The 72,089-nt window shown below is 34.7% G+C and overlaps 3 protein-coding genes, 1 long non-coding RNA gene and 1 other non-coding gene across 5 annotated transcripts; 1 reads left to right on the forward strand and 4 right to left on the reverse strand.

Annotated features, from left to right (window-relative positions):
* Positions 1-20,697: 20,697 nt before the first annotated feature.
* On the reverse strand, positions 20,698-22,531 carry LOC108478282 (peroxidase 27-like). The gene is made up of 4 exons (XM_017780721.2): positions 22,278-22,531; positions 21,998-22,183; positions 21,615-21,780; positions 20,698-21,289 (listed from the first exon to the last, which is right to left on the reverse strand). The coding sequence occupies exons 1-4, from the start codon at positions 22,500-22,502 to the stop codon at positions 20,886-20,888; spliced, it is 981 nt and encodes a 326-aa protein (XP_017636210.1). The 5' UTR covers positions 22,503-22,531; the 3' UTR covers positions 20,698-20,885.
* An 8,453-nt stretch (positions 22,532-30,984) lies between these two features.
* On the reverse strand, positions 30,985-31,091 carry LOC128286330 (small nucleolar RNA R71). The gene has a single exon (XR_008276873.1). It is a non-coding gene; the product is annotated as a small nucleolar RNA R71 (small nucleolar RNA).
* Positions 31,092-44,720: 13,629 nt separating this feature from the next.
* Positions 44,721-45,476, forward strand: LOC108477777 (uncharacterized). Its single transcript, XM_017780271.1, has one exon. The coding sequence runs from the start codon at positions 44,721-44,723 to the stop codon at positions 45,474-45,476; it is 756 nt and encodes a 251-aa protein (XP_017635760.1).
* A 4,001-nt stretch (positions 45,477-49,477) lies between these two features.
* LOC108477379 (MYB-like transcription factor ETC1) lies at positions 49,478-50,295 on the reverse strand. Its single transcript, XM_017779904.2, has 3 exons — positions 50,133-50,295; positions 49,947-50,031; positions 49,478-49,878 (listed from the first exon to the last, which is right to left on the reverse strand). The coding sequence occupies exons 1-3, from the start codon at positions 50,167-50,169 to the stop codon at positions 49,773-49,775; spliced, it is 228 nt and encodes a 75-aa protein (XP_017635393.1). The 5' UTR covers positions 50,170-50,295; the 3' UTR covers positions 49,478-49,772.
* Positions 50,296-55,522: 5,227 nt separating this feature from the next.
* On the reverse strand, positions 55,523-56,208 carry LOC128285184 (uncharacterized). The gene is made up of 2 exons (XR_008275623.1): positions 55,956-56,208; positions 55,523-55,590 (listed from the first exon to the last, which is right to left on the reverse strand). It is a non-coding gene; the product is annotated as an uncharacterized LOC128285184 (long non-coding RNA).
* Positions 56,209-72,089: the final 15,881 nt, after the last annotated feature.

Below are 72,089 nucleotides of genomic sequence, written 5' to 3' on the forward strand. Positions count from 1 at the left end.
TTTTTTAAGCATAATATTTCTTCACAGCATCTGAGTGCACTGGATTCGGTAACTCCTTCCCATCCATCTCGGTAAGGATCAAAGCTCCGCCTAAGAATGCCTTCTTTACAACGTATGGTCCTTCCCAATTTGGTGCCCATCTTCCTCGTAGGTATTTTTGTATTGGAAGAATTTTTCTCAGCACAAGTTCCCCTTCATGGAATTCTCTTGGCCGTACCTTCTTGTCATGGGCCGCGATCATTCTCTTCTGGTACATCTGCCCGTGACAAATTGCCCTTAGACATTTTTCTTCGATGAGGTTCAACTGATCATATCGAGCTCGAACCCATTCTGCTTCTTCTAACTTTGATTCCATTAAGACTCGTAGAGAAGGGATCTCAACCTCTATAGGTAGCACAGCTTCCATTCCATAAACCAGAGAGAAGGGAGTTGCTCCCGTAGATGTTCGTATAGATGTGCGATATGCAAACAAAGCAAATGGAAGCTTCTCGTGCCAATCTTTAAACGTCTCGACCATTTTTCCAATGATCCTCTTAATATTTTTATTGGTCGCTTCATGACCCGCTCATCTTTAGGCGATAGGCGAGGAGTTATGATGCTTTATTTGGAATTGCTCGCATACTTCCTTCATCATCTTGTTATTCGATTCATGGCGTTATCTCGAAATGATTCTTTCAGACAAACCATATCGACAAATGATTTCCTTCTTCAAAACACGCAAACTGCAGCCTTGGTCACATTGGCAAACGGCGGCTTCTATCCATTTTGTGAAGTAATCAATGACCACAAAATGAATCAATGTCCATTAGAAGCTTTGGAAAATAGGCCCTATGACATCCATGCCCCACATAGAAAAAGGTCACGGAGAAGTCATGACGTGAAGGGGCGAAGGGGCTACATGAATTTTATCATTGAGATTTGACATTTGTGGCATTTTCCGCAAAACTAATGCAGTCACTTTCTATCGTCAACCAAGAGTAACCGAAGTCTCATAATCTTTACCGCCATCTCGAAACCATTGGCATGTGTCCCATGATTCCTTCATGGACATCTTCAAGTATCTTTCGGCTTCAACATCATCCACGCATCTCAAAAGTACTTGATCCTTTCCTCTTTTATACAAGATGTCCCCATCAAGGACAAATCCCGCTGCTATTCTTCTGATTATTCTTTTGTCGTTCTCATTCGCTTGTTCGGGATAGCTTTGATTCTTGATATATTCTAAGATATCATGGAACCATGGCCGTCCGTCTGCCTCTTTTTCAATGCTACAACAGTGTGCAGGGACCTCGAATATGCTCATTTTGAGGGGCATTATTTCTGCTTCTTTACTTGCTTTGAACATTGAAGCCAAAGTGACCAGGGCATCAGCCAGTTGGTTCTCTTCTCGTGGGAAGTAATGAAAAGTTATTTCTTTGAATTCTTTGATCAATCCAGCCACTAAATCGCTGTACTTAATCAATTTTGAGTCCCTCACTTCCCACTCTCCACGGATTTGGTAAATCACTAGGGCTGAGTCCCCGTACACCTCCAAAATCTCGATGTTTCGTTCGATAGCTGCATGAAGCCCCACGATACAGACCTCATATTCTGCGATATTATTGGTACAGAAGAAGTTCAGTCTTGCAGTGAACGGATAATGATTCTCGTCTGGTGATACCAGGATTGCTCCAATTCCATGCCCTAAAGCATTTGACGCACCATCAAAGCACATCTTCCATGACTTCTTTTTTGATGACTCGGATTCTATTTCTGTGATGCACATTAAGTCTTCTTCTGGGAAATTGAATCTTAAAGACTTATATTCCTCTGTCGTTCGAGTTGCTAAGAAGTCAGCTATTGCGCTCCCTTTTATTGACTTCTGACTTACATAGGCAATGTCATATTCCGAAAAGAGGATCTGCCATCGTGTCATTCTTCCTGATAGTGCCGGTGATTCCATCATGTATTTTATTGGGTCCAGCTTTGAAATTAGCCATGTCGTGTGATACAACATATATTGTCTGAGTCTCCGAGCTACCCAAACCAGAGCGCAACAATATTTCTCAATGGACGAATATTTTGCCTCATATTCAGTGAACTTTTTGCTGAGGTAGTAGATCGCTTTTTCTTTCTTTCCTGACTCGTCGTGTTGCCCCAGTATGCAACCCATTGAACTTTCGAACACAGTCAAATACAATATCAATGGTCTTCCAGGAGTTGGCGGTACGAGCACTGGAGGACTAGACAAATATTGTTTTATCTTATCAAAGGCCACCTGGTATTCCTCATTCCATTCTTCCGGGTTATGTTTTCGAAGAAGACGAAAGATTGGGTCGCATTGGTTGGTAAGTTGAGCGATAAATCGGGCGATGTAGTTTAATCTCCCTAAAAATCCTCTAACTTTCTTTTGCGTGCGCGGAGGTGGTAATTCTTGGATGGCTTTTATTTTATCTGGATCAACTTCTATACCTCTTTCACTGATAATGAAGCCTAGCAACTTTTCCGAGGTAGCCCCAAATGTACATTTGGCTGGATTAAGCTTTAGCTGAAACTTTCTCAGCCTTTCGAACAACTTCTTGAGGTGCACTACATGCTATTCTTCCCTCGGGATTTAGCAATCATGTCGTCGATGTAGACCTCTATTTCTTTATGCTTCATGTCATGGAATAACGTTACCATAGCCCTCTGATATGTTGCCCCAGCATTCTTTAACCCGAATGGCATCACCTTGTAGTAGAATGTTCCCCACATTGTTATGAAGGTAGTTTTCTCCATATCCTCAGGGGCCATCTTGATCTGATTATACCCAGAGAATCCATCCATGAAAGAAAACAATGAATGTTTTGCTGTGTTGTCCACCAACGTGTCAATATGTGGCAAGGGAAAATTATCTTTTGGGCTTGCTCGATTCAGGTCACGGTAATCCACGCACATTCGTACTTTTCCATCTTTCTTTGGTACCGGGACTATGTTAGCCACCCATTCTGGATATTTGGAGGCTTGTAGGAAGCCAGCGTCAAATTGCTTCTTGACTTCCTCTTTTATTGTAACGCCCCAATTTTTAGGAATTCTGTGAATGTTGACATAGGTTTAATTATGTTAGTGGGCCTCTAGAAGGCCCAAGCTTAAGATAGAACCAGGTAATTTTAGTTAATTTTTGTTCCATAAGAAAAAGGGAGTGAAATTATGAAATAGGACCTATGTGAAAATGTTTGAAAATGCTATAGGCTAATTTGTAGTGGCCAAATAAATAGGAGTGCAAAATAGGAGGATTTGCATGTCAAATTCCCTACTTTTAATGTAGTGGCCAGCCAAGGTGATGGATAGGTGATAATGTATGCATTTTAGCATTTTAATAGTTAATGGATGATGGGCATTAGCATTTTAATAGTTAATGAATGATGGGCATTAGCATTTTAATAGTTAATGGATGATGGGTATGATAAGCATTATGGGCATATTTTTATTGGAATTATGGCATGAGTGTGGCACAAATATTAGTATATCATTTATGTGTCATAAAATGTTGAGTGATAAGAATAACAAAAGGAAGTAAAGGAAGGTTGTTGTTCATTCTTTGTTCTCCATAGCTGAATTTGAGAGAGAGCAAATAGAGGAGGAAACCCTTGAATATTCGGTCACTAGGAGGAGGAAAAAATTGAAGGTAAGTTCTTGGTACTTTGCTTCTATCTTGATGTTCATGAGTTCTTCTTGATTCTACCCTAACTCATGACGCATATTTTAGTTTTTGGTTGTTGTTTCATGTTCTTTTGATGAAAAATGGAAGATAGGTGAAGTTGAGCCAAACAAATGAGCATGCATGTGCCTTAGATGCTAAAGGGAAAAATCAGCTAACATGTTGTGCTTTAAAATGATGAAATGGAGATTATACTTAAGTAAAATCATAGATATGTGATGATTGATTGGTGATATACATGTTTAAATAAGAAGCATGCAAGTTAGGTGTGAAAGAGTGATTTGGTAATAAATCTGCTTGGGACAGCAGTAGTAACGTGACTTTGGAAAATCACCATAAATTGTGGGAGATGAATTAAAAGCTGAATAAATTATGTAATTAAATATTAATGAGTCTAGTTTCAAATGAAATAAACTAGAACATATTTTGAATTCTGTACAATGAGAAATTTGATTCGTAATGAAGAGTGGTCAGATTAGTCAAACAGTGAAACATGGGAAACTTTGAGAAAAATCTGGTATTTATTGGCTAAACCAAAAGTTCTGAAAATTTTATGGATAAAATATATATGAGTCTATTTTCAAGGAAAATTAACGGAACTTGATTTGGAGTTTCGTAGCTCCAGTTATAAATGATTTAGTGACTGTTGCTCAGGAAGACAGCTTGCAGTGAAATTATGATTATGTGGTAAACATTGACAAAAATTTGTTAATGAGTTGCTTATTGTTTTCTTATAAGCTTACTATGATCTGTAGGTATGGTTGGCCGAATATTGTAAGGGGTTAATACGTAGTTTGTATTTGAATAGTTGATTAACGTGTTAGTAATCCAATTGTAGGCGGTTCGTGTGTGGATTTCACAAGATATCGTCGCAAATGTGTGTGTAACTAACACCCTCTTTCTTAGTCTGGATCGGCAAAAGTCGAAAAGCCAAAATGCCGAAAATCGGTATTTTGTAGATTTACGAAAAAGCGAATGCTCGTGAGGTAAATCGATTAATGTTTTTGGTAAGCTGCAAAATTTGGACCGCAAAGTGTATGATTTACGTGCCTCGATATTTTTGGGCTTAATGGGCCAAAATTGGAATGATGGGCCAACGGGCCCAATTCGGTAGAACCCTCGATGCGTGATTCGTTAGTACGTGAAAGGTAGGAATATGCATGAAAACCCTAAAATAGATAAATTCTTGAAATACCTTTAAAACTGGAAAATTTATAGTTTTACCCTAGAAGATAAATTACCAAATACCCCTAGGGTTAAATTGACCTAAATGCATGTTTGATCGTTGTTATTTATCGCATGCCATGTTGTTATTATCGATGCACGGATCGGGATATTGACGGAGGAAGTACTGAAAGTGGCTTGTCCACGTCTTGGAGGCTTTGCCTCAATTTATCGTTAATCGAGCAAAAAGGTCAGAATCGTGGAGTGTTGGGCTGGGTGGGTTGAGCTATTCCCCACATGGAGTGTAGGGCTGGTACGGGTGGAGTGTAGTGGTTGGTGGGTTGAGTAGTCTCCCCAAATGGGCTTGCATATGTTTATTGATGTTGCATGTATTTTGAAATGGGCCTATGGGCCATACTGTTATCTGAATAAGGGCTAAGGCCCGGTTATTATAATCTGAAAGGGCTCGCCCAAGACCACTGTTACCTGAATGGGCTTAGGCCCAATAGGCTTGAGCTGACTTGGGCTTTGAATGGGTTTTCCTTACACACTGAGTTTCCCCAAACTCACCCCTTTTGTTTTCATCCACGCAGGAAATCCCCAACCATAATGGGCTTGGAGCTGTGAGGGAATTCGGAGTGGCCACTCGTTCTAAAAGTTTGATTTTCTTCTGGTGAACTGGACATCCTTTTATTACGTTTGAAGTTTTGGGTTTTTAAATGTAATAAGGCCGCTTAATTATTTTTGATGGTTTTATTATGTATTACTAAGATAAGTATTACTTATTTTAACTTTTGAAATTGGATACCTTTAGGGCGCGTTTTCAAAAACAACAATTGATTTCAAAATAACACGACAACAAGTAAAGCTTCCGCAATGAAAGTATTTTCCAAAATTAATCACTTTTCCTAAAAATGACTTAATCAAATCGGTTTCCTAGAAATATCCATTACGTTAAGGTGTGGCAATGGCGGTATGCATGTCAGGATTAGATCCGAAGGGAGCTTGGTATTAGCGATCAGATGGACTCACCACCTCTTTTCCGGTTTCCTACCGGTGCATGCTTTCTATTCACTTTAACCTATAATGAAATTATCTTTTAAAACACTAAGTAAGTTTTTCTGGATCAACAATATAAAATGTTTTGAATGCTTCGATGTGGCATGTCGGATCCGGTCATAACGTCTAGGCCGGGTTTGGGGTGCTACATTTATTTTCAACAGCATTTCGGGTCTCATCCGTCTTAATTTTTGCTGGATGGGCTTGCATTCTGGCTTTAATGGGAGCTTATGGACTACTAAATCTTCATCTAGCCCTGGCATGTCCTGGTATGACCATGCGAAAACATCTTTGTATTTGCGGATTAAAGTGATCAAACTATGCCTGGTACTCTCTGAAATAGAAGTCCCAATCTTCACTTCTTGTTTCCTCTCTTCAGTGCCCAAATTTATTGTTTCCACAGATTCTTCATGAGGCAAAATCTGTTTATCCTCTTGTTCCACCATTCTTAACAATTCAGAGACGAGACATAATCTTCACATTTTCTTGACTTCAAATTCTCCTAAGCAAACAAATTTCTCAAAATCAATTTCAAGATTCAGAATTCGGCTTATTCATGTTGTCAATATCGAGCACCGAAAGTTGAATGGAAAAGGAAGCTATAGAGGGACATCCAAGTATTGGAAACAACAAAAAAAATGTTATGTTATGGCAATGAGGCAAATGTAAGGATAGGCTATGAAATGAGAAAATGATTATGAAATTAGTGATAATGCGAAAAATCGTGACAAAATGCATCTTCATTGATATTCATTTAAATGATAAAGAGTGAATGTAAGCTCTTACAAAAGAGTTCTATTATATCTAAGGACACAATAGAAAGTTAATGTTTAGCATTACTCTGAAGACTTATAAACTATAAGAAGCTCCTCGGCAGTCCAATTGTTCAACAAAACCAGGAGGGCAAGGGCGTATCCTCGAGACATCTTTACTTGCACCAGCCCCTTTGTCAATGACATTTATACTGACATTCTGAAAACCCCTTTCAATTAACCCCAGCATGTTTCGTGGATCATCTTGTCCAGGGTACATCATTCCCGCAGATGTAAATATTTTTGACAAAGGAGGGTACTCTATTGGTTCCCATTCTGGTTCTCGGCCCAAAGTTCTTGCAATTCTTCTCTCTTGATCTTTCTTCCACTGTTTTCTTCTTTGACGCATGTCAGGCTGGAACCCCAAACCGTATCGGGCCTTGTGGTGCACTGGTTTTAAAGCCCTAACTATTCCTTGCAGATGTCTCCCTAAACCTCTTCCCGCACGAGCTCCCCTTCCTACGGTCAACTTGACACCCATTCTGGTATTTCTCGACAGTTTGGGCTTCGGAATTCTGTTTCCCTCAGCGACGAAAGTGGCATTGACGAATTCAAGGGATCGAAAGGAACATTCCACTACGTCCTTGCTTACTTCCAGGTATGGCACATCAGCAGAGATAGATGCGACAATGTCTTCTTCGCCCTCGACTGTGACCAAACAGCCATCCATGATAAATTTCAACTTTTGATGGAGGGATGATGGGACTGCTCCAGCAGAATGGATCCAAGGTCTTCCCAAAAGGCAGTTATAAGAGGGTGTAATGTCCATGACTTGGAACTCGACCTCATAAATGTAAGGCCCACTTCAAAGGGATTTCGATCTTTCCTATGACTTGGCGCCGTCGTCCGTCGAATGCCCTTACCGTGGAATGACAGGCCTTAAGTAGGACAAATCCATCGGATTCGAAAAGCGTGGCCAATGGCATAACATTTAATGTTGACCCATTATTGATGAGTACGTTCGGTATTATGTAGCCCTTGCAATGAGTCGTGATATGCAGACTTTCACCGAGCCTCTACCATTTGGCGAGATCTCATCATCACTAAAAGAGATGAAATTGTCCGCATTCGATTGTTTACCCACCTATCAAGCTTTTCGACAGATATGTTGTTGGCCACATAAGCTTGATTTAACACCTTCAATAAAGCATTCGATGTGGCTCAATTTAACAAGAGAGATAGAACGAGATTCGCTACCGGTCGCTTGCTCAATTGTTCCACCACACTATACTCACTGTGCTTAATAAATTTCAAGAATTCTTGAGCTTCTTCCTCATTCACAGGCTTTTTAGTTTCTTGCACGGGTGGAATTTCTTACTCGACTTCGACTTCGTGCATCACTGTTTTCCCTTTTTGCTTTGAGTAACTACTTTTCTTTACCAGTTCAACTTCTTTAGAATAGCATCGTCCACTTCGAGTAAAATGACCTACCTCCCCAACATCTTCAGTTATGGCTTTGGACTTTTTAACTTCCGGTGTAACGATATTAACATCATATCTCCACGGTACTGTTTTGTTGTCCTTATACGGGAAAGGAGACGGTACTTCAATTACCATCTGTGGTTTCAATGGCTCTCTCATCACGTCGTAATAAATTACCAACGGTCGATCAGCACTATAAGGAGGCCCTGATGATTGGCTATCAGAGACGCATACTTCTCTTTCGTTGGCATCTTCCCTCTTGTTAAGAACCTTGATCTCCTTATTATCCATCCGGTCTTAAAGTAACCTTTTAAAGTCCTCACATGACTGAATGTCATGTCCAATAATCCCATGAAAATTGCAAAAACTTTGACCTTTTTCTCCAAAAATTCTATCAGAGTGACAGAGCAATCCTTTCTTAACCAATACCTCCCAAATTTTCTGCAGAGGCATCCTTATTTCTGAAACACATCTTCTGACCTTCCATTCATCCTCTTTCCTTACTGTGCTCACATTTCCTTTGGTATGGTTAGGGAACGGGTTCCCGGTGGCGTTACTGGCACTATTGAATCGTAGGATACCCGCGTCAATGAGTCATTGAACTCTCCTTTTGAAAGCAAGACAGTTCTCAGTAGAGTTTCCCTGGTTCCCTGCGTGGTATGCACAACTAGCATTTGGATCGTACCACTTTGGGTATGGAGGTTTAAGGGGTGCCATGTAATGGGGAGAAATTAGCTGTTTTTCCAAAAGTTTTGGGTACAATTCCCCATACGACACAGGGATCGGGGTAAATTGCGGTCTCTCGGGATTATGCCTTGCTGGTCTTGGTTCGTTTCTGGGTTGGCTTTGGGCGGGTACCATGTTTTGTGGGAAAGTGGTAACGGGTCTTTGGTTGTTCGTGGCGTATACGAGGTAGGACGAATGTGGTGCTTGGTGGTAAGGGGTTTGAGGGGGATAATAGAAATTCGGGGGTGGATAATTTCGAGGTCGGGGTTGGTTAGGATACGAATTGGGAATGTAACGACTCCCGCTTCCCACCATGTGGGCTTCGCTCTTTCTTCCTTACGGTCTTGCTTTTCTTGAGCCTTCTGATCCTTCCATTCTACCGCTCTTGACGGCATTCTCTATGAGTTCACCGGATATTACAATATCCGCGAAATCCTTCGTGGCACTTCCCACTAATTTGTCATAAAACGGTGCCTTTAAAGTATTGATAAAAAGAACGGTTATCTCCGTTTTTGTTAGTGGGGGTTTCACTTGAGTGAGACGTCTCTCTATCTCTGCAAGATACTTGTCTAAAAGTCTCTGATGGCTTTTTCTCCATCATTTGCAAGGTCATACGGTCCGGCACCATATCCGATACATGCTTGTACTGATCGCAAAATGCTGACGCCAAGTCCTTCCAGGATCGAATCTTTTCTCTACTAAGTTGATTGTACCACTGAAGAGCTGACCCTGTTAGACTATCTTGAAAGCAATGTATGAGTAGTTTATCCTCGTTCACATAACCGGTCATTTTTCGACAGAACATAATGAGATGTTCTTTTGGGCACCTTGTCCCATCATACTTCTCAAAATCAGGCACTTTGAACTTCGGAGGCAAAATTAGATCAGGTACCAAACTGAGTTCTTTGGCACCTAGTGCGGAGAAAACTTCAGTGCCCTCTATTGCTTTGAGTCTTTCCTCTAGACTCCTATATTTTACGTCATGGTTATCCAATTTCAACTTGACTACCTCTGCTGGGTCATCCAGATCTGGAACTAGTGGATCAGCAGGACTAGCCCCTGGGTTCGACGCGAATATTCCTTGCCCCAAATATGTGGGTGGAGCAGGTGGCATAGGTAAATGTTCCAAGCCTGTGGGTTCCCCTTGAGTATACCCTCTTTGTGTTGTATATGCGGGTGGTGGAGTGAATCCCGGGGGATAGAGCGGATCCTGATCGTGGTGAATTCTTGACTGAGGTTCCATAACATCGAGGTTCTGCATTTTTCCTTTGACCAAAGTTGTCATCATTTCCATCATTTTAGCCATTTGATCTCTTTGCTCGAGTGATTCCTCTCGAGATCTCACCATTAGGTCTCTCGTCTCTTGTTGGGATTTGGCCAGTTGCTCTTGTAATTCCTTTTGAGCCCTTTCCATCCTTTCAATTCTCTCATTGAATTCAGCTTCCATTACTCTAGCTTGTCGGCGCGTTTTATAGGAATGGCGTGGTTCCAGATTTGAAACCTTGTAACTGCGGATTATACGGTTCTTTAGTTTCGGTGGATGATGTACACGTGATGAATGAATGAATGAGTATATGAATGGATGAATGTCCAAAGAATAAATGATGCATAAATGTTAGTTATGAGTAAACATGCAAGAATTTGGTGTTGATTTCAAGATAGCCCCATATTTAGGCATTTCATTTATCAACATAGTCTATTACAAAAAGTTTTCATTTTTCCAACAGTTACACAAATTTCCTAGCCACATTGCCTTGTTTCTTCACTTGCTCTAAAAACTCTGATATGCTCGATCTTTGGCTCGGAGGGAATTGGCAACTGAGAACTTCGGCTTCATTTGATAATTGAACAACTTGTATAGCCGCTTTGCGAATTTCATTGATTAAGAAGTCGAGTTGCATTTCTTTTTCTTTGAGAGTTCCTTCATACGCATGAATGTCCCTATCGTACTGATCATTCTTTTCTTTTAGAGCCTTCAGGAGGTTATCTAATTGTTGTTGACGAGATTGCAGCATATTTTCTAGATCTCGTGCTTTCCTTTTTAATTCTTGATGTTCAGACTGACTATTCGCAAATTCTGCAGTCACCATTTCATACTCGGCGTTTTTCCTTCTTAACTCTATCACAGCGCGTGCAGCCTTTTCCTCCTCTTTCTTTGCTTTTCCCTTTCAAAATTCCATTCCTCTCTTGATATTGCTAATTTCTTCCTTCCACTCTACTGTCGACTTGCCCAACCCACTATTCTTTATAGTGTTTCTTAATTTCTTGTTTTCCAAATGAAGGTCCCTTAAGTCGTTTCTCACGATCTCGGCTTCTCTTTGTACTTTTTCGCCTGGACCTTTCAACCGAACTTCAATCTTCGATTGATAGTTTTCTTCTTGAAGGGCACTAAGGTCCCGAGACATCTTGGCCTTTTCTCGTTCGAATTCTTGTCTTGCCATTTCTAGCTCAGACGGCGTTTCCTCCGAGAAAGAATTCTGGATGGTGTAGTTTGTTGACGAGATTTGCTGACTATTTACCCGTTGATTCCTCCATATGTCGTAATCTTGGGTAAGGGTATCAGCATACAAGGCTAATTCCATGAAATGAATTTCCTTCTAAGACTTTGCAGTGTCTCGGACTCTCTTCATATATCATTCACCCGCGAAAGCGAACTCGAACTGTGCTAATCCTCCAGTTGCGGGTAGGAATTGTCGTGAAGAAAATTACTTTTGGACCAATGGCGGAGCATATCCAACTCCTCCCCATAACCCGAGTAAAGGTACCCAATCTTGGCTTCCACATTTGTATAGCAGAACGGAAGGACGGATCCAGGGTGCTCTCCATGTTATATCCTCGGCGAGAAGATTCTGAAAGACTGATACCCAATATTGCTCGGTGACTTCCTTCGGCCATTCTTTCTTGAGGTAAGCTTCTAGCGGGACAAATGTTTTTGAAAACATATGGAACGGAGTGTGCTCTACTTTCCAAAAATGACTCAAAATCCAAACATTGAGCAACTGAGCACATCCACTAAATCGTCCCTTTCCAACCCTTCGACAAGTACTCAGGAACCTGAAGGTCTCGGCTAGGAGAGTCGGGAAAGGGTTGACTCCTTGTTTTAACCTTTCAAAGAAATCAACTACTACAACTTCGAGATGTCCGAGAACTTTTTGGAAAATGACCAAACCATAAATGGCCAAAGCGAATAGATTTACCCTTTTCAGCATGTCGGGATGGTTCAGAGCCAAGTCTCGTAGGGAGGACCATGGAATGCAAATGGTTTCATTCTTCTTCTTTATCTGTTTTTCAGCCCATGCATCAGTCATGTTGTCAGTCTCACTAACTTTTTCTTGAAGGTCATCGGCTTAGGCTCCTTCACATATATTTTGCCGAATTGTACATTGTCGATGCGGAGTAAAGCAGCATACTCTTCTATGGTTGGAGTCATGTCTTCTTGATTGAAGGTGAAACACTGATAAGCTGGGTCCCAGAATCGAACCATGGCTTGAATCAACTGTTCGTCTACACGGATGGTGATCAGTTGAGCTATATCTCCATACCTCTCAGTGAAAATGTCTCTAGTGTCTGAATCCCACTGATTCCAAATTCGAACCAAATCTTCACGATTATTTTGGCGAACATTTATAGTTAGATGTTCGGGCAAATTGGCAACACCCCCTTCCACTAGACTATCCCCCTTTTCTCTCTGAGTTTTTAGAGACCAATCCCGAACCACGGCATTCTTCTCGGTTATTTGTGTAATTGACTCCTCCATCAGAAACCCGTTTTTTTGGCAACCAACCTTTAATCAACACCTTCCTAATATGATGCCTATGATGCATGATGAAAATAAAAATGAAAACAAACAAACTTGGTTAGTAAACACAACAAATATAATTTGAAAAACAAATTAAACTACCCAATCCAATTATTTTGCATAAACAGTGTAAATGAAAGGCAAAAGGCATTTTCCCCGTGTACTTATTTTGGTGACTATAAGCGGACAGAGGTTCGGCATGGCTCTAATTGGATAGCTCGTATGGTTCATTATATGCAGTCTCGGTTCTAGATAGGTACTCGAATTGCTCGTACTATCATCTGCTAAGATCAACACGAAGCCTCGGTCATAACCCATCACAGGCTCACGAGTTCAATTCGAGGGATTACATTTACTTATGCCTATGCGGAGGGACAAGTTAACTCATGAAAGCATAAGTCATATGTAACCCGAAAGTATTCACTAGCCTGTGCGGAGGGACGAGTTAACTCACGAAGGCGTAGCGTTTACTTTCATTTAAACGGACGGAGCCGGGTAGAGAACTCATGTTATGCGAAAATGCAAGTGCACGCAGTGTGGGAAAACTCATAAACCTTTACGCTTTTACTTAAAGAAACTAAACCAAAATTAAAACCATAAAAATTGAAAACTGAAAAACAACCAAATAACAAGTTAGAAGAAATATTTACAACACGATACAAATGCATGAATTTTGAAAACGAGATTTTCGGATCACGACCAAATATTTACTTTGAACAAAGTAATTTGAAAATTTTGACAAAACGTGTTTAATTCGACTCGACTCGTAAGTTTTCTCCCCAGTGGAGTCGCCAGCTGTAGCGACGTAAAAATTTGCTTTCGGTCGCTAATTGTGGCAATTTATTAAATGTTTGAAATTTAACTTTCGATTTTATTAACAAGGGGGAGTCGCCACCGATCCTTTTTCCTAGGTGTGATCGGACACCTAATAAATTTCTTTTTTCTTTAAAAACGAGAAAAGGGTCGAGTTTAGGTCTACGTTAAAAGTCAGAGAAAAATTAAGGTTCGGGAGTCGGTTACCCGCGAGGAAGGTATTAGCACCCTCGCGACGCCCAAAAATTGGTATCTCATAAACACAGGTTGTCTTGATTTTCAAAAATTCGGGTTCAATGTAAAATTTAGTCGTGATCCGATTAAAAAACGAGAAATTTTAGTTTATTCCATTTTTTGAGAAGGGTATATCGCTTTAACACGTGTTAATTGACGTTCTCCCAACATAGCGATGAACTCGATGACTTAATGTTAAGTCGATATGTTGCCTCGATTATTGAAATTAATTAAAAAACGAGAATAAGATTTTCGAAGAAATGCCAAGCAAAATTGATATGAAATAAAAGTGAACAAATGGAAGGGCTAGAAATATGTTGAAATAAATGATAAATACGACGAGAATATTAAAACAATGGCCATATATGCGATATTAAATATGTTAACAATAGTATTAAACGCGAAATAAGGATTAATATATACAAACATATAATAATAGTTAGCAAAGTGATGGGAGCATGATATTAGAACTATTAATGATACTACATATATGTATACATAATAGTAACAATAAAAACTATATACATGATGGTATTTAGAGCATGTACACGATACCTATAAAAACGTATAAATAACATAGTATTAAAAAGTGTGTATACAATGATGTTGAAAGTTACATACATAATACGGTGTTAAAAATACATACCTCATATAGTTATTAAAATATACATATAAGATAGTACAAAATATTAAAACGTATATACATAACATACATAATATGGTAAAAATTTTTGTAATATAGTATTGAAAATATATACAACATGGTATCAAAAGGATAGGTATATAATATAATATGAAAAATATATGTACATAAGATAATGTAAAGAATATATACATAACTAATAATATGAGAAGTATGTACATAATATATAAGATTGTGATATACAATATAGAGTTAAAAATGATGTGCATAATATGAAAGAGATATAATGTTTAAAGCAAAGTATGTGAAACAATTTTAAAATGAGTAATAAAACAATTTTGACTAAACAATACATGAAAGCAAACTTGAAACAAAAATGTACGATATATGTAAAGTATAGTATTAAGAACATAATGAAGAATATACGTACATATATAATTTTAAACATTTAGGTAATATATACATATTAAAATAAAACTTTTAGTACTAATATTATATAAGTATATACAAATATATTAAGCGTATACATATTATAAATATATAATTGTATAATAAAACATAAACTAATAGATAATAATATTAATAATAATAAAATTAATAATATAAAAATAATAAGAGTATTTAATAAGGAAATAAAAGTAACAAAAAAGGGACTAAAATTAAATTAAAAACAAAGTTGTGGGGTCAATTTAAAAAGGAAACAAAGAGGAGGGATCAAAATGTGAGGCGCGCGCAACTTGGAGGGACCAAAATCGCAAATAATCCCAACTATCTAAACGCTGCGCAGCACGGAGACCAGATTGAAAACGATGAAAAATTCTAGGGTCGAATTACAAAACATAAAAAACGTAATTGTGAAATCTCAGAAAAGCGGAAGGGCCGAACACGCAAATTGCCCTTCCGCTAAGAAGCACGCGGATCTTGCCCTGGTGTGGGTCGGGTCGACCCGACCCGCGTCCAAAACGACGTCGTTTTATTTATTAAAGGGGGGACCAAAACGGTGCGTTTCGATCCCCTATATAAGTTAAAAATTTTAAAAAAAATTCATTTGGGGATGGGGAAAGGAAAAGAAAAGAAAAAGAAAGGGAGAGGGAGAGGGAGAGGGCGATTTCCGGTGGGACTCCGACCAGGGGTCCGGTCGCCGGACGGTCACCGGAGACTCGTCGGCGCCGGCGCCGGCCACCATGCACGGTGGCCGGAAAAGGTAAAATTTCTTTCTTTTTTTTTTTTGCTTAATAATACATATGTTTTTATGTGTTTTGATATTTTTTAGTATTTTTGTGTAAAAAACAAACTCAAAACAGTAAAGAAAAAATGAGAAAAAAAAAGTCACCTTAGGTTTTAGATTTGATTCTCCGATTTGGTGTTAAAGCCCCTGATTGTTTATGTATTTTCGAATGGTTCTTGCATTCAATCTGTTAATATTGAAAGAAAATCTTTGTTTTCATAGCAAAAATCCCCCCATTTACAGATTTTCCATTTCGGCTTTATAGCCGATTCCCATATTAAAGTATTGTTTGTTTTATTCTCTGCTACTGCTTGTGCTGGCTGCTTCTGCCTTGGCGTTTGTTTCATTTTGCAGGGTATGGAGGAGGTGGTGGGAGTGTGTGATGGTGTTGGCAGAAGCATGGGCGATGGCTGGGTATGGGGTGACCAGGGATGGTGCTGGTGTCAGAGGAGTGGAGGAGGCTGAAGAGGGGAGAGCGGCTGAAAACTTTGGTGGCTAGGGTTTGCTGCTGAAATTTTTTAGATAGTGGGCTTGGGTTGTTAGGGTTTGTAAATTGGGTTTGGGTATTGTATTATTGGGTTTTGGTTGTAAATGGGTTTTGAATTTTGGGTTGGCTGATGTATTAGTTGGGCTTAATGGGTATTGGGCTGTTTAGATTAGGGTAGGTTAGTTGGGTTTTGGGGTTTAATGGGTTAGTGATTTAATGGGGTTTGAAATTGGGTTGAGGGATTATAAAACTGTAAATGGGTTCTCTGTAATAGTAGCTAAAATTGGCCTGTACAAATGGAAATATTAATAATACCATAATAAAAAAATGTAATAATAACATGTAAATAATAATAACAATAATAACAATAATATATTTAATAAAAATAATAGTAAAAATAATAAAATTAACTAATTTGATAGTAAAGTAACCAAATAATTAAAAAAAGGATTAAATTGAATTCAAAACAGAAAGTTTGGGGAAATCTAGAAATATATAAAAGAGAAAAGGACTAAATTGCATGCGCAAATACCCAGGAGGGACTAAAATGGACAATAAATTGCATGCGCAAATACCCAGGAGGAACTAAAATGGACAATAACCCCTCCCTTCAAAACGCGCAGCATAAGGGAGGACCAAAATGAAAAATTAAATTTTAAAACAATAAAAAAGCGGAAGGGATAAAAGTGCAATTAGCCCTTCCATTGAAAACACGCGGATCCTCTGAGGCGGGTCGGGTCGGCACGCAAGTCGTCTCAAAACAACACCGTTTTGGGGTTTAAGGACCCAGGCCAAAGCGACGTCGTTTTAGCCCTCTATTTAAGTAAATTTTCCCCCCAAAAAAAATTCATTTCAACACCCCTTTAAAAAAAAACTTCTCCCTCTCCCCTTTTCTCTGAAGCCTCTCCCCTTCGATGGAGTCTCGATCGCCGAACCACCGTCGTCCGTCGTCGTCGCCGTCGTCGCACGGTGGCCGGAATTTAAAAAAGTTTTTTTTTTGTTTTTTATATTTTTATATATAAATATATATACTACTTTTGAAAGAAAAAAAATTAGAGAAAATACGTTTGTATGTGTAGCCGAAAAATGAAAATAAAAAGGAAGAAAAAAATGAGACCTTGGCACTTTTGAATCTTTTTTTTTTGCTTTAATCCTTGCTGTTTTTTTTTTGTATTCAGATATGTGTTTGAAAACAACGATTTTACATTCACAATCTCTTGATTTTTTTATTTAAAAAAAAACCCTTTTTGTGTTACATTTTCTTCAGCTTTATAGTCGATTTGAATATATATTATATTGTTTCTTTGCTGCTCTTTTTCTTCCGTGTTTTTCTCTTCTTTTGCAGGTAGGAGCAGTTGGAGTGGTTGATGCTAGGGGCGGTGGCTGACGACTAGGGTTAGGGTTAGGTTTTTTTTTTTTTACTGAAATTGGTTTAGGTTGTAGGCCATTTGGGCCCTTAGGTTTTTTTTTTTTTAATTTTGGGCTTGTAATTTTGGGTCTAATTTTGTAATTGGGTTTAGTTGTTGGGTTTGTTTTACGGGCCCGGGCAAAAATGGGCTGGTACAACTTTGTTTCTAAAAGAAGGGAGAAACACTATGTTACAAGAAAAGATTAAGAGGAAAACCTCTTAACTATCTCCATATTTAATTCATTAAGCCAAACTCTTTCGAAAAACTCGAGTGAAAATAATCTAAAAATTCTGTCATATTCCGATGTTATTTCCACTTCTTTTAGTTCAGTGAAGTAATATCATGGGAAATATATTTCGCGAAATATATCTTGAAGTGCAAGATGAGGGTTGTTTTTAAATAAGAGTTCTTCCGACTTATTCCAACTTGAGTTATTCTCAATTTTATTAAAAAATTGGGATTAAAGTGCAAATTTACCATCATACTATAAGTGAATATTAAAATTTGCCACTATATTTTTATTGATATTTGCCATTATATTTTTAAACTATGAATAAATTTGCTATTCAATTCTTATGTGATTGAATTTTACCTCTAAATTTTGAATTCCATTAAAAGTTTCCCAACTTTGATTTTTTAATAAAATTTATCATTCAATATTAAATTTGATGATTTAACAACATAATTTATAAGAACAATATTTCAAATATTTTATTTTAATATTTAACAATAATATAACTTATAATTATTAAAAATTTGTAAACTAAATTAGAATTTCTATTTAATAAAATAAAACCTTGAAAATAAAAATACATATATTGTAAAAGAAAAAATTTTATTTTTATAAAACAATCATTTTATTTAATTTTAACATTATAATAAATAAATTATTATTGTTAAATATTAAAATAAAATATTCAAATATTTTATTAAATTTTATCAAAGAATTATTTTAAATTAAAATTGTGATAAGTGCGTAATTTCTCTATATATTTATGATAGTTCTCTTGTTCAATTACTATTTATGTTTCTAATTATATTATTTATACTTATATTTTATTATTATTAATTTAGGGAATAATTGGAGAAAAATGAGTTAAACTCTTTTTTTTCACAAGTTTTTGCAACTTAGACTTTCAACAAGTGCAATTTCAGTATTTTGGCTATAACTTGATCTACAAGTGTCCTTTTTGGGCTCATAATATATCGATTTGAAGAGAACTAAAAGATATAGTTAAAGTTATTTCATGGATGAAACTCAAAAGCGTCAAGAAGATTTCCAAAAATAGAGTAGAAGTTTGACGCGAAAGTTACTAAAATATCTTGAAAAATTCTGCTTTATTTAATTAAAGGCACTTTTGTATTTTCTTCATCATATTATTTTTGTTCTATAAGTCAACATAATTAGGTTTGGACCGAGAAGTCTTTGACCTAGCTATTCTTAGTTTTATTTTGTTTTCTTTATTTTATGGGTTTTTAAACCTTTTTTTCTAGTCAAAGGTTTTATTGGAGTTTGATTTAATAAATTCACAGGACTTATTTCCATTTTAATTTTTCTTTGTTATTTAGTATTCATGCATCTTTTGTTTTATTAAATATTCAACCAACATTTGATAGCTTAGAATGGTTGCCTTGTTAATTAGAATAGTTAAATCTGCAATTGTTCAATTTATTCTCATGTTAGTGACAAACTGCATAACTCTTTTATGTCGTAGTTTACGTTTATGTGGTGTGGATGTGCGATCTAGCTTAAATGAACTCCGTTGAGGTGAATTTGTTAGTTAGAATTAGGTCTCTTTAGTTCTTAATGTTGCCGATAAGTTAAACCTTGGGCATTGAGTTACGGGATTATTTACCGATTAGAAAAGTAATTTCAAATGAGTTGCCTCTTGGTTACTGAATAGGTAAAGAGAGATTGGTTACCCAACGTTGAATTAACAACTAAAACTAATTTATTAAAGGAATTGAAGTTATCCTTGCATTGATGATCAAATTCATAAATCAAACAGAGATTTACCTTTCGTTAGAACTTTTTCCCATCAATTTTTTTAAAACTTTTAATTATTGCTTTTTTCAATCTAAGTTTTTAATTTAAATTTGGTTCTAGTTTAAATTTAGCTTTTGATTTCATAGAACCCACCTTCCAATTATTATTATTATTTTTATTTGAAGAAATAAAGTTATTATCGATCTTTGTGGATATGACTCTACTTGTTGCTTCTACTAATTAATCTTTTTCAAGTAAATTTTATTTTTGTAGGTTGCAACAGCCTTACAAATTGAATAGCAAAATTAAATTTAAAAAAATTAACTTTATTAGCAAAATTCATCAAATAGAAGTAAAGTCACAAAATTCAATAAAAAGTTAATGTATGGTGGTAAATTTATCTCTAGGTCATAAGAACAATGACAAATATCAATCAAAGTGAAGTAAAATGATAATTTTCAATTTCTACTTAAAAATTGTTTTTGGAGAGAATAACATCCACCAATTTTGATAATATATTTTGCTAAGTTAGCTTTGAGTTTCGGTTTATTTATTTTTAATTTCATTACTCGTGATTTGGATCCAACTTGGGTCAATCTACAACAATTTTGTTAGGTTAAATCATTATTTGAAGTTTGAACTTGATAATATTTTATATTAGGGTTTGAATTTTTTTTTTGTTTAAGTTAGGTCCTAAATTGTTTTCACATTGCGACCTAGACTTGACAAATTTTTTTTATATTGGGGCCTAAATTATTTTTTTTTCAAGTTAGGCCTTGAACTTGGCAATTGTCCTCATATTAGGGTTTGAACTTGATAATTATTCTCGTATTAATGTTTGAATTTTAGAGTTTTCAAGGACTAATTTGGATAAAAAAAATTGAAGCCTCAATTTTAGAACATTTGCCAAGTTCGAGGCCTAACTTGGACAAAAGAAATTCAGGCCTCAATGTGAGAATAATTGCCAAATTTAGGGCCTAACTTGGATAAAAAGAAAGTTTCAAATTCTAATGTAAGAAAAGTTGTCAAGTTTAAATCCGAAAATGTGATTTAATCCAATAATTTTCATGTATAAAAAAATAGTAAAAGATATTTATATATTTTTATAATTAAATTTAAATAAAAATAATAAAAAAATAAAATATAAATATTGAGATTAAATTGATAAAATCTTGGTCACAAGCAGACCGGTATGAGTTGCATTTATTGAATATTTGAGTTGGAATGGTGTGAAATAAAAGACAAAAGCATTGATCTCCACTTCTGGGTAATGTATGTATGGCACCAAACGGTCATACACAAATTATACAAAGCAATACAAATTTTGTTGGAAATTTATTCCAATGATCTCTTTTTTCTTTTTATCCCCAAACAATTCACATTTTAAACTAAGTCCAAACAATCAAATTCAAAAGCTCTCCAATTAGTTCACCATGGCACAATGTTTCCTAATCTCACCTTGATTCCCAGTGAGTACTTCAACTTTACCCATCTTCTCCATCGACACTGCAAAATCTCTAGCAAAAGTCGATCCATGGCGAGAAGCTTGCAAGACGTAAGCTTTGGTCTCCGCATTGTTGAGAAGTGCGGCATCAGATCCAAAAAGCCCTCTTCTTTTAGAGACGAGGGTGTAGTAAGCTTCGTCAAAGGTCTTGAAGCTTCCAGGGTCCATCTCCACCAGTGATGTGATGTCTCCTGGTTTGCATTTTTGCTTCAACTGAGTGACATAGGTCAGATCCATCGATGGGTCGGCGTCGCCTTTGCCACTGAAATTGTAGAGACGGAGGCCAAAGGCAACGCAATGAGATGTTCCGATGGTGTGTCCTCCTTTATAATTTGAAAACAGCTTTAAATTAACCATCAAGTTGTCAATTTTAATGCAAGTAGTAGAACATATGTTCATGGGTTTACAGCTCTGATTATGCTTCCTCCAAAGTTAACCCAAGATTTAAACAGAAAATATAAAAAAACTATTTGACAAATAAATATGACTTGTTTTTATAAAAATTGTACCAATTATTTTCTTTTGATATAATATAATATTTACTTGTACTCATAAATTTTTTAAAATTTTTTTAACTCTACATTTCTTTATTGCTGCAATAACAACAATTCCAGATGAATTTTAAATTTATAATAAAATCAAAATCACCTGATAGAACGGCCAAATCTTTCATGTTTAGACCTTTAGAAGCAAAATTTTGTTTGAGTTGTGTTACATTGAAAAAGGGAGAAGGCAAGTTTGCGAGTGCCTCGCTCAATTTTGAAACTCTTCCATCTCTTCGGCCCAAAGGAACTTTCCAAGAAGGTCCATTTATCTGAAAATTTTAATTCAAAACAGCCGACCATAAATATAAATATTAAAATATGAGTATGTGTCACTTTAGACATTAATACATTTGAAAATTTTTCCTAAAATTTTCAAGTATTTAGAAAGTTATATCTAAATACTTAAAAAGTTCAAATTTATATAAATTATGAATACGGTACAAAAATTTTAAAAGAAAAAAAAGAAAAAGAAAAAAAAAGAGTTACCATGGAAACTGAATCTCGAGCAACTAAGGCAAGGATATCAGCACAAGAAACCACACCAGGACAGGCTTGTTCGACTGCAGACTTGACAGCATCAATTACATGGTAACCTCGTAAACTTAGGTTGGGGATGGCGTCTTTCTCAGCTTGGTTTTTAGTGGAATTTAGAAGAACTGATCCATCACATCCCTGCCCAGTCAACAACAGTCGTTACATGCTACATTACTTGATTTTGACGCCCATTCCACTAAAAATGGGTCTTCATATGGTTGAATAAACTTACTCTAACGAAGCAATCATGGAAATGGAGTCTGAGCAAAGGAGCAGCAAGAGTTGGTGCTCTAGAAATGAATCCATACGTTGTTTTCCTTATAATAGACTCTGCATTTGGACAAGTCTCGCTGTAAAACCCCAGCTTCAAACCTTGTGCATTGCTATGGTTTAAAACCATAACAACAATAATGAGCTGAATATGAAGACACAACAAAACCCTTTGCCCTATTTCCATTTTGCCTTGCACCTGATTCTTCAGCAATTGCTTATAAAACATATATATATATATATATATATATATATATAAATTTACGTGAAGGAAAGACAAGAGAAGAGATTGGTTGAGCTTTGATAAACTAAATCACTGAGCATTTTTTTTAGCAGTTAGCTTAGGGAATCGTATATTAATTATTGATAAATGATGTTAATGTTTTAACTTGAATTTTTAACAAAATTAATGGGGTTTCGAATGTATTTGAATTGATTGACCCTTCTCAACCAACACAGATACATATATGACAATGAATATGGATAGGTATATGTATATTTATATATATACCCAATGGAAATGACAAGATTTACTGGCCAAAAATATGACCAACATCATGATGGTGAACTGGTAACTAATCAACCAAAAAACATTAATTAATATAAGATTCTTTCTATATCAATCAGCGTTAGTACGACCCCTATTGTTTACCATTCATGCTTCTGTCTACTATATGTTGTTTTTTGTCCATTAAATAACGGGCAATCGCAACTCTTACCACTGTCAATACGGTTGGATTCGATTGCTTGAATTAATATTTATTTATGTATTTAATTATAAAATAGTATAATTCAAGACAGCTGGAATTACAGAATTCCTTATCCCAAAATTTGAGAATTGGAAACTTAGAGATGGGTTTATTAGAAAAGAAAAAGTGAGAGGAGAAAGGATGTAAATCCTTGGTGAAGCCAAGCTCCATTCCTGCATTTCATAATAGATGCATAGATTCCTTCCCAACAACCACACCATGAAAACATTGGTTGGATCATAGTTTAAGATAAAGTCTACAAAACAGCTGTTAAGAGGCGTGGCAGTGTGATTATTGGAAGAATTTTGTGAGGCTCTTTTTGTACTATTATTTGATTGTTAGAGCAACTTTCATTCATTTCTCTGCCGACAGCCATCGCCAAATGTCACCTCCTTGACTCTTTCAATGTGGGGTCTGCTGCCTAAACCTCGTCGGAAATGCTTCCAGTAATGCTAAAACAAACATGCGGATTTTTCTTGTATATATGGCCGCTACTTCTCTTGACTTTGCGCGTGGACACAGTAGCATCCGGTTAGGGTACTCGCTGAATTCAAGCTAGTAAATGAGAATATATTGGTAAAAGTATGATCCATAATTTGTATTAAGTGTTAGATTATATTTTATCTTTTTTTTGAAAAATAAATTAATTAATTTTTGTATGTTAGATTAAAGAGTAAATTGATTCTTTTATTAAAATTTCATCAATTTTTATCGTTAAAAACTGATTTATGTACATCGGTATAAAATACACATGACATTACATATGTCACTAACTAGTTTTTAACATTACAAATGAATGAAATTTTAATAAAAAATCTATTTAATTTTAATTTAACATACAAAGACAACTTTACTAATTTATAAGTAGAGAAAAAATATAATTTAATTCTTAATATAAAACGGCTATACTTCAACCGAATATATCTAGATAAATCACTAATAAACCAAAATAAATACGGACCTAACATAGATTTGAACTAAAATCTCAGACAGCGCAAAAAGAAGAGAAGAAAAATGACTTTATAACTTTTCCTCCCTCCCCCACTATAAGAACTGAGACAAAAAGACGAAGACATGGATTATTGATAGAAAATAAGACGATTCCTCTTGTATTTATAGCTTAGGCTTGCACCACAGATTCAACACTTTTCTCATAAGTGGTGGAATGGTAATGGTTGACTTTTATCAATCTCAATTATATGAATTTCTGACATACAAACTTCTTTTATTTTGTTACTTCAATTTGTTGAAGTTTTACCCAAGTGTTAGGCTTGTTGGTATAAGTATACATATCATGAAAAACAAAGCTATGTTATGGTGATATATGGTTGTTAAAAGGGAATCAATCCTAAGATTTAATTAATTTCAATATTCTCTCCTATTTATATTATTAGCAAAAGTCCAATCTTCAAAAGTGTTTTTTTTCCCTTAGCCTCCTCTCTCTAAGCAATATATATTTGTAAAGAATTATATATGGTACGGTGTGTGGAGCCTAAAAATTCTGCCAATAAGTTTATTAGTAAAAAAATAGGTTAAATATAAAATTGATATTCAAATTTATCCATTTTTCTTAGATTGGTACTTAAGGTTTTCTTTATTTCAGATTGGTATCCAAACTTTTTTTCCGTCAACCATATTGGTACCTAAGCCTAACACTGTTACTTTTTACTGACATGGTAGTGCTGACCAATCATGTAGTGCCACATGGATCGCTATTACCTCTTTTTCTTTTCTTTTTCATTTTCCCTATTTTTCATTTTTTCTTTTTCTTTTTCCTACCCAGATTTTGTTGATTCTAGAGAACCCAAATTTTGTTCGATGGAGAGTTGTAACCTATAGGGAGGTTATTGCCACTATCAATGGTGGTTTCATGGTGGCAGAATTTTGTACAAGCAACTAAGGAGAGAGTTACAGCGAACATGGCGCAGAAAATGAATCTGTAAAATGGTGAGGCTTGGTTGGAAACTAGAGACGACGTCACTGGAACATGCATCCTTGTGGCTATTGGAGATAGATTCTGCATCACCGATGAAAAAAAGAAATAATGAACTGATTAAGTTTAATCGATTCATTGCGAGAAAATTTGTATCTCAAAATTTTCCCAGAAAATTTATTACTTCGCTACTAGCGTTTTTTAGCTGCAAATTTTTGTATTAATTTGAAATGTGGCTTAAAAGGCTAGTCATTTGAGGCAAAGGAAAGGCCATGCCTTCTTTATAATATTACTTTTTTATGTTTTATCTTCATCTTTGTTCCTTTATTTTTAGAGTTCAGATCAGAATGAGCATAGAACACATTAAGAAAGTCCAAATTTGTAGCAGATTAATTGGTTATTCCAAGTTGTTTTATGTTTTCTTTTCCCCCAAAGTTTGTTGAACAAAAATGGTTGGTTGTACTATGCTATTTTAGCTGAATAATTAATGCTTTATTGCTTGGATTTCTTTTAGCTGACAAATGGGGTAAGTTTCAAATACAAGAAAACCACAATGCATTTTAATTTTTTAACCCTAATTTCCAATCTCCCCTCTCGCTTCTTAGCAAGAATAGCCTCCAAATTACCCGATGAATCACTATGCGATATGCAGGGAACGGACAAAGGAAACATCGTGTTCAGGAAGAAATGAAGAAGGAACTAACCCAAATCTGTAAAATAAAAAGAAATATCTTTGTTAAAAACCCATCCATTCCAACTGATGTTCAGCCCTATGGGTTCCTTTATAGATAGTCCAAAAAAGGAAGAAGGAAAAAGCTCCCCAAATTAATGCCAGAAAGAGTCATTGTACGATCTTATCCTCTTAACATGGATGAAAGTTTGAGAGCAGCTGCTCATATTGAAGAGCGGCGATTCATATCAACAGTGATGACAACGGTGGTGATGAGGCAAGAAAAAGATAAAAATAGAGGAAAGAGAAAGAAAGAAAGAAAGAAAGAAAAAGGGAGGAAGGGATTATGAAGAATGTGAAAGGAAAAATGGAAGGGTAAAAAAGAAAGAAAGAAAGAAAAGAAAAGTAATGACATTATCATGATGTCACTAATGACACATGTCGTTGCCTGATATTGCCACCTGCCCTAAACTTAATGACGTTAACAAAAGTATCAAATTAATTGATGGAGAAAAAGTTTGGGTGTCAATCTAGGACTAAAAATACCTTAAGTACCAATCAGGGAGAAGTGGACAAGTTCAGGTACCAATGGTATATTTAACCCTAAAAAGTACGATAATTATTTTTCTATTTGTTAAAAAGACAAAAATTTTTCTATTTGTTTATTCGGTTTATTAAATTTAAAAAATAAAAACAATTTCTTATATTTGTTTTTCATACTTTCAATCCAACAAATATATGAGTGACGATTCACTTACATTAATCTAATAACTTTACAAACTTTCAATTTTTTTTTGTACTACTAATATTTTAACAATTTGACCATCCATGTTTTTGCCCATTCTTGTTGAACACTATGACATCTTTATAGCACATGCCCTTTTGCCAACATCCCAAGCACCAACTAAACCCACATTGGTATTATATGATAAAAAATCAGGTCGTTACAATTAATATGAATTTTCTAGTGAAGATTTGTGTTATGTATAGCATCATTTATTTTACATATTCATGTTTTATTCTTCCCACTCATTACGACACTCAATAGGCTACTTCGAAAGGGAATTGAATAGTCAAACTCATATTATACATTTCGTGCCGTAGATTCTCCAACAATGTTCTTACCTCTTTCTCTAGAGTAATGCACTCAAAGGAGTTGGTTAGACACGAGAGTATCAAACTCTCTATATTTGTTTGGGTTCTCCTTGGGCACTTTTGCTATGTTATTTCCTTTACCCTTCTTTCCTCTTTTTTTTTCCCCTTACCAACCATCCTCTTATACTATATTAAGTAGCCCAACCACAAAAATTGTAAATGAAGGAAGTTCCTTGCTCAAATGGCATAAAAACCACCCTCTCACAAAACCAAATCTCTTACACATAATAAAGAAACACAATGAAAACTTACCTAAATTGTAACAATTCGTCCGATGAAGTCTTTATATCTGATTATTGTTTCTTGTATTAAGTGTAGTTTTGAGTAAGTAAAGTATTAGCTATGGCTAACTATAGAATTTTGTGTATGCACTGATTGGCGAATTCTGTGTTTTGGCGAGATATATGGATTGACAGATTCTTCTATTAGGTATATGGCACCTCAGATATTTTGGCAAAGTCGTTAAATTCGTAGTTTAATAGATTTGTTTATTATTTTAGAAAGACTATTGAGTTAGTCCTGTGAGAACTGGTTAGAATGAAATTATGATACTGTAGTTGATAAGATTTAAATTATGATAAGTGTACTTAATAACAAGAACCAAGAGTGTTAGTGGAATAATTTGATCTTTCCACTAAACCTTTTTCCATGCTTAAGTATATAAGGGTATCGGTGTCTTCACCAATAAACTTTCCATGTTATTTGCATTCATCTTCTTCTTGATTTTATCTATATTCTCTCTCTCAAAGCTTAAGCCTAAAAACCTTATTGAGGTTGAGTTCGTTGTATTCAAAAAACTCCCACATTTGTTTTGGCTTTTTGGTAAATTCTAATGAACCTTAGGTTATTTTCATAGTTATTTACGTATTTTTAGCTCTGCATGCATAAGTGTTAGAATTATATGTAAGGAAGGAAACTTCTTGATTCTGGGTTATGTGTTTGTTTTTCTTGCATGCATGTTTGGATTCAATGGAGTAATGATCTTATAATTGTAATTATCCACATTTTAGCTCAAGACGCTATTGAAGGGTCAAGTGACAAAGGAAAATGTCCTACTTTATAGACTTTGCCATATTCTGTTGAGTTCTTTCTTACTTCCATGTGTGTAATATTCTTGCTTTATATTTCGTGTAAGGTAAGTACTTATAATATGCACAAGTGAAATGCATGTATATGAAAATTAGTTGTTCAAAGTTGTTAGCCTTGGTCTGTAATTGTGTTAAAGTGTATGAACCATTCTTCATGCATAAGTCACTACCTTCTGCTTCTAACAAGAATGATATAGACTGAATCATAGAAATGATGTTAAAGAAGTATATTCATGGTGTTGCCTTCAATGGAATGTACATTGAACTGGTAGATTGCGATACATGAAAATGGTTGTGTAGCCTCTAGTAAGGCAAACGTATGTTACAAACCAGACTAATAAAATACGACAAATGATGCAAACCAAAGAACTATGAATGGAATGAACGATATGAATCTAACTAAGGATCTAGGCATGTGGCTGACATGAAAAATGTTTGTCTGTATGGTCATATGGGCGTATTGTATGCACCAATGACATATAGATTGTTTGTGTATGGTTTTCACCATCTAGCGAATTTGTGTGATTGTTTTTGAATTTTTGAAAAGATCTGCTTGAAGTTGATATGTTTTCTTCTGGAATTCACTAAGTTCTTTTGAACTTACTTAGTTACCTTTCCTTCTTAGGCTTGTTGTTAAAGAAAATGATATTCTGTTAGACTACGCTAGAGAACCTCTTCTACCGTGAGACTTGTGTTATTTTGTACAATGCATGACATGAGGGGGTGATGTCAAGATGTTTATTTTAGAGAAAGAATTTGTTTATAAAATATATGTTTCATAAACTACGTTTCTAATGAAGTTACAGTAAAGTTTCGAAGGTTTTAAAGTGTATTATATTATTGCACCTTGTACACCAATTGGTTGGTACTTTACTTCTTTTATTGTATTAGCCATAATTCAAACTATGGTTTTATAAAGTTTATACTAGAAACAGTTTAAGATAATGATTTATAAGTAGTGACATGACATACTCGGGTCCTCCTAAAGTATTGCAAAAGTTTCTTTTTGGTTTTAAATACGCAACCCTTGAAAGTCCTACGAAATCTTCACTAAGGAAATAACCAACAAAAATTTTGCAAAAGTTTCTTTTTGGTTTGAAAATGTGATAAACCATAAAAATAACACATTTTAATCCCATACTTAGCATATTTTTGGATGGTTTATCATATAATTTAGTAAATTAGATGCTTCTAATCCCTTAATTTCATGTTTTATACTCAGGAGAGCATAGGGGAACAAAAGGAGCAAAAAATAGACAAAACGGGCTGATTGAAGGACCCACACAGCCAAGACAAATTCCACACGGATGGAGCACACGCCCTTGTGAGCCACACGGGATAGTCACACGCCCGTGTGGCATCCCGTGTCGATATCGTTCACTGTTTCCCAAATACGCGAAAAAAACCAATTTTTAGGGTTTTTGAGCATTCCAAAATCTATATTAACACACTAGAAGAGGACCTAAGGGGGACACGTAGAGTAGAACACAGGAATTACTCAAAGAACACCAACAGATTCAGCTCGGAAGTAGGATCACCTTCAAGACTGAAGATCTCCCTCCAATTTCTCTCTCGAAGTTTTTGGGTTTCTTTATGTTTTGTTGTTTTCCTATTTTTGAGATGTTTTCCTACTACAATATGAACTAAACTCCCTAAATACCTAGGGAGGATGAAACCTAAGATGGATCTTATTATTTAATATTCTGAATTTAATGATAAATACTTGTTCTTGTTCTTAATTATGTTTTCTTAATTCAAGTTGATGTGCTTATTCAGTGGAGCAAAAGTCCCTGTTTAAGAGTAAATCCACCATAATTAAGCGGAGTTGCATGCAACCCTAGAAATAGGGCGACATAAATCTGCCAGATTGGAGTCAAATCTAATAAGAGAATCCATAGATCGAGTTAATGCGGCAATAGGGGTTTTAATTAGAAAGAGATTTCAATTAATCAACCTAGAGTCAGTTGTTCTTAATGTCGAAAGGGATATTAACATAATTTAAGGATTTCTACAGATCTAGACAATTGAATAAAGTGTTAGATTTAGAATCAGAATAATGAGTGAAGTCTAGGTGAATTCTTCCTTGGGTATTGTCTTTATTATCGGTTTATTCAATTACTTTCTTCACTCTCTGTCGCGTTAAGTAGTTAATTAGTTAGTTAATTTTAGATTAAAACAAATCCCTTATATTTTAGGCTAAATAATAGAAAGAAAGTTAATACTAGTACTTTTAGTTCTTGTGGATACGATACTCTGGACTCACTGTAATTAATACTACCATTCGATAGGTACGCTTGCTTTAGTCGTGATCATAGTCTAATTTAGTGTTCCATAAAACGATCATCAAGTTTTTAGCACCGTTGCTGGTGATTGATATATTAGGAACACTTAATTTTTATTACTTTAGCCATTTCTATTTTTATTGCAATTTTTTTATTTTTTTATTTTAATTACTAATTTTTCTTTTGTTTGCTTCTGCCAGGTTCTTGTAGTTTATGACTAGAAGAAACCCGTCAAGACCTCTACTTTTTGACAGCGAAATTGAAAGCACAGCTTGCAGAAATCATAGAGAAATAAGGCGAAATTTACAGTATATAGAGGAAGAGCACAAGAACAATACCAATACTACTGAGGAGATGGTTGAAAATTATAATAATCCGCTACCTCCTGTGGTTGCAACAATTCCTGTAAATCAGAATCCTGCTCTTCATACTATGTACGACTATGCTAAGCCTAATTTAGCAGGGGCTGAATCGAGTATTGTTAGACCTGCAATTGCTGTAAATAATTTTGAACTGAAACCTAACACTATACAAATGATTCAATAGTTTGTTCAGTTTGATGGTTTGCAGGATGAAGATCCGAATACTCATTTGGCCAACTTCTCAGAGTTCTGTGATAAGTTCAAAATAAATAGCATTTCTGATGATGTCATTTGCCTTCAGTTATTTCCCTTTTCATTGAGGAACAAAGCTAAACTATGGTTGAGCTTGTTACCACGAGGTTCCATCACTACTTGGGAACAAATAACTGAAAAGTTTTTACTAAAGTATTTTCCGCCGGCTAAAACGACAAAGTTGAGGAATGATATCTCTTCCTTTGTGTAGATGGATTTAGAGACTTTATACAACGCATGAGAGAGGTATAAGGACTTACTAAGAAGGTGCCCTCACCATGGGTTACCTTTATGGCTACAGGTTCAAACTTTTCACAACGGTTTGAAACCCTCAACTAGGAAAATAGTCGATGGAGCTACCGACAGAACCCTAAATAACAAAACACCCAATGAGGCTTATGAATTTATTGAAGAGATGTCACTGAATAACTATCAGTGGCAAGTCATGCGGATAAAGCCTAATAAAGCAGCCAGTGTTTTCAACCTTGACACGGTCACTATGTTATCAAACCAGGTAGAGCTTTTAAATAAAAAGATTGATGGTTTATGTGTCTCTATGCAGGTACATCCGGTGATGTAGTGTAACACAAGTAGAGGAGGAACGAATAATATAGAATGCCTAGCCTACGACCCTAGCACTACGAACGAACAAGTCAACTATGTAACACCCCAAATTTGGGCCTAAAAGTATTGGGCCTTGAGTGGGGGTCTGTAAGGAGGTTGTATATATGTATTTAATTATGCAATGAAATGAAACAATTAAATGTTTGCTTTAGTGGTTAATGGCTTTGAGAAGTGTTGGAGAAATCTTGGGTTCAAACTTGGGCTTTAGCAAAAATTTTGGTATTAAGTGAAAAAAACCTGGATGCTTGGATGAAGGCCTTTTAAATTATTGTGTTAAATAAATGACACAATGAGCAATGTGGTCTAGTGGAAGTGGCGTAATTAAAGTTGTATGGGAGCCTGGGTTCAAGCCTTGGCTCTTACAATTTATTCTGTTTTTTTTTAAGGGAACCTGGAGTTTGGCCTTTAGACCTTATAATTAATTGGGGATAAAATATGACATAAAAAGAGCCTGTGGTGAAATGGCAAGGTAGCGTCATAGAGTTGGCAAGGAGGTCCAGGGTTCGAAACTCATGGCAATAAAAGAGCAATTATTTTGCTAACAGGGGGCGACAAAAGTTGGTGTTGAATTTAAACTCTGATGTTGGAAGGATCCCACATCGGGAAGCTAACATAAGAGTGGATGCAAAGCTGGCTTTAAATAGAGAGAACCATGAGGAGAGTAAAGGTACCTTTCTTGGCTGATCCCTTTCGCTGTATGGCGTGCTCGTTTGGGTTGGGCGTCGGCTAAGAGTGCTCAGAGCGTGGATTAACTCCAGTCTCCTATTAGGTGTGTATTTCTCACTATTCTAGTTGTAGGATGGCTACTTTGGGCGCGATGGTAGAAAGGAGCCATGTGAACAAGGCCTCTGAGCCCAATTGGATAAGTTGTTTGATTGTGTAGTAAATATTGGACTAGGCTAGGTGAATCTCATATATGTGGCTAGATTTGGGCTAAAAGGGTCATACAAGCGTGTGGGCCCATTTGGGCCGAGAATGGGCTTTAGGGCCATTCGTATTGTTATTCCTATTTAGAATACTTTAGTTTACCAATTACAGAAATGCCCTCGACTTGTAAAATTACCAAAGTACCCTCGATTTATAAAATTACTATTTTACCCTTGATTTACAGAATTACTGTTTTACCCTCGATTTACAAAATTACCGTTTTACCCTCAATTGCGAAATTACTAAAATACCCCTATATGGTAGAATTACCAAAATACCCCTAGTTTGTAAAATTACCAAAATACCACTTGGTTTGTGAAATTCTTGAAATACCTCAATTTGTAAAATTACCAAAATACCTCGATTTAAAAATTACGAAATACCCTTGACTTTCTAAAATTATAGAAATACCATTGGTTTACAAAATTCTTGAAATACCCTTGGTTTGTAGATTTACCAAAACACCATTGTAGGATGAAATGACTAAAATACCCCTAATAGGTAAAAAGACCGTAAGCCCCAGAGGGTAAAGTGGTAATAATACCCTGTATGGTAAAATGACGAATATGACCTTATGTTCCGTATGACTGATGTGCTTAGGATTTACATATATTGATATTGGATTAGTTAAGTTTGAGTGATAGGTGGTGGTTATCGTAGGTAATTGATTTTGGAAACGTTTCAACTTCAACCCATAACAGGTGTGTAATAACCCTCGCAGTAGCTTAGATTAATAATCGCCGAAAAGTCGAAATGCTAAAATTTTGGCATTTCGGGAACTTGTGATTTTACCTTTGCTTAAAGATGCGATATATACGATATGATCGGTGTTTGGATCGATGGAGCAGGTAAGAGTGCAATTTTGTGCACGATGGTAAGTTGGGCCTCAATGGGCTGGAATCGGGCCCAATGGGTTTTCGGGCCCATTTGGGTAAAACTGATAGAAAATGGAATCTGGAAAAGTTGCATGTTAACACGGTTAGTCTTGTTGTAAAATTTGGATTAAGCGAGCTTAGTGGGCTAAATCAAGATTCGTAGGGCCCATTAGGGTTTTGGGCCCAAAAGCCCTAATTTGATAAAGTGGGTTAAAGATCATTATTTAAACACTCGAAATATTGATAATTGTTAATGAACATGGAAAACCCTGATATTTTGTAAAATTACGAAATTACCTTTATAATATGAAAAATGACTATTTTGCCCTTGTGGGCAAGTGGTGACTTAATTTGTGTGGTTGATAGATTTGATTGTGAATATATGTTGGTGATATGAATGACTTGACTGTGATTGTTTGATTCAAATATGGGCATGACATTCTGCATACATGACATGTTGCATGGGTTGGGTTTTATAAATAGAGGAGGTGCTAAAAGGGCTATGCCCAGGTTCTGGAAAGGGCTTTGCCCGGTTTATCAAAAAGGGCTTTGCCCGATTATTAAAAGAGGCTAGGCCTCGGTTATATGATAAAGACTATGCTGCCAGTGGAGAGCTTGGTTGGGTGGGTTGAGTTATTCCCCACATGGTGTGTTGGTTGGTACGAGTGGAGAGTAGCGGATGGTGGGTTGAGTAGTCTACCCAAATGGGCTTGCATACATTCATTGATATTACATGTGATATTGAAATGGGCTTATAGGCCATGCCGCTTACAGTAATGGCTTCGGCCAGTGATATGATTTATGAAAAGGCTTCGGCCCAGTATATATCGAGACTGAAGTAGGGCTTAGGCCCATATTACTACTGTTTAAGGGCTAAGGCCCGGTGTCTTATTCTTGAATAGGGCTTTGACCAGTTGTCTGACAACGTGTTATTCATTGTTTGTTTGTTGTTAGGGATTACACTGAGTTTTCATAAACTCACCCCGTTTCTAATGTGCGGGTAATCCCTAGCTTAAATGGTTTGGGCTGCGAGGACTCGGAGATGGCCACACTCTTTTTTGAGTTTCTTTTAATTGCAAGAAGTAACCGATTTATTTTTTATAAGTTTTATCTTAATTAATATTATTATTTGGTTTTGGGTTGTAATAAAGCCATTTTAATTATTTTTCTGGGATTATTTTATTTTATACCCTATATTTTACTGATAACAATCCAAAATGGGTTAGACTTAGGGCGCGTTTCCAAAATGATAATTGTTGTCAAAATAACTCAACGATACAATTAATCAGTTTATCAAAAATATCTACTTAAATGAATTCCAACTCGTTTTTCTCAAAACCTAACATCGCACCAAAGTGTGGCAATAGTTGTGGGCATGTCTAGGATTGGATCCAATCAAGAGCTTAGTACTTAAGCAGCCTTCATGGCTTACCTCCTCTGTTTCGGATACCTACTTGGTGCACAGCTTCCATTCACTTTATTAACTTAGCAAAGGCTATCTTTTAAAACACTAAGAAGGACATTGAAAGAGGCATGGGTTTTCTTAAAAACTTCAATGTGACACGTCGGATCCGGCCATAACGTCTGGGCCGGGTTTGGGGTGTTACAAACTATATGAGTAATAATTCTAGACCTTAGAATAACCCCTATAGTAATACTTACAATGCAGGTTGGAGAAACCATCCCAATTTCTCTTAGGGTGGTCAAGGCAATCAAAGACCACAACCCCCTCTAGGCTTTCAACCACCTTACTAGCACGAAAAGAAGCCGAACCTTGAGGAGATGCTAACGAAATTCATCTCGGTGTCAGAAACACATTTCCAAAACACCGAAACAATGCTTAAAAATCAACAAGCGTCAATTCAAGGTCTCGAGACTCAAATAGGTCAGCTTACTAAGCTGATCTCAGAAAGACTACAAGGTAGCTTGCCTAGCAACACCGAGATTAACCCAAGAGAGTAACTCCATGCGATTACTGTTTGAGATAAAGAAGGGTTAGTTAAGTCCAAACCAGAACCAAGGCAAGAAATCATGGTAAGTAACGGTAAGGGTGGTGAAAGCCACATTAAACAGAAACTGGTGAGCAGAGAATATACACCTAGCGTGCCATACCCTAAAGCGACAAAAAAAGACCGCACAGACGAACAATTCAATAAATTTCTTAACATTTTAAAAAAGTTACATATTAACTTATCGTTTATTGAAGCTCTTTCGCAGATGCCCAACTCAGTTAAATTTTTAAAGGAGCTTTTGGAAAACAAATAGAAGTTAAAAGATTCATCGCATGTAAAGTTAAATGCAGTTTGCCCAGCGATTCTACAGAATAAACTACCCAACAAGTTAAAAGATCTAGGGAGTTTTACTATTCATTATTTAATCGATATTTTAAATGTTGATAATGCTTTAGCTGACTTAGGGGTAAGTATAAATGTCATGCCCTATAAAATGTTTAAACAACTTGGTCTTGGGAAACCTAAACAAGCTAGGATGAGTATACAAATGGAAAATAAAACTATTAGATTTCCTAGGGGTATTATTGAGGACGTACTCGTTAAGATTGATAAATTTATATTCCCAGTTGACTTTATTATTCTAGACATGGATGAGGATAGTGACTTACCTTTAATTCTAGGCTGGCCATTTTTAGCAACTGCTAGAACTATCATAGATGTTGGTACAGGTGAACTAACGCTTCGTGTAGGTGACCAAACTATCACTCTTCAGGCTCAAGATTCGGTCAAGACATCGAGTTATGAAGGTAATTGTCTAAATCCTGATAATATGCCTATTCATGTGGTTTAACCCTCTTTGCAGGAAAAATTTTTGAGTAATACAAATGAGCCACGTACTAGTTGATTCGACAACATTAGAAAAGTTCATGAAGAACGAAGGCTTAAGATAGAAGAACTAGACGAATGGCGGACACATGTCAAGGAGGAACAAAAAATACACAAGGCCGAATAAAAACAAAACCATGATGAGCATAAAGACGAGACGAACCAATTCAAGGTAGGGCACCAAGTCTGGTTAGATAAAAAGGACCCTCGAATTATCAATACAGAGCTCAACACAAACGGAGCAACTCTTTTTACGGTACTCAAAGTCTTTCCATACGGTACAGTCGAGGTAAACTATTCACATTTCGGTACTTTTAAAGTGAACAGCACTCGACTTAAACCTTATTTAAATAAAGGAATTGACAATGAGAAAGAGGAGTTTCGACTCCGTGATCCGCTGTGACTATGTGAATACGAGGTAAAGTTGAGCTTAAACTCTAAATAAGCGCTTTTCAGGAGGCAACCCTAGCACTAACACCACTAACTAATTTATTTTTATCTATTTTTGAATGTTAAATATAGATTTCTTGACCCACACGGCCTGTACACACGGGCATGTCCCAGGCTGTGTGCTCTAACATGGATTAAACAGTGTATTACACGGCCTAGACACACGGGTGTGTCCTTGGCCGTGTTGATCCTGAGACTTAATTTTCCCTAATATCGACAGAGACATGGCCTAACAGAGACCACACAGCCGTGGTTCATATGGCTTGGACACACAGGCGTGTCCTAGGCCGTGTGAAAACTGGTGCTAAATTTTCAAATTTCAAATAAGTCAGAGAGCTCCACGGGCAAGCCACACGACCGTGTATTCGGACACACAGGCATGTGAGAGACCACATAGACGTGGGAGAAGCGAACAACGTAGCACACGGTCGTACGATACGGTCGTGTGACGAGTGGGCTATATTCTCTTTAACGAACACGGGCTAGATTTTGATCAACACGAGCGTATGACATGACCGTGTGGCCCAACACGGGACTTACACGACTGTGTCCCCATAAAACTCCCCAAACCCTAAATTTCTTTTCCATTTTTTGTCTTTTTCTTTGCTATCTTCTTCAACTAGACACCGTCGTTTCCTCTTCCCTCTCATCGTCCATCGATCGGCCACCACATCTTTCTCTCCTTTTCCATTTTTCTTTCCCCATTTTTTTCTTTCTCTTCTTTCCTCCTTCTCCCACCCATTTTTTCCTTCTCTTTCCCTTTCTTTTCCTTTTCTCCTCTCTTTTTCCCCCCTTTTTTTCCCTCCGACCACCATTCCGCTTACAGCCCCCTCGCCGTCTGCCCCTTGTGCCAACTACCAAGCACCGCCGCACGCTTCCCTATCCCACTGCCGTCCGCATCTCCAGTCTCTTCTTTCGGTTCCTCCTTTCACCCTTAACAATTACTATTTTGATTATTATTATAGCAAGTATTTTATGTTAGTTATTTATTATACTTATTACCTATTCCATTTTTTCATTATTTTCTTTTCTTTCCATTATTCATTATCATTTATATGATTACCCACTGTTTGATGTCTATTTGGCATGATATCTTCACATTGAATTTGTTCTTTTAGCCATGCATTTTTCATTTTTATGTTTCTTGTCTAATATGATTGTTTCCTGCCAATTTTTCTTTTTATTCTTAGTAACTATTGTCAACATATATAATTTTTAGTATAATTCACTTTATCTTTTCGTTCGCTTTATGTTTATTTTAGATTTAATTTCATTAATTTATTTATTTTTTAGAATCACTATATGAAGTGTGCATATCTCAATTTCGAATATTAGGTTTTAGGAGTAACTTGTTAATTAGGATTATTTTCTTTTATTTGGTAATATATTCTTTATTGATACACTCTTTTATTATTTCAGGAACATTATGACTAACACACGAGGTAAGAAGACTGCCGTCCCCACTTCGAAAAAGCGGAAGGCCCTGGCTCGACCTTTTCTTTGAGCCCATATGCCGAGGCTCGCCACCCCTATCTCTGATTTTTGGCAAGCCCCCAAGAGGAACTGTACCAGCTTCATCGAGTACGACCCCTCAGCGTGGGCTACTGCATGGATTGGGCCGCATTAGAACAAGTCCGTTTGGCGATGATGTGCGCTCGATTATTGCTACAGCCCCGTGAGATAGGTTCTCCACCATCATCGAGCCCACTTACTAGGAGCTCACCCTAGAATTCGGTGCCATATTCTCGGTCCAAAAGGTCATGTTCGTCTATGATGAGCCCGGCACCATTACCTTTTACCTTGGCGGGTTGGTGCGACACATGAGTGTCACAAATTTCGGTGCTGCTTTGGGACTTTACACAGAGGAGTTCATAAGCGTCGAGAACTTTCTCTACCTTCATCGACATATTCATTACTCGCCCTCGTGATGTTGGGTTAAGCTCACAGGTGGCCTCACTAACTATGATGCGTGTTGCTCGAAGGCGATGCACCTCTCTCCGGCCCTACGGTATATTCACGCCCTCCTAACTCACACTTTGACAGGTTAGAGAGAGAGCACCGGAGTGTTAGTACCTATGACCCATATTTTTTGTTGAGCATGACTACCGGACAAGTGTTTGATTTGACGTATTTCATCGCACCCGCTTGTCGTAATTAGATGAAACGCCATAAAAAGGGCCCTCTCTTTCTCGGCCTTTATGTGACTCGTCTCGCTCGACACTTCGGTTTACTCGATACACCGGAACAGTCCTCGACACTTACCCTAGTCGATTAGATGTCTCTCCAGGGTATCTCGAGCATGATACATATGAGGATGATCGAGCGGTGACATGGAGTGGACCCCCCTCAGTACAGACTAGTCTAGTCTGACATTCAACATAACCTAGAGGATTTCACTGATGATGTTCCTCCCTACCACGAAAACCCACTATAGCCTCCACCATCAAGTCATCGACATGCTCCCTCTTCTGCTAGCTCCCTAGGAGTATCCTCCGAGGAGTTCGCTAGTTTCTGTCAGTACTGTACTCAGAGGTTCGATAGTATTGATGCAACTTTACAGCAGATCTGCCAGTACCTTCACATCACTCCTCCAGCACCACCGACTCATGACACTGAACAGTCTGATGATGAGGACCATTGAGTCCGATTATTTTTATGTTTATATTTGTCTTTATTTTTATCTTTTATTTTTATTTTTATTCTTCTTGTTATGTCTATTTTGTTTTCCTATTTTGAACTTTATATTAATTATTATGGTTGTTTCTCAACGAGTAACCCTTTAATCTTTTTCAGCATTGTGTTTATTTTTTTATCTGTTGCTCAGAATTCTGCACTACCCTTACATTTATCTACAATTCTGCTTTTCACTATTCTGAGAAATTCATCCACCATTCAGGGCAGTTTCAATATGATATTCTATTTCTATTATGATTTATATTTGTTTTTATATTGAGGACAATATACATCTTAAGTGTGGTGAGATTATTTATATGATGATCAGAAAATCCCTGAATTATGTCTTGTGCTTAAGTAATTTTCTCATATTACTATTAGAATGAATTTTTCTTTGGTTTGTAATTTTTATTGATATGCTTTAGATTAAATTCATAGGTAATTGTGCATTGATTATTTAAAATTTAAGACATTAGAGAATCAAGCATGATAAGTTTATTTTCAGAATTAAAATTTTCTAGGTTGTTTCCCTAAATTGAGGTATTACCTTGAAGTTTGAAATTCGTAGGCTTGACATCAAAAGCCATATTTTTTGTGAGATTTTGAGCCTTTAGAGCATACATTTTTTTTTCGTGCTCACTTTATTATGTCAATATAGAATTGTTATTCTAGAACCTGCTTCAATTATACATGTTGAGACCATACCTTTGATTTGAAATACTGAGATGATAAAGGCACCTAGGTTTTAACGCACTTATCCCATAAAAAGCCTACCTTCATAATTAACCCTTAGTAAACCCCTTTGAACTTAACAAACTGTTTCTTAATTTACCCTAAATACTAACCCATACATCATACTTTTTGATTCGTTGAGAAATTTTCCTATTTTATTGACTCCCTTTTCGTCAAGATTTGATTTGGTTAAATGCCTAACTATGTTCTTTTATTTTAGTTGTATAAATTTATCTTATTATTCATTCATTCAAAAAAAGTAAATATATATATATATATATATATATATATATACACATTTATGTTGATTCTTATTAGTTCTTTTTATAAGCTAAGTATTTAATTCTATATTTTGAGAAGAAGCTCATGTTTCTCGTTAGTAAATTCGATTGGTGTAATTATTTAAGTATTTTTCTAGTTAGGTAATTTATCAAATCGATCTCAATTCTAACCTACTTTTCCAGCCTTTATCCACACCTTTAAGCCAAGCCCCGTTACAACCCATTAAAGACCTTTTGATTTATGTATCACATCATTTTATAGTGGTGGAGATTTAATTTTCATGCAAGCTTATGGTAATAACTTCTCATGTTTGACTCTTGAGTGCTTACTTTTTTAACCTTAAACACTTTGAGCGACTTGAGTGAATCTTTAGTGAGGATGTCAATTCTTGTTAATTTTTGAATTAAAGGTAATTATTTAGATAAAGGGGAATGCCTATGTTTTCATGCTTTAAATGTTAGACTTGGATTACTTGTGCATTTAGTGCTCTTTTAGTTGAATTATCAATGTATGATTATTTGTGAAATTATATGATAAAACAGTGTTGATGAGAATTATGAACTAAGGAAGTTTAATTTTAAATGTGAGTTTAGGATTTTGCTTGAGGACAAGGAAATGCTTAAATGTAGGGATATTTGATAAACCATAAAAGTAACACATTTTAATCCCATACTTAGTATATTTTTGGATGGTTTATCATATAATTTAGTGAATTAGATGTTCCTAATCCCTTAATTTCATGTTTTATACTCAGGAGAGCATAGGGGAACAAAAGGAGCATAAAACGGGCAAAAAAGGGACAAAACGGGCTGATTGAAGGACCCACACGGCCAAGAAAAATTCCACATGGGTAGAGCACACGCCGTTGTGAGCCACACGGGATAGCCACACGCCCGTGTGGCATCTCGTGTCGATATCGCTCACTGTTTCCCAAATACGGGAAAAAAACCAATTTTTAGGGTTTCTGAGCATTCCAAAGTCTACATTAACACACTAGAAGAGGACCTAAGGGGGACACGTAGAGTAGAACACAAGAATTACTCAAAGAACACCAACAGATTCAGCTCGGAAGCAGGATCACCTTCAAGACTGAAGATCTCCCTCCAATTTCTCTCTCGAAGTTTTTGGGTTTCTTTATGTTTTGTTGTTTTCCTATTTTTGAGATGTTTTCCTACTACAATATAAACTAAACTCCCTAAATACCTAGGGAGGATGAAACCTAAGATGGATCTTATTATTTAATATTCTGAATTTAATGATAAATACTTGTTCTTGTTCTTAATTATGTTTTCTTAATTCTTGTTTTAATATTTTCGGGATATTAATTCAAGTTGATGTGCTTATTCAGTGGAGCAAAAGTCCCTGTTTAAGAGTAAAGCCACCATAATTAAGCGGAGTTGCATGCAACCCTAAGGCGACATAAATTTGCTAGATTGGAGTCAAATCTAATAAGAGAATCCATAGATCGAGTTAATGCGGCAATAGGGGTTTTAATTAGAAAGAGATTTCAATTAATCAACCTAGAGTCAGTTGTTCTTAATGTCGAAAGGGATATTAACATAATTTAAGGATTTCTACGGATCTAGACAATTAAATAAAGTGTTAGATTCAGAATCAGAATAATGAGTGAAGTCTAGGTGAATTCTTCCTTGGGTATTGTCTTTATTATCGGTTTATTCGATTACTTTCTTCACTCTCTGTCACATTAAGTATTTAATTAGTTAGTTAATTTTAGATTAAAACAAATCTCTTATATTTTAGGCTAAATAATAGAAAAAAAGTTAATACTAGTACTTTTAGTCCTTGTGGATACGATACTTTGGACTCACTGTAACTAATACTACCATTCGATAGGTGCGCTTGCCTTAGTTGTGATCGTAGTTTAATTTAGTGTTCCATAAAACGATCATCAAAATGGAGATGAGAAATTTTGAATTTGGCCGAAGGCATATAAAGGCTGTCAACTAAAACTTCCTTAAAACATTTTCTAACACACATAATCTAGCATCAATAGTCACATTACATGTAACAAATTTTATCCAAAAATATCTCATTGCTAGCCATTCACAACACATAAACCATCATTCATTAACTATTTAATACTCATGCTCCCATAATCGACTTACATGCACATGTTTCCCCAAATCATGTTTACATTAACTCTTTAGTTTATCTACCATGTTCCACATGTCTTACCTAAACAAACAAGTCCTTACCCATAACTCTTGCCTTAGTAAGATAACTTTTATGACCTCCCATTCGATTGGGGTAATTTGTTAGAAAAATATAAAATATAAAATTAAAACAAGAAAAATAAAATAGTGTTGGTAAAAAATAATGGTTTTGAGGCATGTAGAACACTTTTCCTTAAGACTTTAATACGCCTTCAAGATATAATAAAGCCCTCAACATTCTAAGAAGAATAGTAAAAGTGACTAATAAAAAAGTCTTTTATATAGACATAGAGTAGGTGTATCCTTCCATGAGATATATTTTCATAGGGACATATATTTTAATGAGATACCATTTCATATGATTGTATTATTTTATAAAATAACTTTACATGAAATTATATCTTTGTAAGATAACTTTACATACAAAAGTTACGCTTTTACAACACACCTATTCATTAATAATTATAATTTGTTAGACTTTTCTAAATAATAAAATGTTATTACCTACCAACATCATAAACTATTAACAATCCCCTTAGTTTAAAATGTTGGTAATTTACTTTATAGGTTTTCTCACAAATAAATATTATGCATACAAGATGTGTATCTCTTGAGTTGAGCCATCAATTGGTGGACATATTTTAGAGTTCTAATCAAGTTCTTGGTGCAGAAAGATTGGACCCTGACGCCTAGTATTAATATTTAAATACACCACACATAATATTCATTTATATTTTTGTCGAGGTTGTTCACTTTTAGCATTATTATGGTCATGTGCTTATATTGTTCATAATAAATATTTAAGTAAAAATATTATAATTCAAAAATTTCTAATTTTAAAAAAGTATAAATTATAAAAATTATAAAAGATCATTAGAAATTTATAGATTATTAAAATTATAGAAAAATTTTAAATGTTTTAATTTTTTATAAAATTATATAAAATTTAATAAAATATTATAAAAATATAAAATTAAAAATTGCTACACCTTTTTTGTTTTCTCACACACACTGTCTTACATCATATCTCAATCCATCCTCATCAACTTCCCTCCGCATCATCCTTCCTCAAGTAAAGCATTATCCCATCACTAGAGGTGTTCATGGGTCAGGCTGAGCTTAGGCCTAATCTCAAAAGAAAATTTAGGTCCAAGCCCCACTAGACTTGGCCCATCAAAATGATTTGTTTGACTATTTTAAAAAATAATAAAATATTTTATTTAAATTTAATTATAAAAATATATAAATTATATATAACAGTAAATTTGATTGGCCCATAAACACCTCTACCCATTACTCACTTTAAGCCATCAAGCACTCAAACCTCTCACTTGGCAATTGGCACCCTACATAAGCCGACCATCACACTTCAATCTCCTCATTTCTTTATTGATGAAAGCAAAATCTCCAAACTAGCAAAATAACAACATTTTTCAATATTTTTATATTTTTTAATATTTTAAAGAAATTTTAAATAATTTTTATTTTATAAACTTTTATTAATTTTAGTAATTTTCTATAACTTATTTATAGTTTTTAAATTTTTAATAACTATTAAATTTTTCTAAGATTTTAATTATAATTTATAATATTTAATGATATTTAAATATTTTTTATAATTTTAATAATTTAAAAAATTAATTAAACCCTTATAAAGTAATGAAAAAAGTCAATTAAGCTATAGTAAAATAATAGAAAAATCAATTAAGCCCTTACTTCAACATTTTTTTATGTCAACTGTCATGTCAACACTTAATGGTCCATCATAAGCATAAATAGAAAAAATGAATTTAAGTGGTTTTATAGTGTACAAATCATGATTCAAAAGATTCAAATTAAGTGCACTTTTTGACGAGGAGTTTAATTGAATTTTTTAATAATTTTTGGAGAACTTGCTTCACGTTTTACCCAAAATTTTATATCAAGTAAAAAGATAATATTGTTATCAAACACAATTTTTTTAAAAAAATAAATTTTAGAATTTTTCATTTTCATAATTTTTTTTAAAGATTTATCAGTTAAATAAATTGGTGCTACTTTATGCAGTAACAGTAATGGTGTATAAATGCTTCAAATGACATACAATGCAAGTGGAATGAATATATATTAACTGGCAAAGTTGCAAAAACGGTTAACTTAATTGCTAATGGGCATGATTTCTCATTCATCAAACGTGACCTATCACTCTTCTTCATATCCTGAATCTAATTTGCATGACTTTTCATTTCAAGTTTCAATCACAAACAAAGGAAGAAAAAAAAAAAAAAAAACATTTCATGCATTGAATAAAAGCTGCAATCTAGCCTCGCATATGAGCTGCTTTTAGTCGGATTTGGCACAATGAGAGTAACCATTGTTGCCTGGGGACGAGAAATCGCCATGGAAATCGGTTTCCAGGAACCTGTGTTAGCGATCAAAGGGAAGTTAGAACAGTTTCTGGGAATTCCAGTAGGATCGCAAACACTTTCTGTATCCGGTTGGGAGCTTGTTGATGGATTAGACATGGAGGATTACCCGATCATCACTCACGGTACAAAAATCGACCTTATCATGAAACCGCTTTCGCATCCCTTTAACCATTGCAGTAAAATGCAAATCATTGTAAAATTTTCAGCTAAACAGATTGCCATTGAAGTTGATAGAAGCGAAACAGTTAGCAGCTTAAAAGAAAAAATCCACATTGTGGATGGCACACCGATTAAAAGAATGTCACTGTTTTTCTCCGGAATAGAATTGGCAGATGATTTCCGAAACCTGAGTGAATATGGGATTTCTGAATACTCAGAAATCATTGTTTTCTTGAAAACTATGAGCCGTTTAAGGGAAGACCCTCCAACAAGGAAGCTAAATATAGTGGTCCAAATGTCTTCGAGCCTGCTAAATGCGGCTGCCATTACATTCGAAATGAGGGATTGTAGCACTGTTAATGATTTGAGAGAGTTATTGCTGAGCAGAAAAATTCTTCCCCAAGATGATTATTTGTTCATACACAAGCAAAGGATCATGCGTGAGAATTGTAGCTTAAAGTGGCATGGTGTTGAAAATGGGGATTACCTCTATGTATTTAGAGGCACTGTTAGTCGTAGTGGATGTTGAGATGTACAAATTCAACGTATTATGAGTTATCTGAATATAGATAATTTAATTTGGACTTTTGTTTTATGCAATTCTCCTGCAAATTTGATTGTTTCTTCCATGTTTGCGTTGAACGCTAATCTTGGAGGGCCCTCTATCTAACAAAACTAGCTGCTAATCAATAATATGTGAAGAGGAATGATTCGTGTAAAATTCCTTCTAATAATTAAATTTTGTATGATTAACATATATGCATACACTCAACAACCCAAAACCTTTAATTGGTTTTTAGAATTTAATGTTAAATTGGGTGTTTATTTTGGGGTCTCTGGGTTCATTTGAAGGAGGGTTAGTTTTTACTTGTTTTCATGGGACTATCCTCTATTATTTCTGCTTTGGAAAGTTTCAATTTGTTTCTAGATTATTTCCCTTTATTTTCAAGCTAATGATTTAGCATAGCATTGTTGAGAGGTCCGCTAGTGGATATGGTTAAATAGTAGTGTCAAAAATTGTAAGTGATTCTGTTAGTCATTGAGAATTTTGTGAATGAGCGAATTATGAAAATTAAAGAGTTTGCGTGAAGTTTGAACTAATACTTTATATGGTCCATGATGAGTAAGGTTTGTTTATGTTCGGTTTATTTAATAAATGAATTGTTCATCAAACGTTTTATTCATTTACAACCGTAATGATAAGTAAGGCACTCCTAATCTACAGCTTAGGTGGAAACAACATTTCACAAACCTTTACATTACAAAGTCAAGACCACCAATGGCTCTTAGAATTGTTGTTCAACTATATGAACCACGCTTGAGTGACAACATAAATGCATGGGTCAAATTCCACCGTATTCAAACTTTTCAATTTTTGTGGTGGTTAAGGCACTCTTAATTTATGGCTTGTTTAGGCGCAGATAACACTTCATAAAATTTTTTAACCAAAGCCAAAGTTGTTTGTGACTCTCAACATTATTATTCAGCCATGTAAACCATCTTCCACTTGCAATAAAATATGGTACATGTTAAGGATCCAAACCTTCAACCAAAAAAAATGTGCCATTTTTAACTCTATCAAGAGTAGTTTGTCAAAGTATTTTCTACCAAAAGCTAATGGACTCTTAACATGTCTAGGATTTTCCCTCAAAGCTCTTTATCTCTTACCTATTCTAAGAGCCATGTAGATTCATTGAGTAGGAGTGTCTCACCAATAAAAGAAATTAAAAAGTTCGTGCACGGTGTAATTTAAACCAATTCCCTATATAAAAGGCATTTATGGGTAAATATAACGTCAGAGTGACTACTATGACAATTATACAAATTTTGAAAAATAAGGAAGTCGTCATCTTTTTTTTTTTTTTAGTGAATAATAACATGATACAACTACATTAAACTAAAATGAAGAAAAGCACCTGAATCTTGTCTTGTCCAAGTGTCAATTAACTCCCTAGGCACATCTTCGACTACTTGCATACCCTCCTTATTAACAAAAGAGATTTTGGCTATAAGATCAATGACTTGATTACTCTTTTTAGCCACATGCCTTATCACCCAATAATCTCTGCTTTGTAACACCTACTGAATTAATCGAAGCAAAGCCAAATTTGAAGACATAGAGTAGCCTTCTTGAATAACTTTGGCCACCTCCAAACAACTTTTTTTGTTTAAGTGTGATTGGTCACTTATAAAATTTGTTTTTTAATTAAAATTTATTAAAATAATATTTTTTAGGTTTATAAAAACAAAAGTGGGGCTTAGGAGTTTGACTACTCGTGAGGAAAGTATTAACACCTTTACGACTCCCATTTATAAAAGTTGTATCATTTAATTACGTGTTATGTTTAATTTTAAAAATAATAAATTTAAGTTTGATATATACAAATAATTATTTATCATAAATAAAATGAGTTTGGCTTTAAGACGAAAATATTGAGGAATGCTCGTACATAATAATTCTCGGGTTAAAAAATTAAATATCCAAATAGGTTGTCAGATGGATTATATACGAAAATGATATGTTTTTTGAGTCACGTTTATTTGACAAAGATAACACCTTTTTTTATATTAAAATATTTTTGTTTTTAAATAAAATATTATTATTTTATTTTTATTAAAAATATTTAAATTTATAAACAAGTAAAAACACAGTCAACGGGTCAAAATATGGGTAATAAATACCCGATACAAGTTGTGCCTGTTAAATAGGCGCGACCCAAAAAAAGGTACCATTTTCAGTAAATTATCCAACTAACAACCTATTTAATTAATTAATTAATTAATTATTTATTTATTTATTTATTTATTTATTTAGGTAAAACCCGTAATTCTCAAATGGAATTAAAAATAAAATACATTTCAAATACAAAAAAGTTCAGGTGGAAGCTGAACAATAACTCAAAAATTAATATGGCTCTAAAATATTGTGTTTTTCTTATATACAATAATGATGTGGGAAATAACAATCATATGATTTAAATTTATATTAAACTACCCTTCATTTGACTTTAGATACAACATTGTCTTATACATTAAATAATTATTTTATATTTTGTGATTATAGTTTTTTTTTTTTAAAATAATGAACGTAGGTGTTAACAACATCTATAATCACGATGCACATTGACAAACACAGGGTTGAAGTCAAAACAATTTTTTAGAGGAGCTGGATGAAATTTTAATTTTTTATAGTCTATAAATTAAAATTTTAAAATTTTAGGGGGTAAAATGTAATTTTATTTTTATTAATTTAAATTTTTTTAAAAATTTTAAGGACTTAAATAATAATTTTATATTTTAGAGAGACTAAGGCCTCTTTAGCTCCTAAATTCGCCTTTGAACAAAGACATGAAATCGTACGAATAACCCAATTAACAAATTATAACAAATTTAGATACATATATTACACATTGAATAGTTTCTTTTAATTTTTAAATTTTTTCTATAATATTTTACCTAATAATAAATAATAATGAGAATTATAACATTTGTTACTAACATGCGGCAACCATCGTAATAATAATTATAGTAACCAATTTTCAATTTTAGTCGGATGATTTCTTGAAAAATTATGAAATTTTTAGTTAAAAGAATGTAGTTTTATTTTTTTTAAAAATGGGAATCCTCGTTGCTAACTTTTTTCGCCCATAACATCCCCGCCATGTACGAGCTTCACTTCGGCGTTCCTATGTCAGGTTCTATTCTTAACAGCATCAACACCCATCTCGACGCTCGCACTGCCTCCGTTCTCCTCCGCCACTGTGAACCGAAGCTCCTCTTCGTCGATACCCTCCCTCAGTCTCTCGCCCTGGAAGCCATCTCCCTCTTCCCCCCCTAACGAATCCCCCCGATTCTCGTTAATCCAAGACAATAACGATGATGCCGGGAGTTCCAATTCGTCATCATCCACCGTTGATTCTCGCTTCTGTTGCACGTACGAGAGCCTGATGGAGAAAGGCAACCCTAATTTCAAATGAATTAGGCCTAAAACTGAGTGGAGTCTGATTGTTTTGAACTATACATCAGGCACCATATCATCCCCCATAGGAGTGGTTCACAGTCACAGAGGAGTTTCAACGATGACCATTGATTCTTTAATAGATTGATAAGTTCCAAAACAACCAGTTCATTTATGGACACTCCCAATGTTTCACGCTAATGGGTGGAGTTTCACCTGGGGCATGGTTACCGTCGGCGACTCCAATGTTTGTGTTCGCAAATTCGATGCCTCCATCATATATAGTTTAATTAAGAAACATGGTATCACTCACATTTATGGAGCGCCTATTGTGCTTAACATGTTATCGAGTTCCCCTGAAATTAAGCCACTCGAAAATCCTGGTAAAATCCTTAGCGCTGGAGCTCCACCGCCGGCCGCTGTGCTGTCTAGGATCAAGTTACTCGGTTTCGTCGTGAGTCACGACTACGGGGAGGGCTTGTGGTCTCTTCAATATCAAAATATGATTTCAAGTTTAAGTAATAATTAAATTTAAAATAAAATTTAAATATTAAATAAATACAAACATCAAATTTAGGGAAAAGTATATATTAATCCATTTAAGAATTCTCAAAATAAGTCCAATGGTAACTGTGGTGATCCAGTGAACTAGGCAAAGCAATCAAGAAATTCATAATATTAACACCAAAAGTGAAGATAATTTCAAAAAGAAAAAGAGAAATCAACCTCGGAATTATCATACTAAAGCAAATAGCAACCATGAGGCATTGTACAAAACCCAGGCATTTGCTTTTATATATATATATACGCTGCAAACCAAAACTGAAACAATCACCCAATGCAAAACCCAAACACTTGGATGTAATCCTAACTCAGATTGGGCATTGGATTATTGTAAGAGAATCTAGAAGCCCAATACTTCTGAATCTCCTCAGCTGTTCTTCCAGGGATTCTCCCTGCTATCAAAGACCACCTGCAAAATGATTTCAACATTGGTTTTCTTTTTTCATCAAAAAATCCAAAACACAAACCAAAACCCACCTTTCTCCAACCAAATTGAACATTCTAATAATGAGGGTTTCCTCATCTTCTGAGAAGTCAAGCTTGGAATCTTCACTGGATTCCTCTGCAACAAAACAGCTAAAAGAAACCCATTAATTTCTTTACTCCAACACAAAGATGGGAAAGTTATTAAAAGTGGTTGAGAGTAGTAGGAAAATGGGTTACCTTTAGAATCAACAGAAGAACCATCCATGTCAGCCATAAAGAGGAGTTTGAGACAGAGTAATTGTTGTTTTAAGTGTGGAAATTGAAGGAGTAGTAATAGGCGACATGGTAGGTTGAGGGGGGGAAGAATGGTAGTTGTTGACAAAGGGGGGCGTTGATAGGTAGTTGAATTTCTTTACTTATGGGTTGGACGGTTGGTGTCTGCATGCTGACAAAGTCTCTCAAGTGTTTATCTAGAATTTCTACTTATTTCACTTCAATTATTATTTATCTCCAATAACCCCCAACTCCTATTTAATCACCTATCACATGCCTATTACTTCCACACTCTTATCCTTTAGTACTCAATTTTGGGATTTTATTTCGTTAAATTATCTAAAAAATATTAATTTTATTGAATATTTTAAATATAATTACTGTTTTCTTTAACCAAATTATTGTTTTAGTAAGGCTACATATTGTTTTAGGACATATTTAAAATAAAATAAAAATTGTTGATGCAAGCTTTAGTAGCCTAGTAATTTGTTTATGCATTACTTAAGCCAGGGTAACATTGATTTTTGAGCCACCACGAATTTGATAATTATAAATTTAAGGATACATTTAATCTCACACATTTCTCACATTAAAAATATTATTAGATTATTATTTGATGTATTTTATTTATTTAGTTTAAAATCAACTAATAACATTTTAAATTCCTTTGTCTATCAAACAATAACCTTAAACTATTTTGATAGAATATATTTTATTCATAATTTAATTCACCTAATTCAAACATATTCATTGGTTTTTCAAAAGAAAAATGTTAGGTAGATGTAGATTCATCATTGAGTGACTTACATGAGCAGTAATTAAGAAAATGCCAAAACAAATTATTGTTGTCCCCTGTCTCTTATTATTTATTTAGTTTTGGTACTTTTCAATTATAATTAATATATTTATATAATTATAATAACAATCAATTAATATAACTTACAAATATAATTAATACACTTGTGTAATTACAATATACAAATAGATAAGTTAGAAATCGGAATATATTTTAACTTAGGTTATGGAATTCGAATCAAGGCGCTAAATATATCAAAACTTTAGCTTATAATTATGTAAGTGTTAATATGTAGTTTGTTCCCTAAATTTGTATAAAAGTATTTAGTTGGTATTTAAATTTTTTTTTGACCTAGTTGATACTTACATTTGTATTCTATCAACGAGGTTGATATCTCCCTACTAACCATTAGTTTATGCTAATGTGTCATTGATAGTTAATCTGGTGATGACATGTAATCAACTCTTAGTATGCCATGTAGTGGACATCAATTTTAAAAAAATTAAAAATATATAAATTACTTAAAAAGTATATTCTTCGCATAAAGAATTAATTTTGTTCAGATTAACCATTTGTCCAAACTCATTCCATATGTATTTTTAGTTAGTTTATATTTTTATAATTATCAAGTTATTTATATTATTATTTTGGAAATTAAAATAAATAAATTTTAATAAATTTTAAAATATATAAATTAATAAAAATTTATAAAAGATTTTTACATCAAGAATGAACCTATACATCGATAACCATTTATCTAAATTTATTGTAGACATGTTTTTTTAGTTCTTTTAAATATTTATATATATATTTTATAAATTTATGAAATTTTAGTTCTTTTATATATTTATATATTATTTTTATTAATTTATATATATTTAAAGATATTTTATTTTTTAATTTATGTCCGTCATATAACATATTAAGATGTTGCCATGTGACACCGTCAAATTGCTATTAATGCCGCACATTAGCACAAGCTAATAATATTAATATAAAAATATCAAATTAGGTGAAGTAATACAAATTCAAATACCAACTAGCTAAATACTTTTAGCAAAAGGGTTTTTTTTTTTTTAACTAAAAGTGATAAAACCAAATCCAACCAGAAGCATTGCAAAAGCCATCAAACGCCCTTTTGTAGGAATGAAAGTACAAATATTTTAAGAAACTAGTTTGTAAGTGATACATAGCTAATCACTTCTATCAATTAGGATCAGTTAGAAAACAGTAATTAGTGAAAATGAAAAAAAATCATGACACATGGTAAGATGTCATGTCAGTAAAAAATATTTTTTAAAAATTATAAAAGACTAAGTAATAATAATTATATCTTAAGTGAACATGGACAACGGTTATCTAAGTTCATTTGAGTTGAGTTTAAAAAAATTCAAAAAATATAAATATGTTAATATTTATTTAAATTCTAAAAATATGAAAAAATCAATAATTTTATAAAATAATTTTTATATATTTGAATAATTTTATATTACATATAAAATTTCTAATAATTTTATTAACAATAATTTTATATTCAAATTTAAAAACTATATTCGAATTTAAAATTTTCAATTCAATTTTTATATTCAAAATTAAAATTCAAATTAAAAATTGATAATCAATTTTTTTAATTTGAATATAAAAAATTTAAATTGAAATTTTTATTTAATAATTTTTTATTCAAATTTTGTATATATATAAATTATTATTAAAAATATTGGAATTTTTCATATATAATATAATATTACTTGAATATATAAAAATATTTTTTCAATTTTTAGAATTTTAAATAATTATTAACATTTTTATAGGTTTTAAACTTTTTTAGTTTTGAACTCATCTAAAATGAATCTAGACAAATGGTTTTCCAACTTTAAATGAACCTAGACAAAATTATGTCCTTGTTCATTCTAGACGTATTTTCATATATTTTTAAAAAATTATTTAAAACTTTTTATAAAATTGAATTTTTTTTGCTTACGTGACATGCCAAGTTAGCATCTACCACATGTCATCTTTTGGTGCTGCCACATCAATGCATTTAATGATCAGTCAACCAATGGTTTTTGTTAACGGAAGAGTGTAATTAATTATTTTTCTGGTCATTAAACACTTGATAAGGTGCATTTTTTAAAATGCTCAGTTGATTTTTTTCATTTTTACTATGGTTTTTAACCCTTAAGCCTATTAATTAAATTAAATTAAATTAAAAACAATTTTTTAAATATCAATTTTTTTATTAAATCAAATGACATTTGATTTTATTAGGCATAAATTGTTTTAGGTTAAATTATGGATATGGTTCTTCTATTATGTTTAAATTTAGGAGTTAATATTTATGTTTAAATTTGACACATTTTGGTTTCTCTACATATTATCATTAGTTAGTGAAAATAGTTTACATTCTTAATTATTTCAATTAAAGTGTTGATGTCAAATATTTCTTAAAATATTCATTCTAACTTATCATGTTTTTTTTTTGTGTGTGTGCGTATTATAAGAGGTTTTTAAGAGAAATTCACTTAATCACTTTAACCGAAATAGTTAAGGATGTTAATTATTTAGACTAATATTATTGTAAAAGTAGATGATCAAATTATGTCAAATTAAAATATAAATACTACATCCTAAATGTGAACATATCGAAGGATCAAAACTAGAATTTAACCATTATTATATAATGACTAAAACAAGAAAAAAAAAAAGAGAGAGAGAATCTTGTTATTAATTAGTCCAAATTGTTGTAACCATTTTTTGAAAACGGGAATCGACTTGAATTTTGAAAATGAAAACGAAAAACTGGAGTCGCCGCCAATCAATTTTGATGAGGTGTGATCGGGTCACCTTAAATTAATCATTTTAATAAAAGTTAAGATTTACTAAAACGATAATTTTTGGTCTACGAAAACCAAAAATAAGTTCGAGTCGATTACTGAGACGAGGAAGGATTAGCACCCTCGATCGCCCAAAATTGGTACCTAGTTGATTAATTAGTGTCTTAGTGTCGAAGATTTGAAAACTTGAAAGAATTTAAAACACAATCCCTCTTTGAATTAATGCTAATTTAAAAATGATCGAATAAGTTAAAATGGATGTTAAGGACTCCCTCATCTCGAAGTAATAAAACGTCACGCCCAGTAAGTTAGGACACGATATTTCGAACTTTGAGAATGAGCTTGCCTTTATTTGAAATTTATGTATTTTAACTTCTTTTAAAAGAATATTCGGTTAGTTAGGGTGGACGAGGAAAATCGAAACCCAGTAAGTTAGGGTACGTTTCCTCGAATTTTCGAACATCGAATATTGCCTTTATTTGCGAAAAATCTTATTTCGAAGTAACAAAATGTCATACCCGGTAAGTTAGGGCACCACACCTCGCATTCCCGAAAATAAGCATTTTTAAAATTCGTATTGTGATTTAAAAGGATATTCCGTGATTTAGGTTAAAAGAGAAAAATCGAAATCCAGTAAGTTAAGGCACGATTGTCTCGAATTACCAAATACGGAGTATTTACTTTTATGAAAGAATTGTTTTGGGTCAAGTAAAATTAGTATAACATAAGTCGTACTAAAATGGGATAATAAAAGGTGCGTAAACGGATACAAGTTTGATATTGATAGACATAACAGAATAACCATAGATGCGATGTAAAGGATAATGATAAGAGCAAAAATAAAATTAACAAATAAAATAATAAATAAACTAGGGAATATTCAAATTAAAAGGAACTAGTGATAAATAAACAATTATTACGTAAAATTAAAAAATGATAATATAACAATGATAATAATAATATTAATAGTAATGATACAATTAATAAGAAGAAAAACAATATATTTGTAATAACAATAAATAATAATAATAATAATAATAATAATAATAATAATAATAAGTTAAATTAATTGAAAATGAAGTATAAATAAATAAATATGAAAAAGAAGGTATATAATATAATAACTATATGAAATTATTTTAATAATAAGATAATAATAGTAGGGATAATAAAGGTAATAACAATATGTTAGGTCATAATAATAATAGTAATAATATTTAAAATATATGTGTATATAAAAACAGTAGTAATAGAATATGCATATTATAATAATAATAATAATAATACATTAAAATATGTTCATATCAATAATATTAGTGAGTTAAAAAGGAATAATGATAGTGTAGTAAAGATAATAATATATAAATAGAGATAATAATAGTAAATGAAATTAATAGTAATAATGTTAATAGTAATATTAGTAATAAAACAAAAACAGACATAACAATTGTTGTAGGCCAATTTTGGCCTGTTTACAAGCAAACCCGAGAGGCCCAATCATTAAACCAAAACCCAATTACAAAAAAAAAAAACCAACCCACTAAACTAACCCAACTACCCATACAAATTAACCCAAAGCCCATTGCAATAATTACCCAATTACAATAACTAAACCTACCCAAGCCCAATACCCAAAATTAACTCAAACAACAACAAGCCCAATACATTAAAAATCAGAAAAAAGAAAAACCCTAGCCTAATCAGCTGTTGCCGCCGCACTTGTCCCATTGCCCCATGCCAATCACCTGCTCCACCTGCCCCCACCGCCACTGTGTCACCGCTCCACTTGCACCTGCAAAAAAGAGACAGATAATATTAGAAAATGTATGTAATTCGGCTTTAAAAAGCCCAAATCGAAATCAAAAAGGGGGATTTTTTCCTTTGCAAAAAAAAATACAAAAACATTCGGCAACTTCTTGATAAAAAAGGAAAGCATTTAATTCTAAAAACAAACAACAGAATAGCAATTCTAGTGATACCAAATCTCAAGCAAAATACCAAATCAGAAGACCTAAGATACCAAGATCGAAAGATTAAAAAACCCTAAGGTGATTTCTTTTTTTCCTGTTTTATTTTCATTTTTTAAGTATTTTTTCTCACCTATATGTATTAAAACATATAATAACATAATAACAAAAAATATAAAAAAAAAATTACCCTTTCGGCCACTGTGCACGGTGGCCGGCGCCGGCGTCGGCGACGGTCCGGTGACCGGCCCATGGCCGGAAATCCCCTTCCCCCTTTCTCTCTCCCTTCTCTTTTCCTTCTCTCTTTTTTTTTCTTTCTCTCCTCACCAAATGATTTTTTTTTGTTAATTTTAGAGTTTATATAGCCCTCCAAAACGACGTCGTTTTGGGGGCTGCCCTTTAATCCCAAAACGAAGTCGTTTTGGCCTATGCCCAACCCGTCCGACCCGACCCGCTAGAGGATTAGCGTGTTTTTGATTAATGGGTTATTTATGTGCGCAGTCCTTCTGCTTTTTCACTCTTGTACAATCAAGTTTTTTTTTTATTTTTAATTTGGCCCAGAAATTTGACCCGCTTTACAATTTAGTCCCGCTCAATGCTGTGCGTTTTAGAGGCTTAGGCAAATTGCCCTTTAGGCCCTCCGTTGTTCCACGCGCGATCAAATAAGTCCTTTCTTCTTTTTTTTATTGCGAATTCGCCCCAAACTTTCTGTTTCAATTTTGATTTAATCCTTTTTTCATTGTTTAGTTATTTTGTCATTAAATTGGTTAATTTTATCATTTTTCTATTATCTATATTACTATTTCCTATTATTATTATTGTTACTAATATCAATCTATTACTATTATTATTATTACTATGTAGTAGTGTATACTTTTTATGTACGTATATGTATATATATTTATATATGTTGTTACTTTATTACTTTATTTTAATATCTTTATTATATTTGCTTCTTATATTTTACTATTATTATTATCATGATTACTATATATTAGTGTATAATTTTTATATATGTATATGTTTTAATATATTTATGTATATACTTATGTAGCATTGTTATTAGTCATTTTATTCCTAATATTTATGTATTATGTAAATATTTTAATATTATATTATGTATATCTATATATTTTTCATATATATTATGTATATATGTTTTCAATATTGTATGTTATATATATTATTGTTTATATATTTTAACTTTATTAGTTATACATCTTTTATACTATTTTATATATATTTCTAATATCATTGTATATTTCTAACATCATTATTATTTATATATATGTATGTATTTATATAGCGTATGAATAGTTTTTATATTATTATCATTTCTAATATATATATTATATGTATTTTATATATTATGTATGTATTTTAATGTTATTAGTTACATATATTTCTTATCTTTGTTCCATGTATGTATTTTTATATATCATTATGTACGTATATAAATACTATGTTATATATATATAATATACTTTTTAATACCATATTATGTACGTATTATTATTATATCTGTTTTTATCCCTATTATATTTATTGTTAATACTAGTACATACATTTTATTATATGAGTATACATATACTTTTATGTATAGTATTATTTTCATATATTATTATATTTATTATTAGATTATTTATTTTCACTAGTATTATTATTATTATTATTATTATTATTATTATTATTATTATTATTATTATTGTTATTATTATTATTTTATCGTTAGTATACATATATGCGTATAGATGTTTTTAGTACTTATTATAAGTAGATTAATTTCTTACTATATTATTTTTTCTATTATCTCATGTATATTATTTTATGTTTTTAATACTATATTTTTAATACCATATATATTGTGTTTATTCTTAATACTATATGTTGTATGTATTTTTATATAACTATATTATACGTATATATATGTATATTATGAACGTATTTTTAATAATATTATGTTTTATATATATATATATGTGTATACTTATGTAATGTTATTAATAGTTGTTTTTTAATATTATTATTATTTTTAATCTGTATAAACTATGTAAATATATTAATACCTTATTATGTATACATTTTTATTTATATATATACATATCTTTTAATATTATATCTTTATATATGCCATGTATATATTTCTAATACTATATTATGTTTTCATATATATTATGTATATACATTTTTAATATTATATATGTATATATTTTTATATATACGTATATATTTATGTAGTATTATTAATAGTCCTTTTTGTATGTATACATTATGTAAATATTATATTATGTATGTATATATATATATTTATGTATATTACGTACATTTTAAAAACAAATATATATTATATTGTTTATATGTTATTATGTATATATTTTGATATCATTAGTTATATATTTCTTTATACTATCTTATGTACATATTCCTAACACATTGTTATTTTTATATATACGTACTTATGTAGCATGCGTATAGTTTTATATATATACTATTATCATTCTAATATAGGTATATATTGTATATATTATATATATATATATATATTATGTACTTATTTTAATGTTTTCATGTATATATTTCTTAAACTATTCCATCTACGTATTTTTGATCATCTTATGTATATACATTTTCATATTATATTATATATCTATCCTTTTAATACCATTATGTATATAGTTTTTATTTGTTACTATTAAGTATAATGTATGTGTAGCATCATTAATATTTTTAATATCATGTTTTCATAACTATATTAACCATTATTATATGCATATATATATACATACATTGTTTCCAATTCATACTTAATTCTCATATTACGTTTAATACCGCATACATCTTTATCGTTTTTGATATTATTGTCATATTTATTATTTGCTTCAATATGTTTCTATCTAGTTCTTTTATTTTATTTTTCATGTCAATTTGCTCAGCATTACTTCGAAAATCTTATTATCATTTTCTAATTAATTTCAATACATGAGGCGATGTATCGGTTTAACACTAAGTCGTTGATCTCATCGCTATTGTAGCACCCCAAACCCGGCCCAGAAGTTATGGCCGGATCCGGCATGCCACATCAAAAACGTTAAAAAAAAAAAATTCCATTCTAAGTCCAGAAAATCGTACTTGATGTTCAAAAGATTAATTCATTAAGGATTAAAGTGAATGGAAGTCATGCACCGGTAGGAAACCGGAAAAGAGGTGGTGAGTCCATCGGATCGCTAAGTACCAAGCTCCTTCGGATCCAATCCTAGACATGCATACCGCCATTGCCACACCTTAACGTCATGGATATTTCTAGGAAACCGATTTGATTAAGTTTTTTTTAGGACAAGTGATTAATTTTGGAAAATACTTTCATTGCGGAAGCTTTGCTTGTTGTCGTGTAATTTTGAAATCAACTGTTGTTTTTGAAAACGCGCCCTAAAGCTATCCAATTTCAACAGTTAAAATAAGTAATATCTATCTTACTAATACATATTAAAACCATCAAAAATAATTAAGCGGCCTTATTACATTTAAAAACCCAAAACTTCAAACGTAAATAAAAGGATGTTCAGTTCACGGAAGAAAATCAAACTTTCGAGCGGGTGGCCACTCAAATTCCCTCACGACTCCAAGCCCACTATGGTTGGGGATTTCTGCGTGGATGAAAATAAAAGGGGTGAGTTTGGGAAACTCGATGTGTAAGGAAAACCCATTCAAAGCCCAAGTCACTCAAGCCTATTGGGCTTAAGCCCATTCAGTAACAGTGGTCTGGGCGAGCCCTTTTCAGATTACAATAAACGGGCCTTAGCCCTTATTCAGATAATGACATGGCCCATAGGCCCATTTCAAAATACATGCAACATCAATAACATATGCAAGCCCATTTGGGAGACTACTCAACCCACCAACCACTACACTCCACCGTACCACCCATACACTCCATGTAGGAATAGCTCAACCCACCCAAACACTCCACATTCTTGACCTTGCTTTTTGTCGATTATCAATAAATTGAGGCAAAGCCTCCAAGATCGTGGACAAGCCACTTTCAGTACTTCCTCCGTCAATATCCCGTCCGTGCATCGATAATAACAACATGGCATGCGATAAATAACAACATCAAACATGCATTTAGATCAATTTAACCCTAGGGGTATTTCGGTAATTTATCTCCTAGGGGTAAAACTATAAATTTTCCACTTTTAAAGGTATTTCAGTAATTTATCTATTTTAGGGTTTTTCATGCATATTCCTACCTTTCACGTACTAACAGAATCACGTACTGAGGGTTCTTACCGAATTGGGCCCGTTGGCCCATCATTCCAATTTTGGCCCATTAAGCCCAAAAATATCGAGACACGAAATCATACACTTTGCAGTCCAAATTTTGCAGCTTACCAAAAACATTAATCGATTTACCTCACGAGCATTCGCACACTCGTAAATCTACAAAATACCGGTTTTCGACATTTCGGCTTTTCGACTTTTGCCCATCCAGACTAAGAAAGAGGGTGTTAGTTACACACATTTTGCTTATGATATCTTGTGAAATCCACACACGAACCGCCTACAATTGGATTACTAACACGTTAATCTAACTATTCAAATACGAACTACGTATTAACCCCTTACAATATTCGACCAACCACACCTACAGATCATAGTAAGCTTATAAGAAATCAATAAGCAATTCATTAACAAATTTTTGTCAATGTTTACCACATAATCATAATTTCACTGCAAGCTGTCTTCCTGAGCAACAGTCACTAAATCATTTATAAATGGAGCTACGAAACTCCAAATCAAGTGTCGTTAATTTTCCCTGAAAATAGACTCATATATCTTCTATTCATAAAATTTTCAGAATTTTTGGTTTAGCCAATCAATACCAGATTTTTCTCAAAGTTTCCCATGTTTCACTGTTTGACTAATCTGACCACCCTTCATTACGAATCAAATTTCTCATTGTACAGAATTCAAAATATGTTCTTGTTCATTTCATTAGAAACTAGACTCAATAAGCTTTAATTACATAATTTATTCAACTTCTAATTCTTCTCCCACAATTTATGGTGATTTTCCAAAGTCACGTTACTGCTGCTGTCCCAAGTAGATTTATTACCAAATCACTCTTTCATACACCTATCTTGCATGCATGTTATTTAAACATGTATATCACCAATCAATCATCACATATCTATGATTTTTACTTAAGCATAATCTCCATTTCATCATTTTAAAGCACAACATGTTAGCCAATTTTTCCCTTTAGCATCTAAGGCACATGCATGCTCATTTGTTTGGCTCAACTTCACATATCTTCCATTTTTCATCAAAAGAATATGAAACAACAACCATTTCCTTCATTTCAATTCATGACCAAATGCTCACAACACAACTAAAAATCAAAATATACTTCAAGAGTTAAGGTAGAATCAAGAAGAACTCATGAACCTCAAAATAGAAGCAAGGTACCAAGAACTTACCTTCAATTTTCCTCCTCCTAATGACCGAATACTCAAGAGCTTTCTCCTCTCCTTTCTCTTCTCTAACTTTCAGCTATGATGAACAAAGATGGATAAAACTTTGTTCTTTTCACCCCTTTTTCTTTTAATAAAACTTCATATTTCATCCATTTAATTCTTTAATGCAAAAGACATGAAATTCTTATCATGAAACATTTACCTAACCCATTATCATGAAACATTTACCTAACCCATTATCATGGAACATTTACCTAACCTATTATCAATTTGTATCAATTTGTACCATAAATTATGGATATCAAGTGCACATTTTGTCTACAACAACATGATGGCTGGCCACTTCATGTAAAATGGGAGGTTTGTCATGCAAATCCTCCTATTTTGCACTCCTATTTATTTGGCCACTTCAATTTAGCCTATAGTATTTTCAAACATTTTCACATAGGTTCTATTTCATAATTTAACCCCCTTTTTCTTATGGAACAAAAATTAACTAAAATTACCGGGTTCTATCTTAAGCTTGGGCCTTCTAGAGGCCCACTAACATAATTAAACCTATGCCAACATTCACAGGATTCCCGAAAATTGGGGCGTTACAGCTATATTGGGTGAATCATATCGGCTCGTGTTGAAAACGGAACGCCCTTTTAACCAATCAAAATTTAAAAAATTCTTGTCTTTTCAACCGGATCACGATTAAATCTTACATTGAATTCGTATTTTTGAAAATCAAGACAATGCGTGTTTTACAAGATACCAATTTTGGGCGTCGCGAGGGTGCTAATACCTTCCTCGCGCGTAACCGACTCCCGAACCCTATTTTACTTTGATTTTCACATAGACCCAATTTTGGCCTTCATTTTTGTTCGAGAATAAATTTTCTTAAAAAGATGATTTATTAGGTGTCCGATCACACCTAGAAGAAAGATCAGTGGCGACTCCCTTTTTTTAATAAAACGGTTTTCAAATTTTTAAATAATTGCCTCAATTAACGATCGAAAGCAAAATTTTACGTCGCTACAACAATAAAAGTGATAATAATAACTCTTGTAATAATGACAACATAAAATTAATGATACAATAATATAAAAATAAAAATAATACAAATAAATAAGTATAGAAAGGAAATGCAACTTTAATGGTAATAATAAGAAAAACAATAACAATAGTGCAGTAATAATAAAGTGATAACGAAAGTAAAAAAAAAAAGCTGTAATAGTATAGTATAATAATAAAATAAATTAATTTAATAATAAAGGAGCTAAATATTCAAACTAGGGACTAAATTAAACTTAAAAAAAGGAATTCGGGGCCAATTTGAAAATAAACAAAGAGGAAAGGGACCGATTTGAAAGCACGAACAAAAAGGAGGGACCAAATCGGGTAATAATCCCTCTCTCTAAAACGCGCAGTACTACCTAGGACCAAAATGAAAACCATGCACAAATTCGGGGCGAATTTAAAAGGAATCAAAACTTAATTGCAAAGTCACAAAAAACGGAAGGACTACGCGCGCAAATATCCCATTTGTAATGAAAACACGCGAATCCTCAGGTGTCGGGTCGGGTCTCGCACGGGTCACCTAAAACGGCGTCATTTTGAGGCTTATGGGTGCCAACCAAAACATCGTCGTTTTGTATTATCTATATAAGTTAAAATTTTACTTTTTGAACCCATTTGTTGCCTGTTTCTAACAAAAAACTAAACTTTTCTTTGCTCTCTCTCTGTAGGTCCAAGTCCGATCAGGCCCTGGCGAGCCGCCACCGCCTTCGTCGTCGGCGACCGCTGTGTACGGCGGTCGGAGGTAAAAAATTTCTCTTTTGTTTTGTGTTTTAAAATGTATTTACTTTTCTTTTGTCTATATTGCCTATTTATACATATATATGGGTATAAAATAGGACGATTGGCCATGAAATAACAACGAAAAAGAAGGAAAAATAAAACTAACCACCTTAGGACTACGGCTTCTGTTTCTGAGGGCTTTGGGTTTATTTTGATACCTTTTCTCTTACTTCTTGAAGGCTAATAATGCTGTTTTTTTGCTTGAATCTATGTTCTTTTTTGTATTTGAAAAAATGTCTGAAATTACAATGGTTTTGGATTCGGCTTTAAATAGCCGTTTACATGCCTCTAATCTTGCTTTCTGTCTATTCTTATTAATGTTTGCAGGTACCAGTGGCAGTGGATTTGACGAGGGCGATGCTGTAGGCGTCGTCAGAGGTAAGTGGGGGTAAAAGGGGGGTTGACCAAACGGCTAGGGTTTTCTTCTTTTTTCTGATTTTTTATTGGGTTAGGGCTCTTTTGGGCTTGACGTATTTGGGCTGTAATTTAATGGGTTTAGTGGGTTATTTGGGCCCGCAAATTGGGCTTGTACAGCTGCCCCTCTTTACTCGTTGTCGTGGAACGAGAATAGAGCAAAGACTTTCAAGAAAGACCAATTTGCCCGGTCACCGAGTCTTGACTTTTTTAGTGCCTTTCTTCTTTAGGTAACATCATTCAGCCTAGTGCCTCCTATTGCTTTAATCCGCTCCATTGCTTCACTACAGCTTTAGTGAGATAAGGTTTGGTTTTGATCTGCTCTATTGCAACTTCAGAGATATGAGATCTGTTTATTTACAGCTTCAATCTGCTCCACCGTAACTTCAGGGAAATAAGATTCGCTATCTTCAGTCTGCTCCGCTGCAACCTCAGGGAGATAAGACTTGTGACTTCCATCTTCTCTGCTAAAACTTCAAGGAGATCTGTTGTGGCTTCGAGCAGCTCCAACGCCATATCAGGGAGAAAAGATGTGTAATTTCTGACCTATTACCCTACTGCATAGGGGTTCAAGGCCCTTCGTCTTCGATATGGTCCACTACTGCTTAGGGAGATCTAATCTGTAAATTTAGCCTGTTACCTTACTGCTTAGGGGTTTAAGGCCCTTCACCTTCGATCTGTTTCCCTACTGCTTAGGGGGTTAAGATCTGGAAATTCAGCTTGTTACCCTACCGCTTAGGGGTTTAAGGCCCGTCATCTTCGATCTGTTTCCTTACTGCTTAGGGGGTTAAGATCTAAAAATTCAGCCTGTTACCCTACTGCTTAAGGGTTTAAGGCCCTTCATCTTCGATTTGTTTCCATACTGCTTAGGGGGTTAAGATCTGGAAATTCAGCTTGTTACCCTACCGCTTAGGGGTTTAAGGCCCTTCGCCTTCGATCTGTTTCCTTACTGCTTAGGGGGTTAAGATCTAGAAATTCAACCTGTTACCCTATTGCTTAGGGGGTTAGGGCCCATCATCTTCGATCTATTTCCCTACTGCTTAGGAGATTAAGATCTGTAAATTTAGCCTGTTACCCTACTGCTTAGGGTGTTAAGGCCCTTCGTCTTTGATTTGCTCCACTACTGCTTAGGGAGACAAGATCTGTGAATTTAGCCTGTTACCCTACTGCTTAGGGGTTTAAGGCTTGTGAGTTCATTGATTCTAGGGACATGACCTGTAGAATCAGTACCATGTATTTATGCTTATGCCAAAGAATTAGGATGCCATGATCGCAATGAATCAAATGTTCCTAATTAGATGTGCTATGAATGATCTATTAATGCATGAATGTAGCATGTTGTAAGCATGAATCCCTTTTTAATGTTTGGGTTGTCATTACTCTTTGTACATCAAGGTTCTTTCACTGAGACGGTACCCTGTCTTCTTATTCAGCTTAGTTCTTTGAACAGAAAACCCGAAGAGGTAGTCCTGATTTAAACTCTTTCTTCTCAAATGCTTCCAATCTTTAAGTTTGGTCAATTCTAAATAATAGCCCTATTTCAGGTTCCTGTACTATTTAGAGACTTTCAGAGTAATATGTAGAACTTCTTTTGTGAGAGTATCATTAGTCCATTAACTGTCATTTCAATGCAAAATGCTTGAAAAGGTTCATAACAATGACAGAACTAAAATTTGTCAGAAACAAAATTTGAAGGGAATAGATTAATCACAGACAACAAACATTGTTGGAATACAAAATGAAAAAAGAAAATAGGTGCCCCAGATATCACAACGTGAGCTTCTTTGTACGAACTTCTTGAGGACTCCCTTTTTGCCCATATGTGTTTAGGGGATCTAGAGTACCCTTGTAGATGCCCCAAGATGTAACATCTCTCCTTTTTGTTAATTTAGGTGTCGTAAGACTACCGTATGCCCCACCTTTGATCAAAATTTGAATCACCCTTTACGAGTTTTCAATTCAAAATTCCTTTGGTCTTAAGGTGCCCTTTGCGAGTTTTCACCTTGGCCTTTCCTCCCCCCTTTTTTTTAGGTGAAGTATTTCTTTATCGAATCTGAATTCACGGGATTGGGTAAAGTCTTGCCATCCATTTCGGCCAATATCAATGCTCTTCCAGAGAATGCTTTCTTTACCACATAAGGTCCTTCCCAATTCAGCATCCATTTTCCTTTGAAATCCTTTTGTATGGGCAAGATCTTTTTCAATACTAAGTCTCCCTCGTGGAATTCTCTGGGACGAACCTTTTTTTTGTAAGCTCGCATCATTCGCTTTTGGTACATCTGACCATGACGGATAACCCTTAGCTTCTTTTCTTCAATCAAATTCAACTGGTCGTATCGGGATTGGATCCATTCTGCTTCATCCAGCTTTACTTCTGACAAAACTCTGAAGGAAGGAATCTCGACCTCGATAGGTAAAACTGCCTCCATTCCATAGACCAATGAGAAAGGCGTTGCCCCGGTGGAAGTCCTGACAAACGTTCGATAAGCATAGAGGGCGAATGGTAATTTTTCATGCCAGTCTTTATAAGTCTCAATCATTTTTCCCACAATTTTCTTGATGTTTTTATTAGCTGCCTCAACTGCACCGTTCATTTTCGGTGATACGGTGACGAGTTGTGGTGTCTGATCTTGAACTGACTGCAAACGTCTGCTATCGTACTATTGTTCAAATTCAATGCATTGTCAGATATGATCCTTTCTAGCATTCCATAGCGACAAATGATTTCCTTTTTTAGGAATTTGCTAATTGCCGATTATGTAACATTGGCATATGAAGCGGCCTTCACCCACTTGGTGAAATAATCAATGACTACAAAGATGAATAGATGCCCGTTTGAAGCTTTTGGTAAAATTGGCCCAATCACATCCATGCCCCACTCGAGAAAGGCCATGGAGAAGTCATGACATGCAGAGGTGAAGGAGGCACATTAATCTTGTCTCCATAGATTTGGCACTTATGACATCTTTTGGCGTAGTTAATACAGTCTCCTTCCATGGTGGACCAATAATAATCGAACCTCATAATTTGCCTGGCCATGGTAAAGCCGTTAGTGTGTGTCCTACAGACGCCCTCATGGACTTCCTCTAAGATTTTCTTAGCCTCTATAGTGTCTACACATCTTAACTGTACTTGATCCTTTCTTCTTTTGTATAGGATCTCCCCGTCCAAGACGTAGTCATTGGCTAGTCTTCTCAACGTTCTTTTGTCATTCTCAGTGGCTTGGTCAGGGTACTCACGATTCTTCACATACCGCAGGATATCGTGGTACCACGGGTGATCATCATTCTCTTCTTCTTCTTCGAGGTTGTAACAATAAGCCGGAGCTTCATAAATGCTCATTTGAATTGGTTTCACATCTTCTTACTTATTCACCTTGATCATAGAGCCTAAAGTTGCTAGGGCGTCAGCCATCTGATTTTCTTTTTGCGGGAGGTAGCAGAAGACAATATCATCAAACTCTTTAATTAACTCAAGGATCAGCCTTCGATAATTGATCAATTTGGGGTCTCTCGTCTCTCATTCACCTTTGAGTTGATAAATCACTAAGGCAGAATCTCCATATACCTCTAACACCTTGATTTTACGCTCTATGGCCGCGCGGATTCCCATGATGCATGTTTCATATTCTGCCATATTGTTCGTGCAGTCAAAATCTAATTTACTAGTAAAGGGATAATGATCTCCGTTCGGGGATACTAGGACTGCCCCGATTCCATTACCCACAGCATTTGATGCTCCATCAAAGTTTAGCTTCCAAGGACGACCTTCTTGAGGGTCTTCTTCAGTGGTTGCTACGTACATTAGATCTTCATTTGGGAAGTCAAAGTTCAGGGGCTCATAATCCTCTAGGGCTTTGCTGGCTAGAAAATCTGCTATGGCACTCCCTATTACAGCCTTCTAGTTCACATAGACTATATCGAATTCAGAAAGTAGAATTTGCCATCGGGTCATTCTCCCGTTCAAAGCATTCGACTCCATCAAGTACTTCAGAGGATCCATTTTAGAGATCAGCCAAGTTGTGTGGTACAATATGTATTGTCTCAGTCTTCGGGTTGTCCAGATTAGGGCACAACACAACTTTTCAGTTGGCGAGTATCTTGTTTCACACTCAGTGAACTTTTTGCTGAGGTAATATATTGCTCTTTCCTTCCTTCTTGACTCATCATGCTGGCTCAGCACACATCCCATAGAATTTTCAAACACCGTTAAATACAGTACCAATAGCTTGTCTGGGCTAGGTGGTGTCAACACTGGGGCATTTGACAAATATTGTTTAACCTTGTCAAAAGTTTCCTAGCACTCCTCGTCCCAAACACCAGGGTTGTGTTTCTTAAGGAGACGGAATATGGGGTCACATTTCTCGGTTAGTTGTGAAATAAACCGGGCGATATAATTTAATCTTCCTAGGAATCCCTTAACTTCCTTTTGAGTACGTGGTACAGGTAACTCTTGTATGGCTTTGACTTTATCTGGGTCAATCTCAATCCCTTTTTCACTGACCACGAATCTTAGCAGTTTTCCTGACTTGGCCCCGAAGGTAGATATTGCTGGATTGAGTTTCAGTTGGAATTTCCTCAACCTCAAAAATAATTTCCTCAAGACTTGCACATGCTCTTCTTCAGTCCTAGATTTGGCGATCATGTCGTTGACGTAGACTTCAATTTCTTTATGCATCATATCATGGAATAGGGTTACCATGGCTCTCTGATATGTTGCTCCCGTATTTTTCAATCCGAGCGGCATCACCTTATAGCAAAAGGTTCCCCACATGGTCACAAATGTGGTTTTATTCATGTCTTCAGGATGCATCTTGATCTGATTGTACCCTGAGAAACCATCCATGAAGGAGAAGAGTGAATAACCTGTCGTGTTATCCACTAAGGTGTCAATATGAGGCAACGAGAAATTATCCTTTGGGCTGGCTTTGTTTAAGTCTCTGTGGTCTACACACATCTGTACTTTTCCATCTTTTTTAGGGACGGGGACGATGTTGGCTACCCATTCCGAGTACTTATCTACTTGTAAGAAACCAGCATCAAATTGCTTCTTGACCTCCTCTTTTATTTTCAACAAAACATCCTGCCTCATCCTTCGCAGCTTCTATTGAACTTGCTTGCATTCTTCTTTAATGGGGAGCCTGTGTACCACAATGTCAGCACTTAACCCAGGCATGTCTTGATACGACCATGCAAAGACATCCTTGAACTCTTGGAGTAACTTAATAAGGTCCCGCTTTGTCCCTGTGGTAATGCAAACTCTGATCTTTACTTCTTTCTTTTCTAGTTCATCTCCCAAGTTCACGACTTCTACTGTCTCTTTGTGGGGTAGAATTTGTTTCTCCTCGTGTTCTACCATCCTTAACAAATCAGGCGATAAGTTACAGTCTCCATCATCGTCAAAGTCCTGAGATCCATCTAGACACGTATCCCGCTCAAAAGGAAACTCTGAGTTAGTACCAACGTCACTCACATCGTTGATATCTGGAGACCTGTTGTAGGTACGAAGGAAAATACAAAGAACAAGAGAATCTGAGAACAATGATATATATGGTATGATCATGAATGAAAGAATAAAAGAATATTTGCACGGAATAAGTCAAAAGGATGTATTTCATTGAAAAAACAATTTTGAACATAAGCCTATTTCATAAAAGGACACTTATTACTCCTAGGCCTAGAGCAATAAGTGTGTTTTGGACATTACTCTGAGTTAGTTCTAAAGACTACAGGAATCTCTTCCTCAGTCCAATTATTCAGAACACTTCCCGGCTCATAAGGGCGAATGCCCAACAAATTCTCTACTCCAGTTCCTTCTTCGTGTGTGGCATTGATGTCCAAGTTTTCCATCATTCTTTCTACGATTTCCTTTCCCGACATCTTCCGCTCGGGGTGAATGACTCCTCCAGACACGAAAGTCTTCGAAATATGGGGGAAGATCATTGGTTCCCATTCGATTTCTCCCCCGCTCAATCGTGCTTTCCCTCTCTCTTGCTTTCCTTCTCTCTTGCTTCTTCTCAAGTTCCTTCTTTATTTGTTTCATGTCCGGCTTAAATCCTAACCCAAAATGGTCTTGTTTGTCCTTCATCATTGGTACATTAATCCTTCCCTGGAGGTATCTCTCGAGTTCTCTTCCGGGTAGGGCCCCTTTCCCCATAGTTAGCCGTAGTCCCATTCTTGTAGTCTCAAATAACCTGGGCATTGGAATCCTATTTCCTTCGGTAATGAATATCGCTTCACAGACTCTAAAAATCGAAAAGAGCATTCGATTGCTTCATCATTTGCCTCTAGATATGGGGTGTCACTGGTTACTGCTGCGATGATGTCTTCTTCAGCATTGATCGTTACTAGCTGACCTTCGGTTACCAATTTCAACTTTTGGTGCAGCGATGAAGGGACTACCCCTACTGAGTGTATCCATGGCCTCCCCAATAGACAATTATATGAAGGCTTAATGTCCATAACCAGGAAATCTATCTTGTACGCGCTCAGCCCGATTAAGAGAGGTATTTCAATTCTCCCTATTACCTTCCTTTATGTACTATCAAATGCTTTTACTACATTTTGGCATGTCTTTATATGGGAACTATCCACTGGAAACCTACTTAGTGTAGATAGGGGTAGGACATTTAGTGCAGACCCATTGTCAATCAATACCTCTAGTAATGTGTACCCTTTACAGCGAGTTGTGATGTGCAGAGCTTTAGTCGATCCTCGGCCTCCTGGCGGTACTTCATCGTCATTGAAGAATATGAAGTTGTCGGCACTTATATTATTGACTAAGCGGTCCAGTTTGTTTACAGAGATATCGTTAGCAACATAAGTTTCGTTCAGCACCTTCATCAATGCCCTGCGATGGGTTTCGGAACTTAAGAGTAAGGCCAGTACCGATATACGAGCTGGCTGTTTGTGCAACTGTTCTACAACACTATATTCGCTGTACTTTAGAAATTTTAAGAATTCCTTTGCATCTTTTTCAGTTACTGATTCATTAATAGTTGGTTCAGGTCCCGCCAGCTTCTCTTTCTTTTGCTCAATTGCCAATGATTTTCCTTTAACCTGCTCGAATTTTGTATTTGGGGTATAATGCCTTCCATTGGGAGCATAAAACCCCTCATCTTGACCTTCCTCTGATGCATTAATTGGGATCTCCTCTCCCAGGATTGTCACATTGCAGCTATATTTCCACGGTACCCTTTTGCTATCTTTATAAGGAAAAGCAACGGGCTTCTAGATTACGACCTTTGGCATAACTTGTGTCCCGGTTTTATTCATTTTCGGACTCGATATGATAACGACTGGGTGGTTGACTTTGTAAACATCCTTCATCAACCCCTCTTCGGAGGCACACACATCTATTTCTTTTGGGCTCCCGACGTATTCGAAGAATTCCAGCTCTTTATTATCCATCAATCATTATAACAAAGCCCTGTATTTGTTGCACTTCTGAATCTCGTGATCCTCTTGATCATGGAACTCACAATAATTCTTTGCTTCTTGGGGTCTGACGCTTGAATTCTGTGTTATCAACCCTCTTTCCACCATTTTCTTCCATACTTCTTTCAACGGGGTATTCACTTCCGCAATGTTCATCTTAATTTCTTTCCCCGAACTCTCGATTATCGCATTTATCCCCTTATCCCCATGGTTGGGTAATGGATTCTCTATACTAGATGTATCATCAAATTTTACGATGCCCATGTTGATGAGTCTTTCAACCAGTTTCTTGCAAGTGGTGCAGTTTTCTATCGAGTGTCCTGTGGCTCCCGCATGGTATTCGCATTGGGCATTGGCGTCATACCATTTGGGGTATAGAGGTTGCATTGGTTTTAGAAAGAAGGGAGACACGACATGTACATCAAATAAATTTTGGTATAACTCATTGTACGTCATTGGAATTGGCGTAAATTGGAGTTTCCCCCTATTTTGCTTTGTATTGGGCTCTTGTTTGGGTAGGCCCTGCTGACCAGTGGTTTTCGACCTTGGTTGGCTTACGGTGATCGGTTTTGAATAAGTGCTCATATTATTTACCTCGTGCTATTTCTTTCTCGGTGCTGACCTCTTGGCGTTTTCTCCAGCCTCTATTTTCCTACATCTTATCGCATTTTCTATCATTTCTCCAGACATTACTATGTCTGAAAAACTTTTGGTTGCGCTACCCAGCATGTGGTTAATGAAAGGCGCCTTCAGGGTATTGATAAAGAGCATAGTAGTTTCCTTTTCCAACAGAGGGGGATGGACTTGTGTGGCCACCTCTCTCCATCGTTGGGCGTATTGCCTAAAGCTTTCATTATGCTTTTTCTCCATATTCTGTAAAGTGATTCTATCAGGGGCTATATCTACCACATGACCGTACTGCTTCATGAAAGCTTGTACTAGATCTTTCCATGAACTGATCTGGGTGCAACTCAGTTGGTTGTACCATCTAGAAGCGGCTCCAACCAGACTTTCTTAGAAGCAGTGAGTTAATAGTTGGTCATTATTAACATGGCCTGCCATTCGTCTGCAGAACATAGTGATGTGAGCTTTGGGACAGCTAGTCCCATTGTACTTTTCAAATTTCGGAGTTTTGAACTTGAGAGGGAGTACCAG

This window comes from Gossypium arboreum, chromosome 12, assembly GCF_025698485.1.
Source record: "Gossypium arboreum isolate Shixiya-1 chromosome 12, ASM2569848v2, whole genome shotgun sequence".
NCBI classification, from domain to species: domain Eukaryota; kingdom Viridiplantae; phylum Streptophyta; class Magnoliopsida; order Malvales; family Malvaceae; genus Gossypium; species Gossypium arboreum.

What these genes read in the sequence shown, in the direction of transcription:
- LOC108477379 (XM_017779904.2), bottom strand. Translation starts at nt 50,169, where the DNA reads ATGGCTGACATGGATGGTTCTTCTGTTGATTCTAAAG. An exon ending in TTCTTCTGTTGATTCTAAAG is followed by an intron (nt 50,032 to 50,132) that starts GTAACCCATTTT and finishes GTTTTGTTGCAG; the next exon opens with AGGAATCCAGTGAAGATTCC. An exon ending in TTCAATTTGGTTGGAGAAAG is followed by an intron (nt 49,879 to 49,946) that starts GTGGGTTTTGGT and finishes ATCATTTTGCAG; the next exon opens with GTGGTCTTTGATAGCAGGGA.
- LOC108477777 (XM_017780271.1), top strand. Translation starts at nt 44,721, where the DNA reads ATGAGAGTAACCATTGTTGCCTGGGGACGAGAAATCGCCATGGAAATC.
- LOC108478282 (XM_017780721.2), bottom strand. Translation starts at nt 22,502, where the DNA reads ATGGAAATAGGGCAAAGGGTTTTGTTGTGTCTTCATATTCAGCTCATT. An exon ending in TCCATGATTGCTTCGTTAGA is followed by an intron (nt 22,184 to 22,277) that starts GTAAGTTTATTC and finishes TTGACTGGGCAG; the next exon opens with GGATGTGATGGATCAGTTCT. An exon ending in CTCGAGATTCAGTTTCCATG is followed by an intron (nt 21,781 to 21,997) that starts GTAACTCTTTTT and finishes TAAAATTTTCAG; the next exon opens with ATAAATGGACCTTCTTGGAA.